General features: G+C 39.1%; 1 protein-coding gene across 1 annotated transcript; it reads right to left on the bottom strand.

Annotated features, from left to right (window-relative positions):
* Positions 1-1,054: 1,054 nt before the first annotated feature.
* C4H1orf141 (chromosome 4 C1orf141 homolog) lies at positions 1,055-43,010 on the bottom strand. Its single transcript, XM_055403240.2, is given in 8 exon segments — positions 1,055-1,408; positions 1,410-1,643; positions 4,309-4,492; positions 12,937-13,076; positions 15,767-15,834; positions 23,300-23,412; positions 37,877-38,034; positions 42,927-43,010. Coding segments are annotated over 8 exon segments (1,326 nt in total). The 5' UTR covers positions 43,002-43,010.
* Positions 43,011-51,836: the final 8,826 nt, after the last annotated feature.

Raw genomic sequence — 51,836 nt, forward strand, 5'->3', positions numbered from 1 at the left:
TCAAACTCACGTCCATAGAGTCGGTGATGCCATCCAGCCATCTCATTCTCTGTCGTCCCCTTCTCCTCCCGCCCCCAACCTTTCCCAGCATCAGACTCTTTTCCAGTGAGACAACTTATCGCATGAGGTGGCCAGAGTATTGCAGTTTCAGCTTTAGCATCAGTGCTTCCAATGAATACCCAGGATTGATCTCCTTTAGAATGGACTGGTTGGATCTCCTTGCAGTCCAAGGGACTCTCAAGAGTCTTCTCCAGTGCCACAGTTCAAAAGCATCAATTCTTTGGCGATCAGCTTTCTTCACAGTCCAACTCTCACATCCAAACATGACCACTGGAAAAACCATAGCCTTGATTAGACGGACCTTGGTTGGCAAAGTAATGTCTCTGCTTTTTAATATACTATCTAGGTTGGTCATAACTTTCCTTCCAAGGAGTAAGCATCTTTTAATTTCATGGCTGCAATCAACATCTGCAGTGATTTTGGAGCCCAAAAAATAAAGTCTGACACTGTTTCCACTGTTTTTCCATCTATTTCCCATGAAGTGATGGGACCAGATGCCATGATCTTTGTTTTCTGAATGTTGAGCTTCAAGCCAACCTTTTATAATTTCCATCAATTATCCAAAATGCTTTTATACAATTAACTCCATATCTATCAAGTTAATGGTATATTGTTTTATTTGATATCCAGTTATGGAACAAGTTTTTGATCTTATTTGGTTTTCAACAGCAAATATCCAGAGTCAGTCTATACCATTCTCAGTCCTGAATCATACTTAACTGTAGGAATGCTGATGACTAAGGAATCTAATTGAGAAAAGAGAAATTTCTGAACTAGTTCCTCTTGGTGATCATTATTGCCTAATTTTATCCTCGTATTTACTAAAAATATTATACCACTGTTGGTTTGTAATTTCAACTTCTATGTTTGTTCTCTTCTACCATCCACTAGAATATTACCATGTAGACAAGAATTTCTTCTATTATCTTCTAACTTCGTTATTTGCTTCTTGTTACCCCCAAAAATGCTGAATAAGCAATGCTTTATGAGGTGCTTATTTTTCAGTTGACAAGTTTAACAAATCATCCAGTGGTGTTACATTATTTATTTTATGGACTTTGAGTATATTTCTTGAAGGCTTTGAGCAATATTTGACAGGTGAGGCATTGAATTTGCTCATTGGTTTTACTGTAGAAAACATTTTTTCAAATTTTCCAGTTTTAGCACTCATTTCTTGAGTAACAGTTTTATCAAGTAAACCCACAAATTTTTTTGTTAAGATGGAAAATGTCTGTGAAAAATTACAGAGTTGATCCCAAGATATGTTTTCGAATGTCTGCTTCCTAGTTTTCTTCCTTAGTTTATCATCTACAACCCTATGGCTGGCTTCAAAAGACATTGCTGGTTGTATCTTTCTTCTGTGTTGTAGGCAGAGTTCTTTGGGTTTTGGAAGGAATAATAGATTGATCTCTAGCTACAGATTTAAGCATTTCACAATTTCTTTCTAAAACAACATTTGATCTTTCATATGGGTAACCATTTCCATTTTCCATAGAATGGGGAGGAAGCCTATTTTTTGTCAAAAGTAACATTTGTACATATTCAGCCTTGTGGAAAATTATGGGATTTGTATCATTTTTCCCCTGTGGATTAAAGAAAAGAGTCTTTGTTATCTGTCTATTGAAGCAAGAAAGCTAAGTAGTTTTTAAAACATAAAACAAAATGGCAAAATATTCAAAAGGAACTACATAAAAGTTTTTAATATAAGCAATAATGGTATTTAAACATAACAAAAAGATGCCCTTGTATATTATACACTTCCTTCTCTTAGTACTCTGTTGCAATGTTAGGGGTAAAATCTGAACTTCTGGCCTCCTAAAATTCTTTTTGAAATAGCTTGAGATATAAAGAAATGTTTGGTGCTGTCACTGGGAAATATGATATTTGGTAGCATGGAACATTGTCCTGGCATTTCTTAGGTTTCCATGTCCAGAAATAAGCAGCATACCAAACAATAGATTGAGTCAAAGATCCAAATAAACTGATTACATAACTGATTACAAGCCAAAATTACAAGTCTGAATATCCTAATAAATTCAGAAAGTGTAAAATTTTCTTTAAAAGACTTTCATTCATTACTGTATCCCAAAACATAGCACAATTTAGCACAATAAAAAGTGTTCAATATATTATATCTGTGAAATAAAAGAGCCAAAGTAGTAGATTGACTTAAAAATAGACTATTTTTATCACAGTAATAGCAAAATCTGTATGTACGATCTACTGACTGAACTCTCTTACACATTTCCATTATAAGGAAAAAAGATTAAACCCACAGATTACTCATCAAATATAAATGTTACCAGTATTTAGTTTGTAAACTTTAAGTCAATGATTGCTACTTTTCTTTTAGAAATATAATTAACAAAGTAAGAGATTGATGATCATCTAATTGTATATTAATGACCTTAGTGTGAAAGGCATATTAATGCTTATGATTACTGAAAAAATGACAAAAGATCTAGTTTCTTAATCCACCAGTGATGCCAATGTTACCTATTTAGCCGTAGTGGTAGAGGTTTGTCAAATTTTGGTCTGTTCAGTACCTTAGGGAATGTACCCTTGCATACATGTTCAGTCCCTAAGTCTGTCTGACTCTTTGTGACCCCAAGGACTGCAATCCGCCAGGTTCCTCTGTCCATGGGATTTCCGAGGGAAGAATATTGGAGTGGGTTGCCATTTCCTTCTCCAGGGGATCTTCCTGACCCAGGGATCGAACTCTCATCTCCTGTATCGCAGGTACATTCTTTACCACTGAGCCCCCAGGGAAGCCCAATGTACCCTTCAGATCAGATCAGATCAGATCAGTCGCTCAGTCGTGTCCGACTCTCCGCGACCCCATGAATCACAGCACGCCAGGCCTCCCTGTCCATCACCAACTCCTGGAGTTCACTCAAACTCATGTCCACAGAGTCGGTGATGCCATCCAGCCATCTCATTCTCCGTCATCCCCTTCTCCTCCCGCCCCGAACCTTTCCCAGCATCAGAGTCTTTTCCAGTGAGTCAACTCGTCGCATGAGGTGGCCAAAGTATTGCAGTTTCAGCTTTAGCATCAGTCCCTCCAATGAACATCCAGGACTGATCTCCTTTAGAATGGACTGGTTGGATCTCCTTGCAGTATAAGGGACTCTCAAGAGTCTTCTCCAACACCACAGTTCAAAAGCATCGATTCTTCGGGGATCAGGTTTCTTCACAGTCCAACTCTCACATCCATACATGACCATGGGAAAAACCATTGCCTTGACTAGACGGACCTTGGTTGGTAAAGTAATGTCTCTGCTTTTTAATATATTATCAAGGTTGGTCATAACTTTCCTTCCAAGGAGCAAGCGTCTTTTAATTTCATGGCTGCAATCAGCATCTGCAGTGATTTTGGAGCCCCCAAAAATAAAGTCTGACACTGTTTCCACTGTTTTTCCATCTATTTCCCATGAAGTGATGGGACCAGATGCCATGATCTTTGTTTTCTGAATGTTGAGCTTCAAGCCAACCTTTTCACTCTCCTCTTTCACTTTAGGTAGAGGCAAAAACTCTCTTTACCAGCTTCCCTTAAGGTTAGGGCATAGGCATGTGGCCTAGGCTCTGCCACTTGGATATACTTAAGACAGTCTTTAGTTCAGAAAAAGCAAGCACTGTGAAAAGCAGGCATTCTGAAAACTATTCTAGTGAGGCTGGTGGTAGATATAGCTAGCTGAAAGGCAGCAGTGGGCAAAGATCTTAGAAGCAGTGTCTACTGCCCAGCATCAGAACTGTAAACTTCTTTTGTCTGTGACAAGCACATGGGCCCCAGTAGAGCAAGCTGTGGCTGTAACAGGGTGAGTCCTGTTTGGATCGCTTTCCAGCCATATTGTCTGTCCAGCATTCCTAGAGACTCTGAGCTACCAAATCACCTTTAATAAGTGCTTCTTCTGGTTGAAATAGAATAGATTGATAGAAAAGTGAAACATAATCAAGTCATTTAAAAAAAACACCATCTTTATTTTATATTTCTTTTATAATCAAGAAAATTTGATAAATCCTTCATGAAAGAAAAACACAAATTTTTCAGCTGGTGCCAAGGAATGCCCTGGTTTGGAATGGGGGTTCTAAAAAAAATATTAAGAATCCATGTTGTTGTCACTTCAGAATATGAAGCCAAGAGGTAAGAAGAATTTATCAAAGATTCTGATCACTAGGATACGATATGCCTACAAGTAGTAATAATACATAATTTTACTGAACAGTAGTATAAATAGATGTTTTTATTACCGTGTGAGAAGTTACTGTCTTTACCAGACTAACGTCAATTATCTTGGCATCTGGCTTTATTAGTTCATCCTCAAAGCACAACGGGAGCAGGTGTTTCTGTCTTACTGGATACTCATTTCGTTGATCACTTCTGATGGATTCATTTTCTTTTGCACTAAAATCATTGAAATCAGAAGATTTTATTCTGAAAATGAGTAGAAGTTCAGCGTAAATGTTTATAGGACTGGTTTCAGCTTATCAGTTCTTGTCTACTTATCCCATTCCTCAAAATAACTGCTGCTAACATCTCCCTCAGATCCCCCTGCCATAGTTTCAACCTGATAAGACCATCATTTGCTGCTTGGTTTGTGATGGAAAAAAGCAAAAGCAGGGGTAGAAGCAAGACAGTAATACGTGTGCCTCTTTGGATTTTGAGTGGGGAGGGGGGAACACATTATGTGGATTGAGGAGACCAACAAAGGAAGACAGGTATATTTGTCACATCTTTTGTTGAGATTCTGGGACAATAGTTCTTTTCCAGGAGCTTCCTGCCAACACAGGGTCACCTTAGCTTTATTATCAGGATGAAATGGTGTGGTCAGGCAGAGAGAAGATACAGCTTTCATTCCAGATCTCCATGGGTCCACAAGTGACATGAACACTCAGATTAGGCTTGCCAACAGGCTTGCCAACAATCTTACTATCACAGGGGTAAGCCACAGCAAAGGCTTCCCTTGGGTGAGGTATAAATAGGCAGTCTAAGAACAGATGAAAACATGACAGAAACTCACTGAGTTCTATTGTTCTAATGATACATGAGAGTGGACCCTATCCAAGTTCAGAGAGAATAGACTGTAAGTTCATGAACCTCAAGTGTCAGTAGCCACAGAACATCTAGAAATGAGGCCAGCAGTCCAAAGGCACTGACCAAGATTGTTGGCCAAATACCTTTTTCTCAATGTCACAAAGTCCAGTGAGTCCCTCGCTCAGATACCATCATAGAAAGACACAAAAGAGCTGTCTTAAACCTAAAGTGGCTGTGAATTCTTGCTCCAATAACATAATCTTCTGAGTGACCAACAAATTCAAGTGATTCCCTAGGTTTGTTTTATTTTCCAGTTTGAGCTGAAATTTTAAAAGATTTTAATAAAAGGTACATATGTATTATGGTATTTACAAAATATTTTGTATAAAAATATTTTACATTGAAAAAAACATACTAAGTACTTGGTTTCGTGCTTGATCTGTAGTAGCTATTAGTAAAAACAAATAAATAAAATAGAACTGGAAAAGACTGAGATCAAGAATCTAATGTTTGGCTAAGACAGATCAAACATAAAACTGCTCTTGGAGATTTTTGTTTAAGAAAGGCATTCCCGAATTTGCAAATCTCTCTAATATGTAAACTCATCATTAGTCAGGGAAAGTGAGAGTCACTCAGTCGTGTCCGACTCTTTGCGACCCCATGGACTATACAGTCCATGGAATTCTCCAGGCCAGAATACTGGAGTGGGTAGCTGTTCCTTCCCTCAGAGGATCTTCCCAATGCAGGGATGAAACCCAGGTCTCCTGCATTGCAGGCGGATTCTTTACCAGTTGAGCCACCAGGGAAGCCCAGTAGGAAGCCTCAGATGGTTAAACACGTGTTACAGAGAGAGGTTACTTAGCATATGCAAAAGGTCAGTTAGATCTTGCCACCTGGCATGAATAAAGTGTCCAAGATTGAACTCTTCCAAATATGACTGCTGGCCACTCCAGCATTTCTCTACTTTCTTAAATATGTTCCCAGACACACATGCTGTAAGCAGTAAATTCAGCTTTTTCTCTTGCTCTCAAGTAGTTTGTATTCTAGTGCAATGTTTCCCTATCTTTTCCACATAGTGACATTTTAGTTAATATTCTTTGTTCAGTACACCGGGATAAACACTTGAGGACCTTCATAGCCTGGCTACCATAGAGTCACCTGAGCAATCTTTAAGTGCCATAAAGATTTCAGCACAGCTATAACTTTCTGGGCACAATGAATTGCCACGGTATATTAAAGGCAGTTCATTCACTCTGTTCTGTTTTCTTCTTTACACCAATTATCTCCATGTTGGGCATCTTTTTTCTTCTGTTAATACACTATTTTGTCTAATCCAATCATATTTTTATCCTTTCATATTGCATTGCATGCGATTGTCCTAACCTTGCTCTTCAGATCTTCAGTTTGGCTTACTCCATGTTTATTCTACTCCACTACTTGTAATATACCTGTCAGTTCTGCATCATCACTACCTTGTTCCTTAAAAATATTGTTAACTCTGATAGCACCATTTCATCCTCAGCAATTATCTTTTGTATTTTCAAATCTTATTTCATAGGGTCTTTATTTTCTTTGATTTCTTGAGCACATGAAGCCTACTTTTCTCCTATTTCATGGGTTACACGTTCTGTCAAATGTAGCCATTAGCCATATTTTAAATGATTTCCTTTGTTGCAGAATTGTTGATACGGGCCATGTTTTGTTTTTATTTTTTTCTTTTACTCACCTTTGAATCAGGACACTTTAATCTGGCCTTGATATTATCCCCCAAATAATAGGGGTACATTTTCTTGGGATGTTCTCCCTGTTTGCCTGAGTATTATTAAATTCTCTCCTTAAAAATTAACAGGTAAATCCAGATATTTTTACTTTACATTATCAGTTTGGGCATTCAGCTATCTGAATAAGCTGGTGAAGGAGGTGGAGCCCTGAAAAACCATGTTTTCCTGTACACTGAATGTTTTGTGAAACCTCTTCAATGACTCTAATATGGTAGTAGTGGTGGGTTCTCTGTCCATTTACAGGTGAGGTGCCACTGAGTTCCAGTTTTTTACCTCTCTCTTGTTCTTGCCTGGAGAATCCCAGGGACGGCGGAGCCTGGTGGGCTGCCGTCTGTGGGGTCGCACAGAGTCAGACAAGACTGAAGCGACTTAGCAGCAGCAGCAGCAGCAGGGGTAAGCAACTCAGTCTGGCGAGGAATTCAATCAAAGAATGGCTGCATGGCTCTTGGACTGTTAGATGGGGGCTATTACTCACATTTGCAAAGATGATTCCTAAAAAATTGTATCTGGTCTCTTCTGTTACCAATCCTCCTTTCAAGACCTTGTTCCTCCAAGTTAGGAGGTTTTCCCCTTAACTGAGAACATCTAAAGCAATCTTAAAAATACTGCTAACACAGACTTGGAGTGCTGTGATTTACAGTGAGGAAAGGGATCCCAAAGGGGAAGATTTCCTATATTCATATGATTCATCATTGTTTATAAACCTTTTTCTTTGAGTGTGTGAATGTGTGTGTCATGGGAGTTGGGGGTGGGTAGGGGAATGGTGCTTAACAGAAGTATTTTCAGAATATTTTCTACTGGCTCCTTCAATATTCCCCCCTCCTTTTTTATAGAACAGGAACTGTTCATTGACTTCTGTAGTCTTTTCAGACTTTCATATGTAATACATAGCAGATTTTCTTTGAGTTTGAGATAAACTGTCCTAGTTTCAAGTAAATGAGTTTTTCTTCTCTATTTTTCTTCTTTTTGTTACTTACTTTAGCCAGGATAAACCTGTATGTAGGTTGCCAACTTTCCCAGAAGTTGATAAAAGAATACAACACTTATTCTGTAGAGAGACTCAAGAAATTTTATAAAGGGAAATTTGCTTTGCTGAAAGAGTAGAACAGTCTGCCACTGCTGTTAAGGAACACTTCAGAGAGAACGTGATATCTCAGTAGAATCTTAAAGGATAAGTGGTAAACAGAGGGTTGCCTACTTAAGAATCCGCCCCCCTCCCGCCACTTCTTTTTTTTTGCTAACAGAACTCTGATCCTATTCATTTTTCTCCAAGCAACCCTATACTTCAAGGGAGGTTGGGCTCCTTCCTAAATCAAGGGAATGAATCTTAAATAATCTAAGGCTGTGCTTTTCAAAATGTGACCTACAACCCATCAGTTTAGATACTAAATCAATTTAGTGTCTCCTGACCAACATCTTAAAAAGTAAAAGAGAGTGTATCACATAGATCCTTCAGTTCAGTTCAGTCGCTCAGTCGTGTCCGACTCTCTGCGACCCCATGAATCACAGCACGCCAGGCCTCCCTGTCCATCACCAACTCCCAGAGTTCACTCAAACTCATGTCCATCCAGTCGGTGATGCCATCCAGCCATCTCATTCTCTGTCGTCCCCTTCTCCTCCTGCCCCCCAATCCTTCCCAGCATCACTCGTCGCATGAGGTGGCCTTAGTAGTAACTATTCAAAGCACTAAAATACTGCCATCAGTTTCAACTAGTAGAAAGACAGATAACTAGGGATCTATGAATCTGAATCTTCTGCTCCACAGACAGATCGATAAAGACATCAATCTTTGTAATATAAAAAGTATTAATATTTCATACTGTGGATCATATTAAAAGCAGATAATGATTTATTGGTTTTTAATTTTAAAAACTTTTTATTTTGTATTGGGGGTATAGCCAGTTAACTATGTTGTGATAGTTTCAGGTGAACAGAGAAGGGAATCAGCCACACACATACATGTATCCATTCTCCCCCAAACTCCCTGATTTATTGGTTTTTAGGTATGGGTGCATGAAGCTTTTCTAGTCAAGGAGACACCAGAGGAGGTCTTCTGGAGGGCGCTGGAGAGCATTTTCCTCATTCTTACAAAACGGTCAAAGAGCTTATCTCTTTTTCACTGGGTGTTGTTTTCAGTTTTGTTGAGTAGTCAAACCATCTTATATGGCAAGGCTGTAGGACATTTTATATTTATAAGATATAGACATCTTATCTAGCAAGGCTAGAAGGACAAACTACTTGGTGAGACAATTGAGGGAGGATTGAGAAGCTGGATATTCGATGACATCATTAAATGCCTGAGTTAACCTGGAGCTGCTTTACTGATGGACTTCTTGTTATTTGAGACTATTTTCTTGCCTGGAGAATCCCAGGGACGGCGGAGCCTGGTGGGCTGCCGTCTATGGGGTCGCATAGAGTCGGACACAATTGAAGTGACTTAGCAGCAGCAGCAGCAAGATAAATAGGAATCTATCAGGTGGAGAAGTATGTTCTAAGCATAGAGAATACAATGGGTCAAATCACATAGCAGTTGGAACAGACTACTTATTCATTGTGATTAGAATTAGTAAAGGACAGAATACATGGCTGGAAAGATAATATATGCCGTACTCAGGAATCCAGACTTTACCATTTTTGTAATAGAGAGTCTTCAGATATTATTGAGCAGCAAAATAATGTGTTATATGACTAACACTGCTATTTCTTGGTTAAGGGTTTCTTAATGTTTATATGTTTATATCTTAAAGTTCAGTTCGGTTCAGTCGCTCAGTCATGTCCGACTGTTTGCGACCCCATGAACTGCAACACGCCAGGCCTCCCTGTCCATCACCACCTCCTGAGTTCACCCAAACCCATGTCCATTGAGTTGGTGATGCCATCTGGACATCTCATCCTTTGTTGTCCCCTTTTTCTCCTACCTCAAATCCCTCCCAGCATCAGGATCTTTTCCATGAGTCAACTCTTCACATGAGGTGGCCAAAGTCTTGGAGTTTCAGCTTCAACATCAGTCCTCCCAATCAACACCCAGAATCTCCTTTAGGATGGAGTGGTTGGACCTCCTTGCAGTCCAAGGGACTCTCAAGAGTCTTTTCCAACACCACAGTTCAAAAGCATCAATTCTTCAGCACTCAGCTTTCTTCACAGTCCAACTCTCACATCCATCCATACATGACCACTGGAAAAACCATAGCCTTGACTAGATGGAACTTTGTAGGCAAAGTAATGTCTCTGCTTTTTAGGATGCTACCTAGGTTGGTCATAACTTTCCTTCCAAGGAGTAAGCGTCTTTTAATTTCATGGCTGCAATCAGCATCCACAGTGGTTTTGGAGTCCAGAAAAATAAAGTCTGACACTGTTTCCACTGTTTCCCCAGCCATTTGCCATGAAGTGATGGGACTGGATGCCATGATCTTAGTTTTCTGAATGGTGAGCTTTAAGCCAACCTTTTCACTCTCCTCTTTCACTTTCATCACAGGCTTTTTAGATCCTCTTCACTTTCTGCCATAAGGGTGGTGTCATCTGCATATCTGAGGTTATTGATATTTCTCCCGGCAATCTTGATTCCAGCTTCTGCTTCCTCCAGCCCAGCATTTCTCATGATGTACTCTGCATATAAGTTAAATTAGCAGGGTAACAATATACAGCCTTGACGTACTCCTTTTCCTATTTGGAACCAGTCTGTTGTTCCATGTCCAGTTCTAACTGTTGCTTCCTGACCTGCATACAGGTTTCTCAAGAGGCAGGTCAGGTGTTCTGGTATTCCCATCTCTTGAAGAATTTTCCAGTTTATTGTGATCCATATAGTCAAAGGCTTTGGCATAGTCAATGAAGCAGAAATAGATGCTCTTCTGGAACTCTCTTGCTTTTCTGATGATCCAGCGGATGTTGGCAATTTGATCTCTGGTTCCTCTGCATTTTCAAAAACCAGCTTGAACATCTGGAAGTTCACAGTTCACATATTACTGAGGCCTGGCTTGGAGAATTTTGAGCATTACTTTACATTAACGTGTGAGATGAGTACAATTGTGCAGTAGTTTGAGCATTCTTTGGCATTGCCTTTCTTCAGGATTGGAATGAAAGCTGATCTTTTCCAGTCCTATGGCCACTGCTGAGTTTTCCAAATTTTCTGACATATTGAGTGCAGCACTTTCACAGCATCATCTTTCAAGATTTGAAAAAGCTCAACTGGAATTCCATCACCTCCACTAGCTTTGTTCTTAGTGATACTTCCTAAGGCCCACTTGACTTCACATTCTAGGATGTCTGGCTCTAGGTGAGTGATCACATCATCGTGATTATCTGGGTCATGAAGATCTTTTTCGTACAGTTCTTCTGTGTATTCTTGCCACCTCTTCTTAATATATTTTGCTTCTGTTATATCAATACCATTTCTGTCCTTTATTGAGCCCATCTTTGCATGAAATGTTCCCTTGGTATCTCTAATTTTCTTGAAGAGATCTCTAGTCTTTCCCACTCTATTGTTTTTCTCTATTTCTTTGCACTGATCACTGAGGAAGGCTTTCTTATCTCTCCTTGCTATTCTTTGGAACTCTGCATTCAGATGCTTATATCTTTCCTTTTCTCCTTTGCTTTTCACTTCTCTTCTTTACACAGCTATTTGTAAGGCCTCCTCAGACAGCCATTTTGCTTTTTTGCATTTCTTTTCCATGGAGATGGTGTTGGTCCCTGTCTCCTGTACAATGTCATGAACCTCTGTCCATAGTTCATCAGGCACTCTGTCTATCAGATCTAGTCCCTTAAATCTATTTCTCACTTCCACTGTATAATCATAAGGGATTTGATTTAGGGCATACCTGAATGGTCTAGTGGTTTTCCCTACTTTCTTCAATTTCAGTCTGAATTTGGCAATAAGGAGTTCATGATCTGAGCCACAGTCAGCTCCTGGTCTTGTTTTTGCTGACTGTATAGAGCTTCTCCATCTTTGGCTGCAAAGAATATAATCAATCTGATTTCAGTATTGACCATCTGGTGATGTCCATGTGTAGAGTCTTCTCTTGTGTTGTTGGAAGAGGGTGTTTGCTATGACCAATGCGTTCTCCTGGCAAAACTCTGTTAGCCTTTGCTCCATTTGATTCCGTGCTCCAAGGCCAAATTTGCCTGTTACTCCAGGTGTTTCTTTACTTCCTATTTTTGCATTCCAGTCCCCTATAATGAAAAGGACATCTTTCTTGGGTGTTAATTCCCATAGGTCTTGTAGGTCTTCATAGAACTGTACAAATTCAGCTTCTTCAGCATTACTGGTTGGGGCATTGGCTTGGACTACTGTAATATTGAATGGTTTGCCTTGGAAATGAACAGAGATCATTCTGTGCTTTTTGAGATTGCATCCAAGTACTGCATTTCAGATTCTTTTGTTAACCATGATGGCTACTCCATTTCTTCTAAGGGATTATTGCCCAGAGTAGTAGACAGAATGGTCATCTGAGTTAAATTCACCCATTTCAGTCCATTTTAGTTTGCTGATTCCTAGAATGTCTACGTTCACTCTTGCCATCTCCTGTTTGACCAATTCCAATTTGCCTTGATTCATGGACCTAACATTCCAGGTTCCTATTCAATATTGCTCTTTACAACATCGGACCTTGCTTCTATGACCAGTCACATCCACAACCGGGTATTGTTTTGCTTTGGCTCCATCCTTCAGTCTTTCTGGAGTTACTTCTCCACTGATCTCCAGCAGCATATTGGGCACTTACCGACCTGGGAAGTTCCTCTTTCAGTAGCCTATCATTTTGCCTTTTCATACTGATAATGGGGTTCTCAAGGCAAGAATACTGAAGTGGTTTGCCATTCCTTTATCCAGTGGACCACATTCTGTCAGGACTGTCCACCATGACCCGTCCATCTTGGGTGGCCCCACATGGCATGGCTTAGTTTCTTTGAGTTAGACAAGGCTGTGGTCCATGTGATCAGATTGGCTAGTTTTCTGTGATTATGGTCTCAGTGTGTCTGTCCTCTGAATCCCTCTCGCAACACCTACCATCTCAAAGTTAGATACAGGTAAGTTTCAGTTATTTCAATATAAACACACAATATCTATACCTGTAAATAGAGTCTTCTTCCTTCTTATATGCATTAGACTGAATGCTGGGTACAGAAGAAAAGACTGTAGAACACAATGTTCTTCTACATTGGTGTCTATGCTGTGAATATAATTCCTGGAAGGGCTTAGCATATTCTGTCTACACGTGAAGAAAAGGAGAAACTATTTTAGAAATTATTTTTCCATGTCTATATTGATAAATAATTTTTACTTGATTATTCACATTTGGTATATCTAACTGTGATAACAAATAGCTGTATATACTAAGTTGCTTCAGTCTGTCCAACTCTTTGTAACCCCATGGACTGTAGCCAGCCATGCTCCACAGTCTATGGAGTTTTTCAGGCAAGAATACTGGAGTGGGTTGCCATTTCCTACTCCAGGGGATCTTCCCGACCCAGAGATCAAACTTGTATCTCTTAAGTCTTCTGCATTAGCAGGCGGATTCTTTATCACTGAGTCACCTGGGATATATATACATATTTGAATAGTGCTGGGCACTCTCAAGTACTATATAGATTTTTGCTATTATTATTATTCGCCACAAGAAAAAAGAAAGGCAATTAGGAATTCCAGAAAATGTACACAAGATGGTCAAGGTCTAAACATAAGGGAACTAATGGCATTATTTTTTGGTAACTGATGGAGAATAAGAAAAGAGAGCCTATTGTGTTTACATTGTACTCAATGAGAAGAAACACAATCCTAGCACATTACTTTATTCTACAATACACTATTTTAAAAATATAATAATAAGTTGTTGATTATAGTATTTTTAGTTTTAGTATTAACCTACAGGCAAAATATACAGGCTTAATCAGAGTTGAAAAATGAATATAATCATTAACCTCAAAATGTAAGAATAAATATACACTTGACCTCGGGAAGAAGATGTGGATGCTAAGATCTTTCATGTGATGTACGAGAGGAATCAGGAGTTATTGATTATAGTTAATAGGAAAGAAGAACATATTTAGATATACTATGTCAAGGTATAAAAGCTAAAATAGAAGAAGCAGAAAAGTAACTATCATAGATCCAGAAGAGGAAAGAGGGAGAGAGGTGAGATGTAGAGCAGTATAAATAAGCTAATTCGAATTTTTGTCTTTGATTATGTAGTAAATACTGCTTAAAGGGAAGTTGCTCAGTCGTGTCTGACTCTTTGCAACCCCATGGACTGTAGCCTATCAGGCTTCTCCATCCATGGGATTTTCCAGGCAAGTGTACTGGAGTGGATTGCCATTTCCTTCTCCAGGGGATCTTCCCGACCCAGGATTCGAATCCAGGTCTCCTGCAATGCAGGCAGACGCTTTACCCTCTGAGCCACCAGGGAAGCCCCAATACTGCTTAAAATTGATAAATAAAAAAATAGCAGTAGAAGCTCATTCTTTAGAATTATAGTTAATCATAAGAGGAATTGAAACCAGAAAAGATTAAACTTGATTGCTTCTGCAAAGAGGAAATTAGAACAGGAAGAATGGGTGGAAGGACTTAGTGCTCTTATTAGCCACATGTCAATAAGGATAAAACTAATAATCCAGACACTGTATTTTATCAGTATTTTTTAAAATTATAAAAAGCAGTAACTATCCAACAAAACGATACTTTGTTATTATGGTGCAAAGTATGTATTTCTTCATGTTTCATTCTCCATATTTGCAATAAACTGTGTTAATAATAATTAACACCTAAGAGACTCTTTTTGACTTTCTTTTGATGATTCTCTGTATTAATTTCTCTTTCTAATAAAACCTGAATGATATCCAGGCATGCTCAATGGTCAAGGCTGGTTGGTCACTTGACAGGATGCCTGTGTGCCTCTGCTCAAGCAGTCCGTGAGAGTCAATTGTGTTGTTACTACAGACATAGAGAACACACTTGGGGCTGCCAAGAGGGAGAGGTGTGGGGCAGCGATGAATTGGGAGTTTGGGGTTAGCAGATGCAAACTATTATATGTAGAATAGGGCTTCCCAGGTGGTTCAGTGGGTAAAGAATCTGTCTATGATACAGGTGAGGTGGGTTCCATCCCTGGGTCAGGAAGATCCCCTGGAAGAGGGCATGGCAACCCACTCCAGTATTCTTGCCTGCAAAATCCCATGGACAGAGGAGCCTGGCAGGATACAGTGCATAGGGTCACAAAGTGTCAGTCACAATGGAAGCAAATAAGCAGGCAAACACCCACATATATAGAATGGATAAACACCAAGGTCCTACTGTGTGGCACAGAGAACCATATTCAATATCTTACGATAAACCATAATGCAAAAGAATATGAAAAAGAATGTATATGTATGTATAACTGAATCACTTGGCTATACAGCAGCAATTAACAACATTGAAAACAAAACTATACTTCAGTAAAACAAATTAAAAAAAAATTTTCCCAATAGAATTGGTTCTAAACCTAATATAATCATCATTATTGTAATTATATAAGCTAAATAACTATAACAAAAATGGTCTTGGCTACATATCAAAAGATTAACAAATGGATGTATATTTTCATACTCTAAATTAAAATAAAATATTTAAATTATGTATGTATAATTTTCTCTGAGGCCCTGTCTTAACAATCTTTATGATAAATGCTAGTACTTCACACATTCAATAAATAATTTTTACTGTATTACCTGTCCAACAAATATATTCTTTTCTTTCTTATTTCCATATTTAAAGTTTTACATAATGTAAGAGATGAAATCATTTAAACTTTTGTCCTTCTGAATCTTAAAATTCATTTGAATTTCAGATTTGTAGAAAAATGCATAAAATTATTAGAGATAATCTATATTTCTATTAAATAATTGTAAGAATACAAATTAAACCTACCTCAGGTATATCCTTAAGATAATGAAAAGATCTAATAGATCTTGATTTTAGATATTCTTCTACTGCCTCTAAAGAAACAAATCCAAACATAAATGATATTTCTATATTATTAGATTACTTCTAATTTAACTCAACAAAACATTTTCTCTACTTGCAAATTTTTTTGGAAATGCAGTTTGTTAGAGCTAAATATATTCTAGAATAATTTGCTTTTAAAACAAATTTCTATTAACAGAATACAATTTTAAGTTACTTATTGTTATACAATAAAACTCTATTTTCTTAGAAAAAAACCTGATTTCTAAATAAATAGAATAATACTTGATAGTCAAATAAATCTCTTCATTAATTTCTTTAAAAAGAGAATTATTGCCTTCAATGTGAATCCCCCAATTCCAATTATGAATTTTCCTAACTTGGATTATCATTTAGAGGATTTTTTAAAAACTAGGTATAATATAGGGTCAAGTATACAGACTTTGGAGGTAGATAGCCTGGAACTTCCTGGGTTTCCTGGTGGCTTAGTGGTAAAGAATCTGCCTGCAATGCAGGAGACACGGGTTCAATCCCTTAGTCAGGAAGATCTTCTGTAGGAGAGCATGGCAACACACTACAGTATTCTTGCCTGGAGAATCCCATGGACAGGGGCCTGGTGGACTGTGGTCCATGGGATTGCAGAGTCGGACATGACAAAGAGACCAAGCAGCAGAGTCCCAGATTTGAAGCTTGCTTCTGTCAGCAGCAACAGCAGCAGAGCCTGGGACCAGAAACTACTTTTCTGTTTGTGAGTTAATTAGTTTCAGAAAAATTATTTAACCTCTTTGAATCCTAGTTTCCCCATCTGTTAAGTGGAAACAATAGTACTTATGAAACAGGGATGCTGTGAGGATTAAATGAGATAATAGATGTAACAAACTTACATCTGGTATACCTTCAATCAACAATTATTTGTTGATCACCTGCAATGTGCCAGAAACTGGTGTTGGACTCTGGAATTGTGATTTCTGCCCAATGATGCACACATTTTAGTGGATAATGCCAAAAAGAATTAAATAAAGAAAAGAGTGAACAATTGAGATGCACACTGTGACATAGACAGATTTTGGTGAGAAATAGCATTAGAGGGAGGTATAATTTATCAATAGATAGAATAGTTGCCATGGACTGAATGTTTGTGTTCCTCCCAAAATTCATATGTCGAAGTTCTAGTTCTCAATGTGTTAGTTTGGGAAAGTGGGCCTTTGGGAGGTAGTTAGGTTTGGATGAGGAGATAACAGTAGAATGCCCATGATGAGATTAATGCTTTCTCTCCAGCATGTGGGAATAAAGCAAGAAGGTGACTATCTGAAAACCAAGAAGGCTCTCACCAGAACCAGACTCTACTGGCACCCTGATCTCAGACTTTCATCCTCCAGAACTGTGAGAAATAAATGTTTGTTGTTTTAAGTCTCTCAGTTTACAGTAGTCTGCTATAGTAGCCTGAATAAAGAGAGAATTGGGGACTGAGAGATACTGTAACAAATACCAAAAAATATAAAAGCACCTTTGGAACTGGCTAGCAGTGTAGAGGTTGAAACAGTTGAGGTGCCTCCTAGAAGAAGCCCATACAGCCGTGAAGAGATTTTAAAGGCAATTCTGGTAAGAAGTCAGAGAGGGAGAAGAGAGCTGTAGAGAAGGCTTCCATTTTTAAGAGAAAATACATGAATTACCAAATGCAGAAATGTTGGTAGAAATATGGATGGTAAAGGCCATTCTGAAAGGGTCTTAGACAGAAATGAGGAACACTGAAGAAAAAGTAATCTTTGTTAAAAAGTGGCAAAGGTCTTGGCTGAATTGTGTTTCTATTGCAGTTTTTTGTGGAAAGTAGAGCTTGTGAGTGATGAAATTGGATAGCCGAGATTTCTAAGCAAAGTGTTAAAGAAGAGTCTTGGTTTCTCCTGGGTGCCTGAAGTAAAATGCAAGACAAAAGAAATGAACTGAAGGAAAAGTTGTTAAGCAAAAGGAACCAGAACTTACAAATTTAGAAAATTCTCATATGACAAAAGTGAGAAAGCATGCTCAAAAGAGAACGTTAAGGATGTGGTGCACATCTGATCAAGAGTTAAGGAGATCAGCATGGGGCTGAAACATGGACCTGATCAGACATCCCAGCAAAGACACTGCCAGTTTGAAATGAAAGGGATAAAAGCAGGATAAAATGAAGGAAGGCTGTCAGACTTCTTGGCTTTTACAGAATAAGCCCACAGAGCAATCCACTGCAAATATATGTTATTCCTTAAGACAAGGGAAGAAAGATTATGAAGGTGACTCAGAGATCATCAGGCCGGCCTTAGTTTCTGCCTGCCAAATCCTTGGGAGGAGGCCAATACTCCCACTCGATAATGTCCTGGGGGTGGAATTCTGGCCTACCAGAGTCCCAGTGGGGTGGTGGGAGAGATGTGACCCTCCTCTACCCAGCAGAGTTTTGAGAGCAGGACCTCTGCCCTGGTTGCTCAGGAAGGCAGAGCATGAAGCCAAAGAGGATTATTCTTGAGCCTTAGTATCTCAAAGTTTGTCTTAGCGGGTTTCAAACTTTTTTGGATCTATCACACCTTTTTTCTTTCCTATTTCTCCCTTTTGGAATGAGAATGTCTATCCCATTCCTACCCGTCTTGTATTTTGGAAGCACATAATTTGTTTGATTCCACAGGCTCAAGCTGGAGAGGAATTTTATCTGAGGAGCAATCATACTGAGTCTCCCCACAGCTGATTTAGAAGATATTTCGGTGAGACTTTGGACTTCAGTAATAACACAAAACTCAGTATGGCAGTAAAATAATTAACATGCTCTAAGATTCTTTTATTGTTCAGAAGTAGGGTAACACTATAGCTTGAAAGGATGAACATTGTAATTTCTAGGATAATCATTTAAAGAATAGAAAAAGAGTACATAACTTCCAAATTAGTAAAGGAGAAAAGTTTAAATTTAAAAAATTCAGTCCTAAATAAGACATAAGAGGACCGAAAAAGAATCAACAAGAGAGACAGAAAGAACAAAATAATAAGATGGCAGATTTAATTCCAAAGATATGAGTAGTTACATTAAGTACAAATGGACTAAGTGCTCCATTTCAAAAACAAAGATTACAGAGTAGATTTTAAAATCTAACAATTTGATGTTTCCAAGAGATGTTTCTTATATAAGAGATAGATCATAATGTTACAGAAATCATGGTAACAAGATGATGGAAAAGATATATCATGTAAATGTTCGCCAAAAGAAAGCAGGGGTAACTAGAGTAATTTTTGATAATAAGATAATCACTTCATAATTTAAACAGATTCAATTCACTTTATGTAATAAAGTGAAATTTGTAATAATTCTAAAATTTTATACAATTAATAAGACAGCCAAAATAGTATTAAAGATCTTTAAAGCAAAATTCGATAACACTACAAGGAAAAGTCAATAAGTCTGAAATTTCTTGGCAACTGACAGAACAAGCTAGCAGAAAAATCATTAAGGATATAGAAGAGTTGAAAAACACAATGAAGAAATTTGACCTAAAAGACATATATAGAAAACTGCACCCAATAGCTGCAGAATATACATTATTTTCAAGCACACACTGAACATTTCCAACAATTGGCCATGTACTGGGTGAAAATGCAAGTGTTAACTAATTACACAGGACTGAAATTCTATGGAGTATATCCTCAAACTGCAGTGTAATTGTGCTAAAAACTTATAACCAAATGATAATTAGAAAAGCCTCACATATTTTGAATTAAGATATAACTTCTAAATAACTAATGGGTCAGAAGAAGAAATCATAATGGAAAACAGAAAAAAATCATGATACAATTGAAGAACAAGGTGGGAAGACTTACTTTACCAGATATCAAGTGTTATTTTAAGCTATAGAAATTAATGTTGTATGGTATTGATATTGAAATGGATAAATAATTTAATGAAACAGAATAAGAGCTCCAGAACAAAGTCCAGAGCATTAGCGAAAGAATAACTTTTTTAATATCATGCTGGGATAACTGGGTATTCACAAGAACAGAAACTAAATTTGACCCTTGGGATGTGCGTGCATGATCAGTTGTATCTGACTCTTTGCAACCTGCCAGGCTCCTTTGTCCATGGGATTTCCCAGGCAAGAATACTGGAGTGGGTTGCCATTTCCTCCTCCAGGGTATCTTCTTGACCCAGTGACTGGACTCAGTGATTAAACCTGTGTCTCCTGCATCTCCTGCATTGGCAGGCATATTCTTTACTACTGCACCACCTGGAAATCCAGATTTGACCTTTACTTCACTCAAAATGTAATTCCAGGTGGACTTTATACTTAAAGGTAAAAAGAACTAAAATCTCTTGCAAGATAAGTAGCAAAAGATATTCAGGACCACAAAGTAGGAAAAGATTTCTTTGATATGGAACAAAAAGTACTTATCAAACAGGGAAAGCTTTTGTATTTTTGACCTTATTAAAGTAGAAGAATTCCCGTTCATGAAAAAGACAACATAAAGAGAAAGAAAAGAAAACTCACAGAAAAGATGACTATATTCACAATACACAAAACCAATATATTTTCTATATTCTCAAATCTTCTATAAAGAAATTTTATTATGTTAAAAAAAAAAGCCCAACAAAGAATAAGTAAAAATAATATATTTAAAAATCAAGGAGAAAAGAGCAAAAAGCTAAATTCAAAATCAGGTAAAACTTGGATGATTTCCAAAAGTATAAATCCAATTTGTCAATAGTTTATGAAAAAATTTTCAAACTTACTAATGCAAATAAACCATAATGGTATACTATTAAATACCTAGTAGATTGCTAAAACGAAAAACTGGCAATTTCAAGTGTTAGAAAGCAGAACTGAAAGAACCCTCACAAATCTGATGAGAGCATAAGTTGGTAAAAACACTTTTACCATCATCTAATATATGATGGAAAGCAGTCATCATCTATTGTTGAAGATAAGCATCCCCGGTAATGTAAATTCTGGATATACACTCTCAAGAAACTTTTACACAAATGCAGCAGGCTGCATAAAAAATTATTCATTTCAGCATTGCAATGACAAGGTAAATCCCCAAATTTCAAGAATGGCACAGATAAACGGTGATATAGTTGTGCAATAGAATACTTAACAACAATGAAAATGAAAGAACTATACCTCCATACAACAATGTGAGTGAATGTTACAAACAATGCTAAGAAAGAAAAAGAAAATACAAATGAATGCATATGGCATGATTACATTCATGTACAGTAAAAACCAAGCAAACTATATTTTGTAGAGATTCAAAAAATAGATGATAAAAATGTAAAGAAAAGGAAGTGATGATCACAGAAATCAAGACAGTAGTAACCCCAGGGACAAGGAAGGGAAAAGTGATTTGGAAAAGGTCAAATGGTTTTATGGGATGTTGGAAATGGTCTATTTCTTGACTTGCAATATGGTTATATAGGTGTTTACTTTTATAATTGATTATTATACTGCATATTTTATGCTATATTCACTTTATATAATGTGTGCTATTTCATAACTTAAAATGGTTTAACAAAAAAAGAAGGAAATTGATTAGAAAGAAGGCAAGAATGAAAGAAGAAATACCTGTCAGCAAGCTACTATAGCTGACACACAAAAACGATGATTTGGATTAGAGTGGTGATAGCAGAAATAGTAAAAATAATTAATTAATTCAAGATGAGTTAGAATGAAAAGAACTTGTCGATGTATTGAACTTTAGAGAGGAAGGAAAGGGGAGATGAAGGATGGCTTCCAGGCTTTATTATTTTGCTTTATTTATTTTTAAAAGATTTTTTATGTGGATCATTTTTTAAAAGGATTTATTGAATTTGTTACAATATTGTTTCTGTTTTATGTTTTGGTTTTTTGGCTGTGAGGCATGTGGAATCTTAGTTCCCCGACCAGGTATCAAACTTTCACCCCCTGCACTGGAAGGGTAAGTCTTAACCACTGAAACACCAGGGAGGGCCTGGCCTCTAGGTTTTAGACTGGAGTCACTTGGTGCACTTTGATCAAAGTACTGAGAATGAAATGCTGTTGAGGGGCAGGAGGAATGGGAGAAAGTTTTCAAGGACAGTTAGGACAAGGAATCATGAGACCAGTTCTGGATATTAGGTTTAAGATGTAGTGAGTTAAGTGGAGATATCAAATATGCAGTTCAGTATAGGCATCTGTTCTTCACAGGACAAGTCTGGACTGAGATACAAATGAAGGATTTAATGGTATTTCTATGGTATTTCAACGGAGAAGGCAATGGCAAGCCACTCCAGTACTCTTGCCTGGAAAATCCCATGGATGGAGGAGCCTGGTGGGCTGCAGTCCATGGGGTTGCTAGGGGTCGGACACGACTGAGCGACTTCACTTTCACTTTTCACTTTCACACATTGGAGAAGGAAATGGCAACCCACTCCAGTGTTCTTGCCTGGAGAATCCCAGGGACAGGGGAGCCTGGTGGGCTTCCGTCTATGGGGTCACACAGAGTCGGACACAACTGAAGTGACTTAGCAGCAGCTATGGTATTTCAAACTATAAGACTGGATTAGATTACCTAAGAGGAGACAGTGTAGAAACAGAGGCAGGCTGAAGATTGAGCTCTCAGCAAATACAGTACTTTAAGGATGGAGAAGAGAAATTAAGAAGAGAGACTGAGAAGAGGTGAGACAGCAGAAAAACAGAGTTTTAAGAAGGAGGGAGTGACGAACTAACTACACTGGTATTGAGAAGTGGAAGAAAATGAAAACACAAATCCTTTGGATTTAGCAACACGGAGATCATTTGTACCCTTATTCAGGGTAGCTTCAGTAGGATGGTAGAGGCAAAAAACAAATTGCAGCAGGTTGGAGTTTGAACAAAAGTTGAAAGAGTAGAGACAGTATATGTAAACAAATCTTCTGAGGAATCAGATTATGAAGATTAACAGAAATGAGGCAAATGGGACAACACAGAAGCAAGGCATCTCAGTCAATGTTGTTGATAAGAATGACACAATTAGACATTTTTCTGACAATGTCAGATAAAGAACAACAAAGATGACATAAAACACCCAAATTCTCTGAGGAACTAGAATGCTGGTTCCTAGCTTACAAATTCCTTAAGTTTTTAGGAAAGTTAATTCTTTTACAGTCCCTATAAAGTAAGTTTCTACTAAACAAGATGTCCAGACTTGAGTGATTTTTAAAAAACAATAATAAGAAAATTCAGGATTGAGTTGAAAGGAAATCTAAAGATTTTCTTTCTAGCAAAATAAACATAAAAATATGATTTTTTTGTGAATTGTACAAATTGCCTATTCTGATATTTATCATCTCTTTCTCCTAGGAAATCCTTGATAGCTCACTGAAATCTTTCACAAGCATTTTCAAGCAAATGCTTTCAACAGAAGCATCAAATTGTAAGAACTTATAAGACAAATTATAAGAACTATAAGACAAACCAATAAATAATAAAGTAGTAAATAAAAGCATTCAATACATCAAAAGAGAGGCAAATATGTTACACAAAACATTACCTGTTGACTTGATTTCCTGAGTTTTTATATTTGTTGGCAAAAAGGGTGGTCTTAAATTTGAGTTTTGAAAATCACTTTTTTTAGGTTCAGGCATATTTTTGAAGGAGACATATCTGAAAGAAAGAAAATTAATCTAAAATAATCAGAAAACTTATAACTTAAAAAATACATCTGAAGAAATGTGGTCAAGTCCCAGTTACATAGATTTGAATGTTATTGTTTTAATATAGTATAGTACAGTGTAAAAGATTGGGACTGATTAACCAGAAACTGAAAATATTAGTAAGAATGAAATAGAGAAAACTGCTGGTGTTACAGGATTGAGGGCACTCAAGAAACTACTGCTCAAAAGCTATATTGACCCTTTTAGAAAAATACCTTAGAAATGTGTTAAATTAAATATTAGGAACACTGCCAACTCTAGTCAAGCAGTGGGATATAGATTTAGGGTGAGTTCAGGTTCCAGAGCAGTATACCAGATAGGATCACAACATCTATTTACTGTGAACAAAAACTTTTCTCCTCTAAATTCTTTGACTATTTATGGTATCAGTTCAGTTCAGTTCAGTCACTCAGTCGTGTCCAACTCTTTGAGACCCCATGAATCACAGCATGCCAGGCCTCCCTGTCCATCACCAATGCACTGGCCACAGGACTGGAAAAGGTCAGTCTTCATTCCAGTCCCAAAGAAAGGGAATACCAAAGAATGCTCAAACTACCGCACAATTGCTGTCATCTCACACGCTACTAATAAGCAAGGTGACAATATACAACCTTGACGTACACCTTTTCCTATTTGGAACCAGTCTGTTGTTCCATGTCCAGTTCTAACTGTTGCTTCCTGACCTGCATACAGGTTTCTCAAGAGGCAGGTCAGGTGGTCTGGGATTCCCATCTCTTTCAGAATGTTCCACAGTTTATTGTGATCGACACAGTCAAAGGCTTTGGCATAGTCAATGAGGCAGAAATAGATGTTTTTCTGAAACTCTCTTGCTTTCTCCATGATCCAGCGGATGTTGGCAATTTGATCTCTGGTGCCTCTGCCTTTTCTAAAACCTGCTTGAACATCTGGGAGTTCACGGTTTACATGCTGCTGAAGCCTGGCTTAGAGAATTTTGAGCATGACTTTACTAGCATGTGAGATGAGTGCAATTGTGCGGTAGTTTGAGCATTCTTTGGCATTGCCTTTCTTTGGGATTGGAATGAAGACTGACCTCTTCCAGTCCTGTGGCCAGCGCTGAGTTTTCCAAATCTGCTGGCATATTGAGTGCAGCACTTTCATAGCATGAACGCTGGGCTGGAAGAAGCACAGGCTGGAATCAAGATTGCTGGGAGAAATATCAATAACCTCAGATATGCAGATGACACTACCCTTATGGCAGAAAGTGAAGAGGAACTCAAAAGCCTCTTGATGAAAGTGAAAGAGGAGAGTGAAAAGGTTGGCTTGAAGCTCAACATTCAGAAAACAAAGATCATGACATCTGGTCCCATCACTTCATGGGAAATAGATGGAAAAACAGTGGAAGCAGTGTCAGACTTTATTTTTTGGGGCTCCAAAATCACTGCAGATGCTGATTGCAGCCATGAAATTAAAAGACGCTTGCTCCTTGGAAGGAAAGTTATGACCAACCTTGATAGTATATTAAAAAGCAGAGACATTACTTTGCCAACCAAGGTCCGTCTAGTCAAGGCTATGGTTTTTCCCGTGGTCATGTATGGATGTGAGAGTTGGACTGTGAAGAAAGCTGATCGCCGAAGAATTGATGCTTTTGAACTGTGGTGTTGAAGAAGACTCTTGAGAGTCCCTTGGACTGCAAGGAGATCCAACCAGTCCATTCTAAAGGAGATCAATCCTGGGTGTTCATTGGAAGGACTGATGCTGAAGCTGAAACTGCAATACTTTGGCCACCTCATGCGATGAGTTGACTCCCTGGAAAAGACTCTGATGCTGGGAAAGGTTGGGGGCGGGAGGAGAAGAGGATGACGGAGAATGAGATGACTGGATGGCATCACCGACTCTGTGGACATGAGTTTGAGTGTACTCCGGGAGTTGGTGATGGACAGGGAGGCCTGGCGTGCTGTGATTCATGGGGTCGCGGAGAGTCGGACACGACTGAGCGACTGAACTGAACTGAACTGAACGCTACTAAAGTCATGCTCAAAATTCTCCAAGCCAGGCTTCAGCAATATGTGAACCGTGAACTCCCAGATGTTCAAGCAGGTTTTAGAAAAGGCAGAGGCACCAGAGATCAAATTGCCAACATCTGCTGGATCATGGAGAAAGCAAGAGAGTTCCAGAAAAACATCTATTTCTGCTTCATTGACTATGCCAAAGCCTTTGACTGTGTGGATCACAATAAACTGTGGAACATTCTGAAGGAGATGGGAATCCCAGACTACCTGACCTGCCTCTTGAGAAACCTGTATGCAGGTCAGGAAGCAATAGTTAGAACTGGACATGGAAAAACAGACTGGTTCCAAATAGGAAAAGGAGTACGTCAAAGTTGTATATTGTCACCCTGTTTATTTAACTTATATGCAGAGTACATCATGAGGAACGCTGGGCTGGAAGAAGCACAAGCAGGAATCAAGATTGCCGGGAGAAATATCAATAACCTCAGAAATGCAGATGACACCACCCTTATGGTAGAAAGTGAAGAGGAACTCAAAGGCCTCTTGATGAAAGAGGAGAGTGAAAAGTTTGCTTGAAGCTCAACATTCAGAAAACGAAGATCATGGCATCTGGTCCCATCACTTCATGGGAAATAGATGGGGACACAGTGGAAACAGTGTCAGACTTTATTTTTTTGGGCTCTAAAATCATTGCAGATGCTGATTGTAGCCAGGAAATTAAAAGACGCTTACTCCTTGGAAGGAAAGTTATGACCAACCTAGATAGCATATTAAAAAGCAGAGACATTACTTTGCCAACAAAGGCCCGTCTAGTCAAGGTTATGGTTTTTCCAGTGGTCATGTATGGATGTGATAGTTGGACTGTGAAGAAAGCTGATCGCCAAAGAATTGATGCTTTTGAACTGTGGTGTTGGAGAAGACTCTTGAGAGTCCCTTGGACTGCAAGGAGATCCAACCATTCTAAAGGAGGTCAATCCTGGGTGTTCATTGGAAGGACTGATGTGAAAGCTGAAACTCCAATACTTTGGCCACCTCATGCGAGGAGCTGACTCACTGGAGAAGAGTCTGATGCTAGGGGGGATTGGGGGTGGGAGGAGACGGGGACGACAGAGAATGAGATGGCTGGATGGCATCACCGATTTGATGGACATGAGTTTGAGTGAACTCCGGGAGTTGGTGATTTATGGTATGGAATGAAGTTAATACTACCATATAATTCATGGTATTTCTGACCTTTAAATACTATGACTTAGACCTCAGACACTCATCTTTAATTCATATCATCTAGTCCTCCACCTTTAAATATTATCTACAGATTGCTATTCTCTGGATTTTTAGTACAGACCCCAAACTCTTCACTGAATTCCAGATTTATGAATCCAGCTGCTTCATGACTTCTGCAGTTAGATGTATTATGGGAATTTCCAACTTATATTCAAAACCAAATATTTGCTTTCACTTCCTTTGCAATCTGTTTCTCACCCAGGTTTTCTCAATTCCATTCAACCAGAGGGTTAGGCCAAAATTCTGCACTCAAGTTTGTTTCAAAAATTTTATTGGAGTATAGTTGCTTTATGGTTTTGTGTTAGTTTCTATTGTACAACAAAGTGAATCAGCCAAACACATACTTGTGTGTGCGTGCTCAATTGCTTCAGTCACGTCTGACTCTTTGTGACCCCATGGACCATACGTAGCCCACCAGGCTCCTCTGTCCGTGGGATTTTTCCTGACAAGAATACTGGAGTAGGTTGCCATGCCCTCCTCCAAGGGATCTTCCTGACTGAGTGATTGAACCCTTGTCTCCTGTGTCTTCTACATTTCAGGCAGATTCTTTACTACTGAGCCACTGGGGAAGCCCACATATACATATATCCACTCTGTTTTTGGATTTATTTCCCATTTAGGTCACCAAAGACCATTAAATAGAGTTCCGTATGCTATCCAGTATGTTCTCACTAGTTATCTATCCAGTATGTTCTCACTAGTTATCTATATTATACATAGGATCAATAGTGTATATATATCACTCCCAACTTTCAATTCTTCCCACCAGCCCCCATTCCCCCTTGGTATCCATATATTTGTTTTCTACATCTGTGACTCTATTTCTGCTTCATAAATAAGATGAAGAGTTTGATTGAACTCCGGGCTTTGGTGATGGACAGGGAGGCCTGGTGTGCTGTGATTCATGGGGTCGCAAAGAGTTGGACACGACTTAGCGACTGAACTGAACTGAACTGAAGGGAGTTCAAAAAAATAGATAATAATAAAATGTATGAAAATAATGAGGAAATGATGCATTTTCAGTATTTGTTTTAATATGTCAATGAATTTTTAGTTTACATATTTAATTTAAATAATGACTGTATTTAACAATGATCTCACAAAATCCCTGCAAATTCAACTCTCAGCTCTAAGGAATTGGTGGGAGCTGGCTCTATTACAAGTGTTCCCCTAACAGAAGGGAAAAAAAAATAGATTAAAAGAGGGAAGAGGAGGAGATGTGCTGGAGGAAGACCATGCCCACCCCCACGTACAGGTCAGGACAGAAAGAATCAAATTGCTGGCCATACCCTTTTCATTTCAGGTCCTTCAATGTCACTAGACTTACATATGGGGGAGGGAAACCCTTGACTAATATGTAGGATCAAAATACTAAACTGCACAAACTTTTAATAACCAAAAATGGTCAGAATGAAATGGAGAAATATAAAACTGTTTTATATGGTCCTGAGTTGAGAACAGACAATGAAACGGTCAATATTTTATTTTAGATTTTTAAAAAATCTATATTTATAAGTGAAATACTATAATGGTTTTATATTCTCCTGGTCAGACTTGAGGATCAAAGTTGTCTTTATGAGAAGAATTGTAAGTATTTCATCTTTGTCTATGCTCAAAAACCATTTAAATAGTTCTTTGAAGAAACTCACCCTTGACACAACTTCAAGGTGGTGCTTTGGTAAAAGATAGTTTTCTGACAGCTTTCTCAAATTTTTCTAGCTATTGATTTATTTATGTTTTCTTCTTGTTGTTAGTTCTATTTTCACCATTTATAGTTTCCCAGATCATCCATTACCAGACTCATGTTTCAAAGCAGCATGGTTATAAGTGTGCTCAGTTGCGTCAGTCATGTCCGACTCTTTGCATCCAACATGGGCTGTAGCCTGCCAGGCTCCTCTGTCCATGGGATTCTCCAGGCAAGAATACTGGAGTGGGTTGCCATGCCCTCCTCCAGGGGATCTTCTGGACCCAGGAATCAAACCTGTGTCTCCTGCATCTCCTGCATTGCAGGCAGCTTCTTCACCCACTGAGCAATGTACTCACAATTATCTTAATCTCTTCTACATCCATGTTTATAGCTCTTCCTTTCCCATTACTAGTACTGTGCATTTTTGTTGTCTTTTTTTCCTTTCAATTTCTCAAATTGTGGTCATTTTACCATTCTTTGGGGAGGTCTTAAACATGCTAATTTTGCAAAATACTCTTAAAGATTCAAAGTGCTTATGAGAGGAAAGCAAAATTTGGTGGAATTCCTGGGCAATGACAGCTTTATTTACTTATTTATTTATTGGTCCTTTAGTAGATGCGCACTTAATTTATAAAAAAGAAACTGAACTAAGTGCTAGGTACTTGTAAAATTATCTTTACACAAACTCTTTCCTCAATTAATCACGTCATTTTTAGCTTACTGGAAAAGACTCTGATGCTGGGAAAGATTGGGGGCGGGAGGAGAAGGGGATGACAGAATGAGATGGCTGGATGGCATCACCGACTCGATGGACATGAGTGTGGGTGAACTCCAGGAGTTGGTGATGGACAGGGAGGCCTGATGTGCGGTGATTCATGGGGTCGCAAAGAGTCAGACACGACTGAGCGACTGAACTGAACTGAACTGAGTCCCTTATCACGTTCTCTTTCTTACCTAAAATTTTATTATATGGATTAATTTTGTGGACTTAGTTTGCTGCTGCTGCTGCTAAGTCACTTCAGTCGTGTCCAACTCTGTGTGGCCCCATAGACAGAAGCCCACCAGGCTTCCCCTTCCCTGGGATTCTCCAGGCAAGAACACTGGAGTGGGTTGCCATTTCCTTCTCCAATGTGTGAAAGTGAAAAGTGAAAGTGAAGTCACTCAGTCGTGTCCGACCCTTAGCGACCCCAAGGACTGCAGCCTACCAGGCTCCTCCATCCGTGGGATTTTCTAGGCAAGAGTACTGGAGTGGCTTGCCATTGCCTTCTCCGGACTTAGTTTAGGTATAACTAAATTATAAATCCTGCTACCTAGAAGCAGGTAGACTTATAGGATAGATAAAATAGCTATAAAATAGGTTCCTTCTAAGCTCAGGGGCACCTGGATAAGAATACTAGTCACTGAGGAATGAGCCACAATTTTACCACTCAGTTTAAGAGAAGTAACAAGTTTCTGTCATTCTATCACAAGCTCCTTCCCTCCAAGTAGGTGTGAAGAGCTGTGAAAAGTCAGAAATTTGACCCTGCTTACAAAGTAACAAGTTGGCCTGATACAATTTCATCTCTTTTGGAAGACATGAGACTCCTGGATCAGAGACAAAGGACTATTTATCACACACAGCAATAGGAGTGGTATGCTGCTGCTGCTGCTGCTAAGTCACCTCAGTCATGTCCGACTCTGTGCGACCCCATAGACAGCAGCCTACCAGGCTCCCCTGTCCCTGGGATTCTCCAGGCAAGAACACTGGAGTGGGTTGCCATATCCTTCTCCAACGTGTGAAGTGAAAAGTGAAAGTGAAGTCTCTCAGTCATGTCCGACTCATAGCGATCCCATGGACTGCAGCCTACCAGGCTCCTCCATCCATGGGATTGTACTGCATTAATTCTCTGAGCCCCAGTTCCACAGGGCAATAAGCAGAAGACATCAGCATGCACACTGGGTTATGTTACGGGAATGGAACCCTGAGTTTGGGGAACCCAGATCTTTATAATGGGCAGTAATATTCCTGCTCTTGCTCAGAGGAGGGCACTTTCTTTGTCTTCCAAGGCTGTCTGCTATACAAATGTCCTAGAAAAGATAGGAACAAAGGCAGCCAGTGCTTTTGCTCACAAATGTACAGAAATACAAGACACCTATGGAGAGTTCTCCCAAGAGTAGAAAGAAGGAACGGAGGGGATAAGAGTCTAGGAATAAAACTTGTGTTCCTAGTACCGTGTTCTCAAAAAATACGAGGAATTGGACTTGGAGTTATAAATTTGGTAGGTGACTTCACTAGCATAAAATTATAAATCTGCTTTTTGAAGTTGTATTGGTTTGGGGCTATGTGGACTTTTAAAAGAGTCAACCCTTCCCCTCCTCCCTTTTGTCTTATAGTTAGAAAAATCCCCTATGAAATTATATCCTGTTGCAGTTGAGTTAGAGGGAACAGGGAAAGGCACAGGTAAAGGCCTTGATTTGTGCTGTATGGGCTGGAATTAAAGGAAGGCTGTTGCATGGGCCTGGAATGGACCATGTGAGTGGCACTGGCACACAAAAGAAAACCAGAGAAAGAAACAATTCAGATGGAAGCATGGTGGTTGCGCTAAGGCTGCCCCTTCTCAACTGGAAATCTCTTAGGGAACACTTGCCTGGTAATTATTGGAATGCTTTATGTTTTTATAGAGCGGCCATTTTGATATGGAAATCCAGTTTCATTCAAGCACCATGGGAAAATTTCAAATACATTTTTGTGTAATAAAGACATTCAGTTTGGATCTTAATTTTATTCATATTTAATTTGCTGCTGCTGCTGCTAAGTCACTTCAGTCATGTTTGACTCTGTGTGACCCCATAGATGGCAGCCCACCAGGCTCCCCTGACCCTGGGATTCTCCAGGCAAGAACACTGGAGTGGGTTGCCATTTCCTTCTCCAATGCATGAAAGTGAAAAGTGAAAGTGAAGTCACTCAGTCATGTCTGATTCTTAGCAACTCCATGGACTGTAGCCTACCAGACTTCTCTGTCCATGGGATTTTCCAGGCAAGAGTACTGGAGTGGGCTGCCATTGCCTTCGTATATTTAATTTAAATTTGGATAAAAATATTTCTCCAAGTAGGTTCCTCAGAGAGAATAAATAAACAGGTTACATTCTAAAGTCTTTCAAGTCCAAAAACTTTTCTGTTTTGTTCTCAAATATAAATGATGATTCACCCAAATAGCAGATTCCTGGATTGCCATTCTGTTTAAAAGTTGGAAAGGTTTTTACTGTTCTACTCCAGTACTCTTGCCTAGAAAATCCCATGGATGGAGGAGCCTGGTGAGCTGCAGTCCGTGGGGTCGCTAAGGGTCAGACACGACTGAGCGACTTCACTTTCACTTTTCAGTTTCACACATTGGAGAAGGAAATGGCAACCCACTCCAGTGTTCTTGCCTGGAGAATCCCAGGGAAGGGGAAGCCTGGTGGGCTTCTGTCTATGGGGTCACACAGAGTCGGACATGACTGAAGTGACTTAGCAGCAGCAGCAGAGATCAAAAATGAAAAAGGTATGCAGTTGGTAGGAGTTACTCTGGTACTGGTGCTCATGATTATGATGGAAGGTTTAGGCTGAGCTGAAATCTGTGTGAATCAGATCTGACATGTTGGCTCATGTAGGAGTGAGGTTTGTGAGCACTGGTAGAGGTTGGTATCCTGTTATAATTAATGGAACTTATAAGACCAGGGGACTTCCTAGATAGCTCAGTGGCAAAGAATCTGCCTGCCAATGTTGGAGCCACAAGAGACACAGGTTCGATCCCTGAGTTGGGAAGATCCCCTGGAGGAGGAAATGGCAACCCACTCCAGTATTCTTGCCTGGAGAATCCCATGGACAGAGGAAACTGATGGGCCACAGTCCATGGTGTCCCTAAGAGTTGGACAAAACTGAGCATAGTGAAAGAAGATCAGTCGTGTCTGACTCTTTGCGACTCCATGGACTATACAGTCCATGGACTTCTCCAGGCCAGAATACTGGAGTGGGAAGGCTTTCCCTTCTCCAGGAGATTGTTCCAACCCAGGGATCAAACCCAGGTCTCCCGTGTACAGGCAGATTCTTTACCAGCTGAGCCACAAAGGAAGCCCACAACTGAGCATACACACACATATGAGACTAGGAGCTGCATCTCCAGATCTGGAGGAATTAAATCTGTGCAATATAGCCAAGGTAATCAGCATATCATTGTTGATATGAGGGGAAAACTTGCCCCCTTATCCTCTGTTATTTCAGTAACCATTCTGTTACGGCTGAAAAAGGACTCGTTGCAAGATACTTGTTTCCTGAAAGAGGCAGTTTTTGGCGATACTGTGAATTCTAAAAGGTTAGGTTCTCTGAGGAGTTCTCATAGTTTTTAATAACCTCTTGTACAAAAAAAATCTTCATGACCCAGATAATCATGAAGGTGTGATCATTCACACTCACCTAGAGCCGGACATCCTGGAATGTGAAGTCAGCTGGGCCTTAGGAAGCATCACTATGATAAAAGCTAGTGGAGGAGATGGATTTCCAGTTGAGCTATTTCAAATCCTAAAAGATGATGCTGTGAAAGTGCTGAACTCAATATGTCAGCAAATTTGGAAAGCCCAGCAGTGGCCACAGGACTGGAAAAGGTCAGCTTTCATTCCAAACCCAAAGAAAGGCAATGCCAAAGAATGCTCAGACTACCACACAATTGCACTCATCTCACATGCTAGTAAAGTAATGCTCAAAATCCTCCAAGCCAGGTTTTAGCAATATGTAAACCGTGAACTTCCAAATGTTCAAGCTGGATTTAGAAAAGACAGAGGAATCAGAGATCAAATTGCCAACATCCGCTGGATCATCGAAAAAGCAAGAGAGTTTCAGAAAAACATCTATTTCTGCTTTATTGACTATGCCAAGGCCTTTGACTGTTGTGGAAAATTGTGGAAAATTCTGAAAGAGATGGGACTACCAGACCACCTGACCTGCCTCTTGAGAAACCTGTATGCAGGTCAGGAAGCAACAGTTAGAACTGGACATGGAACAACAGACTGGTTCCAAATAAGAAAAGGAGTACGTCAAGGCTATATATCATCACCCTGCTTATTTAACTTATATGCAGAGTACATCATGAGGAACGCTGGGCTGGAGGAAGCACAAGCTGGAATCAAGATTGCTGGGAGAAATATCAATAACCTCATATATGCAGATGACACCACCCTTATGACAGAAAGTGAAGAGGAACTCAAAAGCTTCATGATGAAAGTGAAAGAGGAGAGTGAAAAAGTTGGTTTAAAGCTCAACATTCAGAAAACTAAGATCATGGCATCCGGTCCCATCACTTCATGGGAAATAGATGGGGAAACAGTGCCTGACTTTATTTTTCTGGGCTCCAAAATCACTGCAGATGGTGATTGCAGCCATGAAATTAAAAGACGCTTACTTCTTGGGAGGAAAGTTATGACCAACCCAGACAGCATATTAAAAAGCAGAGACATTACTTTGCCAACACAGGTCCGTCTAGTCAAGGCTATGGTTTTTCCAGTGGTCATGTATGGATGTGAGAGTTGGACTATAAAGAAATCTGAGCTGCAAAGAATTGATGCCTGTGAACTGTGATGTTGGAGAAGACTCTTGAGAGTCCCTTGGACTGCAAGGAGATCCAACCAGTCTATCCTAAAGGAGACTAGTCCTGGGTGTTCATTGAAGGGACTGATTTTGAACTGAAACTCCAATACTTTGGCCACCTGATGCAAAGAGCTGACTCATTTGAGAAGACCCTGATGCTGGGAAAGATTAAGGGCAGGAGGAGAAGGGGACAACAGAGGATGAGATCGTTGGATGGCATCACTGACTCGATGGACATGGGTTTGGGTGGACTCCGGGAGTTGGTGATGGACAGGGAGGCCTGGCCGGTTGCGGTTCATGGGGTCGCAAAGAGTCAGACACGACTGAGCGACTGAATTTAACTTTACTACACAATGATATTTCTAGAATCCAAGTTCGCACTTCCCAGTTAAGCCCTTAAGTGGTTCCTCATGGAAGAGATTGTCCAGAGTTCTTCACCTGGCTCATAAAGCCCTTGGTAATCTTTTTAGCCCAATTTCTTACCAATCTGTCTCCAGTCTCTGCCTCATATCCCTTTCAAGTCTAGTAACACTAAAGTTCTTCTGGTTCCTCAAATGAGCTGCACTTTCCTTTACTTCTGCTGAGCCTTTGTCCATGTTATTGTCTTGGCCTGGAATCTCTTTCTTTTAAATGTTGAAGCCTCTTAACTAACTCTCTGGGTCTCACCTGAGGGGCCACCTCCTCTAGAAACTTTTGCTGATTCTCACATTAGGAATCTCTCTATAGCAACTGGTGCTTGCCTGTTCACTTATCTGAATCCCCACTGATGAGGTATTTCACAGTTGCTGTCAGATGCCCAGAGTATAGCAGTCACTCAATCAACACTTGTAGAATAAAGTTAATAAATTAAATTACAGTAGTATGTGATAGCAGCACTACTATTAAAAGTTAAAATGAAGTCATCTGTAAGAATTTTTTATTTGAATTTGGTTTAGGGCCAATCATTCAAGCAAGAGTGACAGCTCAAAATCGCTACATGAGAAAAATTATTTGAAAGGAGGAAAATGTTAGAAGTAGTCTTAGAAGGAAATTTCAGAGCCTAGATATACTGCCAGTTGGGCTTATCTATACATACTGCTGCTGCTGCTAAGTCACTTCAGTCGTGTCCGACTCTGTGTGACCCCATAGACGGAAGCCCACCAGGATCCCTCGTTCCTGGGATTCTCCAGGCAAGAACACTGGAGTGGGTTGCCATTTCCTTCTCCAATGCATGAAAGTGAAAAGTGAAAGTGAAGTCGCTCAGTCGTGTCCGACTCCCAGCGACCCCACGGACTGCAGCCTACCAGGCTCCTCCATCCATGGGATTTTCCAGGCAAGAGTACTGGAGTGGCTTGCCATTGCTAGATCCTCTTAATTTCTTCAACCAAATTTTCTTTCTTTTGGCCTGGGTTACACCCTAATTATGATGTAAATTCTTTTGATTTTCCCGTACTTTTTTTTTTTTTTTTTTGCATGTGTGCTAGTTTTGGTCCTCTGAGCACTGATCAAACAAAATTTACTCAGTCTTTGAATCTTGAAACTATGTGCCAGTTTGTTTTCAAAATTTAGACACTAATTTCAAACTTCAAGTTAGCCAGACTTAAACAATTCAAAGCAACGTTACTCAGCTATTGATATTATCACTAAAGAAAGGATCAATGATGCCTTTATAAACTATAATCTACAGACAGAAAAGGGAAAGCAGTGGTATCATCCTGGAAAATGCTGCCGTAAGACACATTGCACATTATCTTTAAATGTATCTAATGGGTCATTGGCCATATATTATGCTATCACATAATGGCTTACATATATATAATAAAAATTTTAAATATATACAAATATAAAATATTTAAAATTATAATTATATAATACATAATATTGGAGAAGGCAATGGCACCCCACTCCAGTACTCTTGCCTGGAAAATCCCATGGACAGAGGAGCCTGGTAGGCTGCAGTCCATGGGGTCGCTTGGAGTCGGACATGACTGAGCGACTTCACTTTCAGTTTTCACTTTCATACATTGGAGAAGGAAATGGCAACCCACTGTTCTTGCCTGGAGAATCCCAGGGATGGCGGAGCCTGGTGGGCTGCCCTCTATGGGGTCGCACAGAGTCGGACACGACTGATGCGACTTAGCAGCAGCAGCAATACATAATATATAATAAGATATATTATTTTTCCCTTCTCTACATGCACAACTTCTATTTTATGCAGCTTTTTCTATGTATTATTAAAATAGTATATTTTAACATGGATAGATCTATAAATGATTTTGAAGTAAAAGTATTGGCCGTATCTACATAAAAACAAACTAGTAGTGAAAGAAGCTTGTGATAAAGCTAAAGTATATAAACCATTAATATTTATTTGTCCTAGAAACAAACTTATTTTCTGCACAATGGAAACATGTTCTGACACCCTGGTAAATCATAAATAACAAAAATACAGTTGAGTAAGCTGTATTTTGCGGAGAAGGCAATGGCAAGCCACTCCAGTACTCTTGCCTAGAAAACCCCATGGATGGAGGAGCCTGGTGGGCTGCAGTCCGTGGGGTCGCTAAGGGTCGGAGACGACTGAGCGACTTCACTTTCACTTGTCACTTTCACACATTGGAGATGGAAATGGCAACCCACTCCAGTGTTCTTGCCTGGAGAATCCCAGGGACGGGGGAGCCTGGTTGGGCTTCCGTCTATGGGGTCACACAGAGTCGGACACGACTGAAGTGACTTAGCAGCAGCAGCAGCAAGCTGTATTTTGAGTCTAAATGGCCTTGTTTTACTTTATATTCAGACATGTTTGTTCAGCTGTCTTTTAGATACTACCACCTGGGTGCCCCAAAGCTCAGCATTTCTCATTCTAATCTCTTACCCACCCCAATCTGCTTTCCAATCTATGATCTCTACCTAAGTACAAAACAACAAAATACATCTAGTCACCAAGACCAAAGCTGGAAATCAGTCTGTAGAATGTGGTAGCGATAAGAGCATAGGCTATGAAATTTAAATCTAGCTAGTATTTAAATCTAGCTTCTGCCACTTGCTAGCTGTGTGACTCTGGGCAAGTCATTTTAGCTCACCAAGACTTGGGTTTGTCATCTGTGAAACTGCATTTAATACACTGAGTTGTTTTTGCTGTTTAGTTGCCAAGTCATGTCTGACTATTTTGTGACCCTATGGACTATAGCCCGCCAGGCTACTCTTTCAGTGGGATTTCCCAGGCAAGAATACTGGAGTGGGTTGCCATTTCCTTCATCAGGGGATCTTCCCGACCCATGGATCACACCCATGTCTCCTGCATGACAGGTGGATTCTTTACCACTGAGCCACTGGGAAAGCCCACCAGAAAGTTGAGTTACTAAGAATAAAAATAAATGAGGTAACAGCAGTATTGACACTATTGATTCTACATCTTATTATTTCTTGTCTTGGGTCTCCTCCACATTTCTAGTGCCTGGAAAAAGTATACCTCATTACATACATGCATAGTGCCAGTGAAAGACCAGTTATTACATATTCAGGCTACCCCTTGTAAGTACACAGAGAAACTGCCTTACTTAGTTTTCTAGGAATATCTTTTTTTTCAGTATATTGGTTGCCGCTTGAAATAAATCCTGATATTAACTTGGAGTGATATAATAAAGCTCAAGAAGTCTTTCTTTAAACATTTAGAATTATAATTACTGTGTACAATTATCATCTACAATGGTGAAATATTATAATATTTTATAAACTAGTATTCAGAATACTAATCTAGCATACTGTAACTCATAACCATTATGAAATATACCTATGTTGACAAAGCTTACATTTAATATAGATTGTACAATCTAAGTCAATAAAAATAATGCTCTAAAACTTCACACTGAAAGTTTCAGGTAGTTATAATGATAACCTTTTTGGTTTTTTAGTGCCATATGATCTGTCTTTTGTGATCTTTGAGTTTGTCTTAGACATGGAGGTAGCAATATCCTTTTCAAGTTCCAACTGGAAATCAAACGTCAGGGGTATCACTGAAATCTTTTTCTTTACTTGACTCTGAAGGCAGTTTTTCTGCAACAAATCCAAAATATAACACAGTGAAAAAAAAAGAGTACATTTCATATGAGGAAAATCCTGTATGGAAAGGACAAATTTAATCTCACTTTATACATGCACCCTCATGCACAGAATTTATGTGGCAGACAACAATGGAAAAATAATGCAGACTGAAAATTGGAGGGCTTGTGTACAGACTCCTTTCCTATTTATTAAGTGAGGGTGTTTTACTAGATGCTCACGAAGGCTCCCTCTGAAGTTTAGAATTCTAAAGTTCCAAATTTAAGAATGACCTATATATTCAGCAAAGGCAATTATTAATCCGTAGAGTTATTGGAACCATAGCAGGCAGGTCCCTCCAACCCACTTCTCTCCCTGGAGCCATATACATGGTAGAGCCAGAGCCAGAAATTGAGTTAAGAAAGCAATCAAAAGAGAATTCCGTTAAAGTATTTATACAGATGGACTGAAGCGCAAAAAAGGTAAAGCTAATCAAGATTGCTGGGAGAAATATCAATAACCTCAGATATGTGGATGACACCACCCTTATGGCAGAAAGTGAAGAGGAACTAAAAAGCCTCTTGATGAAAGTGAAAGAGGAGAGTGAAAAGGTTGGCTTGAAGCTCAACATTCAGAAAACGAAGATCATGGCATCTGGTCCCATCACTTCATGGGAAATAGATGGGGAAACAGTGGAAACAGTGTCAGACTTTATTTTTTGGGGCTCCAAAATCACTGAAGATGCTGATTGCAGCCAGGAAATTAAAAGACGCTTACTCCTTGGAAGGAAAGTTATGACCAACCTAGACAGCATATTAAAAAGCAGAGACATTACTTGGCCAACCAAGGTCCGTCTAGTCAAGGCTATGGTTTTTCCAGTGGTCATGTATGGATGTGAGAGTTGGACTGTGAAGAAAGCTGATCGCCGAAGAATTGATGCTTTTGAACTGTGGTGTTGGAGAAGACTCTTGAGAGTCCCTTGGACCACAAGGAGATCCAACCAGTCCATTCTAGAGATCAATCCTGGGTGTTCATTGGAAGGACTGATGCTAAAGCTGAAACTCCAATACTTTGGCCACCTCATGCAAAGAGTTGACTCACTGGAAAAGAGCCTGATGCTGGGAAAGGTTGGGGGCGGGAGGAGATGGGGACGACAGAGAATGAGATGGCTGGATGGCATCATCAACTCGATGGACATGAGTTTGAGTGAACTCCGGGAGTTGGTGATGGACAGGGAGGCCTGGCGTGCTGTGATTCATGGGGATGCAAAGAGTCGGACACAACTGAGCGACTGAACTGAACTGAACTGAAAGAGTGAGTTAAGGAGCTGAAAATCTTCTCTAAAATGCTCTCTCAGAGAACTGCACAGAGGAATAAAGAAATAATAACTTGAAAAGGAAATCATAGGATATAAGCACTTCGGTTTCTGCCAGTGAGGGATTAAGTGCTACAGGAATCGTCCTTCTGCTATAAACAACTAGAAAACCAGACAAAGTATATGAAAACAACTATAATCAGGCATTAGGAAACAGGCAGAGTAGGACCATGATCCCTGAGGAAAGAGAAACAAATGAGGTCAGCCCTCCAATAGCCTAGCTTATCCTTGAAGGCCATTTCCAGACTGAGGCACAGGGAGGGGGAACTCAAACCAAACTCTTGTGGCTCTGGTTGATTCTGAGAGACAGACACTGCACTGTCAGACACACTCTTGGGCATTCACCCCAAAGAAATAAAACTTACATTCATTCAAAATCCTGTACATAAATATTCATAGCAGCTTTACTTCAGCTTATTTTTTAGCAGCCTTATTTTTAAAAGCAAAATACTGAAAACAATGAAATACCCTTCAGTGGGTAAGCAATTGAAACTCTGTACATTCATATAATGGAATACTACTCAGCAATAAATTTTACATAATATTTACCATAAAAAAAACGCACTATTACTTCATGCAAAAACTTAATGGACCTCAAGAACATAGTGAAATAGTCAATCTCAAAATTCTACACGCTGAATAATTTCATTTATATAACATTCTCAAGATTACAAAACTATAGATATGAAGAATAGATTAGTCATTGCTGGGGATAGAGACAGAACTGAGATGGGGGAATGGGCTTTCCTGGTGGCTCAGTGCTAAAGAATCTGCCTGCAATGCAGGAGATGCAAAAGACATGGGTTCAGTCTCTAGGTTGGGAAGATCCCCTCCAGGAGGAAATTGCAACCCGTTCCAGTACTCTGGCCTGGAAGATTCCCTGGACAGAGGATCCTGGCAGGCTATAGTCCACAGGGTCACAAAGAGTTGGACACAACTTAGTGACTAAACAATAACAACAAGTTGATCCAAATACAAAGAAGTAACATAAAGGAGTATTTTATAGGATGGAGGTTTAATATGGAACAGATACAAATGAATAAAGGTTAAAAAATGGAGATGATTGGGCAAAGTCTGTAGTCTGGTTAATAGTAATACACCAGTGTCAATGTTGGGTGTGACTCATACTGATTTTGGCTAGTGAACTACAACTATGTAAGATGTTACTTTTGGGGGTCAACTGAGGAGAGGCACAGGGAACTATTTGTACTATTTCTGTAACTTCCTGTGTGTGTGTGTGTTAGTTGCTTAGTCGTGGCCGACTCTTTGCAACCCCATAGGCTGCAGCCCATCAGGCCTCTCCGTCCATGGGATTCTTCAGGCAAGAACACTGGAGTGGATTGCCATTTCCTTCTCTAAAAGGAACTATAAAAAGAAAGAATGTGAGGTTGCTCAGCCGTGTCTGACTCTTTGCAACCCCATGGACTGCAGCCCACCAGGCTCCTCCATCCATGGAATTGAGTCTACTATTATTTCAAAATAAGAAATTTTTAAAAATAAAGAAGCAATTACCAAACTGATTTATATATTGTATTTCATTTTTTTATCAATAGAGATACTTTATCTTCACAAATATATGTGTATGTAAATATGTAGCTGTATATTTATATTCCCCTGTCCCTGGGATTCTCCAGGCAAGAACACTGGAGTGGGTTGCCATTTCCTTCTCCAACGCATGAAAATGAAAAGTGAAAGTGAAGCCACTCAGTCGTGTCCGACTCTCAGCGACCCCATGGATTGCAGCCTACCAGGCTCCTCCATCCATAGGATTTTCCAGGCAAGAGTACTGGAGTGGGGTGCCATTGCCTTCTCCGATAGATATTTGTAAGTAAAGATAAATGTATGTATACAATCATATATTCATATTTGTATATCTTTGTAAGACTACAAAAGATGTAGATGGATAATCCTCAACTGCTAAAAGGAGTTTGCCTCAGAGGAGAGGATTAGTGGGAAGAGGCCAAAAACTATTAATCTTTCTTTATATCATTTTCCTTATATACAATTTTCTTTACATATATCTATATATATTGCTTGTTTCCAAAAATATAACTTGAAAACTAAGAAAATATTTTCTTAATGACTTTATATACTTTTAAAAGAACTTCCAGAGAATTTTCTGTCAGTCACATGAATTAAGCATAGTTACACAAAATGAGAAAATACATGGAAATGCTTTGTGCAAAGGAGGCTCCCAGAAAAGTAAGAATTATTATTACTAATTATAACTTAACCTTTTATGTATAAAGAAATTTTGTGACAAATTTAATAGATTTATCTCTGATTATACTTTTAAAGTAAATTACAATTCATTTAAAATAAAAAATTAAAAAGCAATAAACTTTGGGGTGTCAAAGTCTAACAGGTTTGCTTTAGTTAAGTTACACTTGGCTTGGTATTTCAAAATTTTGATAGCTATAACAGAACAAATGTATTCCATTTTTCCATATTCCTCTACTTTATTTTCTGAATGAAAGGAGATAATTATGAAATATTTAAAAAGCAAATTATTATTAAAACATTCATGCCTTCATTTTCAGGTTTGCAAATATGTTTATTCACTTAAGAGTTTCTCTATGTGCTGTCCTCCTTGATTTCTCAAACTCTGTTGTTCTTTATATATACTTCATTTATCCACATTGTTATATTATCTTACAAGTCTTTTTGTAACCAATTTAAATGACTCACATGTAAAAAATCTGGTGTTTCAGAACTGTTATTTATATCTTATATTTAATAAGAGTCTCACTCTTTTGGGTCTTCCCTGGTGGCTCAGTGGTAAAGAATCCACCTGCAATGCAGGAGACATTGAATCCCTGGGTAGGGAAGATCTTCTGGAGAAGGAAATGGCCACCTACTCCAGTATTCTTGCCTGGGAAATTCTATAGACAGAGGAGGCTGGCAGGCTACAGTCCATAGGGTTCCAAAAGAGTTGGACGTGACTTAGCAGTTGAACAACAAACACTTTTCAGTTTATTTTCTAAGAACTTTATTTCTAACTTGGTAGCTATATCAAATATTTTCTTCCTTTTAATGAACCAACTAAACAAGTTTTTACGTTTAACATAAAAGTAAAAACTATAGTAGTCACATTAAAAAAAACTATTTATTTGTTTATCTGCCCTGGGTCTTAGTCGTGGCATGTGGGGTCTTTAGTTGCGGCACGTGAACACTCAGTTGTAGCATGTGGGATCTAGTTCCCTGATCAGGGATTGAACCCAGGGTCCCTGCATTGGGATCATAGAGTCTTAGTCACTAAACCACCTGGGAAGTCCCAGGAATAGTCACATTTACTATTTGACTGCTTAGGATTAAAAAAAAAAAAAACAGGTTAGATGCATCATAATCAAACATCACAGCTGGCTGCACGTTACCTCGTATATTTAATCAATTCTTTATAGTATTACATAGATGACTCTTTCAACTAATACAATTATTACCTTTTTAAAAATTAATCTGTAGCCCATTCACATTTGAAATGATAACCTTTTAATGATAAAATTTAGTGAATTTTAGCTCGTATTTTACAAACCTTTGCTCTTGTGGCCAAGAGGGTCTTTGCTTGCTCATCAAGAATATCCAACTTCTCTAAGACTCTTTCTGCCATTGTCAGTCAGTAAATTCCTATTTAAAAGGAAGGGGTGGGGGGAGGAATAAATCTCCAAAACAAAATTAAACATATAATTAATTATTTAGGCATAAATTAAAAGACACACCTTTCCAACACTGTTTTAGGTAAAGAAAAGAATACAGTTCTTTTCTAGGTCATGGAACAAATCACAGAATTGTAGAAGTACTCAAATGTTTTAGACAGAAGCTCATATGATCAGAATTCCCAGAAGCATGTGGGCCCCAGGAATTTTTAAAAGCGTTATTAAAGGTGAGTTGAAGAAAGTTTAAGATTACTATGAGAACCAGATGTGACTCATACCTGAAGCAAGGGCATGCAGTTTGATATATATCTTCTTTTTGTCATGATTTAATTTTAATGAAAGTAAATAAGGAGAGCTCACATTTATAGAATTAATTACATTCAAATTAAATTGGTCGATGATCCAAGACGGCTAATACAGCACTTAGCAGGCAATCAGTCACACAGAAGGAGCAGCAGCCAAGCTGGGAAGGGTCTGTTGCCATAATAGTTCATATTTCCAGTTAATTAATTTGCTACAAATCTCATCTGGGCTCAGATGGTCCACATTAGCATTAGGGACTTGAATATTAGCCACTAGAACCTGGTCTAATTTTTTTCCATTTTCAGATGAGAAAATTAAAAGCCACAAAGTACCTTACAATGCAATGCAAATATCTAGGGGCAGAGTGGAGGGAAGGATCAGGAATACCAACCCAAAACTCCCTCTACTTTATTTATTTATTTTAAAAATTTGAGTAGACATTCATGCATTCAACATATTTTTGTTCACTGAATTCAGAATGGGCTCCAGTGACATTTATTTAAATGTCTGTAAAACTTCACAGAAAGTATTGAATTCATCAATATTTCTAGTGAACATCAATGTCTACACTAAGATTCTTTTTAGCTCAAAACTTTTTATGCAGTGTCTCCCATATTGTATATTATTCAGTCAACACCGCACAGAGGCAATAAAGCATGAAAAAACAAGAATTGAGAAGCCTATGCCAAAAGCTCAAATTATTTTGTACTTGGTTTCTTTTAGCTGTCTTTTCTATTTTCTTTCCTATACCATCTATTGTGTTGGTGAATTCCTGATGCTCTGCTGGTATCTTACCATCCCAGCAAGCCCTCTGACTCCACCTCCATCCCATGATGTAGTCCTATGTGACAAAGGACTTTCGTGAGCTATGCAGATAGCCTGCCTTGGTATGAACCACATAACCTTGTGTTGCAGCTTGGGAAAGAGAGATGTAGGGTAAAGGTTTTAGCACACTGTGAATGCCTCAGATTCTCTGGGTCTCCTACAGGAGAGTAGGGGAGAAATTAGAGATTATCTGGACACTGTATACTGTCTTCTCAGATTTAGAAACCACCCCTCTTATATATCCTAAAAACAACTACAGGAATTTTAACTTCTGTGTTTCTCTTAAACATAAAATTACTTCAAATATGGGGAAGGATACTATAATTCTCACCAAAATTTATTTTATTGGGGACAAAGATTTCTATTTCTAAATAAAATACACAGAGGTAAATAACTAGAAGAACCAAAGGAATGCATTTTCCCAGTTTGAGGAAGATGTAAATTATATAAGGGAATGGAGACTTGCTGCTTACTGTGGGAGGGACAGAAAGCAGGGCTTTTAAAGTGTAAAATGTCTTATGCCTTTTACTTTTACAGTCCCTCATCTTCAACACCACATCAGACATTTTAAGCTATGCCACATCATTCTATTTTTTTTATAAACACACACATAGAAAACTGTAATTTGAAGGAAATTTGTATGTTTTTGATTTAAAATTATTTTGCTATGAGCAAATTATTCAGCTTTGATGTGATTTCCGGCAAATCACTGTGCTTATGAGTTTTTTTGAAGTGAAGAATACGAAGTTTGACAATGAAACTGACAGAATGTTATTAGTTTCAGTTTTGCAGTCTTATTTTCATATTTTGGAGGCAAAATTTCCTTTTTTTAGCTTGCAAATGTTTTCATAGCTCTTTGGCAACGGGCCAGTGGTTACCAGTGGATGAAGGGCACTAGGGGAGGGTGGGGCGGAGGTAACACCACAGACTAACTTGTTTGCTTTCATCATCATCCTAGGGGTATCAAGAACCTAGTTGTGTCTCTTCAAGTAAATGCTGAGAGCAAAGGACCACCAGGTCTAATATGATGATGCATGCCAGCTGCTTTTGCATGAAGTAAAAACTAACCTTCTAATCAAGAACATCCAGATTATATTAAATGGCCCTCAATTTGACCACCTGTCCTTTCTTGATTTAATCTTTAATTTTAATGTCTATTTTAAACCAGCATACTGGCTTCACACTTCAGTTTCATATTTATACTTCTATGGGCATAAATTCTACTTCATTATTCTATTTAAAAAAAAGAAAACAGGAAAAAATTCCTCTATTATCCATACTAGCCATCACACTCTCATCTTCCTTTGATTGCCAGATTCTTAAGATAATTGTTTATACTGAAGTTTTCTAATTTTTTACATCCCTTTTCCTTCTCAGTCAGTCATCATTTGACTTCTTAACCTATTCCTCTAAATCTGCTCCCATAAGTTACCAGGGTCACCATTTTATAAATAGGTGGATCCTTGTCTGCTCGTATTTATCTTATTTGAGTTTTTAAAACTTTTGCTAATGTTAACCACTGCTTTCTACAGGTCTCCCTTCTCTTGGTTTCTATGACAACAGTCCTGTCATCTTACCTTCTCTAAACAGTCCTTGCCAATATCTTCAACTTGCTGTTCTTTCTCATTCCTGAAGAAGGGAATGGCAACCCACTCCAGTATTCTTGCCTGGAGAATTTCATGGACAGAGAAGCCTGGTGGGCTACAGTCCATGGGATCTCAAAGAGTCAGACTCAACTGAGTGACTAACAATAACACACTCCGGGAAAACTCCTTCCTACCCTTTCCCTAAATATATAATAATCACTTTCTCTTGTATATTCTACGTCCTATGTATCTTTTCAGTTTTTTTCCTCTTATAAATTCACATTACTATTTGTCTCAGTGTAAGAGTTCATAACTTGTCTGGGTTAATGCAACAGTTTCAAATTTTCTTTGTACATTTGTTCCATCCCATCCGTTTTATTCTTACTTTTGCCTGAATTACTTTTTCAAGAAAAATACAATCACATGCCTCCCTGATTACACTTCAACCCCTCTCTATAGATTTCAGGACAAAGGGCAAGCTCCTTGATTTATCCAGCCAGGCTGAAGGTTTGGCCTCTGACTAAGTCTTGAACCTCAGCTGCCTCCTCCTCATGTATACTTGATATCCCAGTCCTGATGAACAACTTGCAGTCCTTGAATGTGTTGTATTTTCCTTCACTAGTTGCTTTGTCTTTGCTATTTCCTTTGCCTACAATGCTGTTATCCATTCTCTCTATTTCTAAGTCCAATGCATCCCTCAAGAACCAATAGAAATAACACCTCTGCTGGGAGGAATTCCTGATAAACTATGATTTAGATGTCCAGTGTCTACATTCACATGATAGTCGATATATACTGCTGTCCTAGTTTTTTAATCACAGTCTCTTAAAGCATTTGATATACTTTATCCCCACTCTATACTGTTTATTGAAGGCCAGAGGCAGATCTAACTCATCCTTGCATCCCGAATACCTAAAAACCTGAATAAATGAATTAACCACCAGCCACTGAGGAAATGGAAAATGGTAAATGAAAGGCAGAGGAACCAGAGATCAAATTGCCAACATCCACTGGATCATCAAAAAAGCAAGAAAGTTCCAGAAAAATATTTATTTCTGCTTTGTTCACTATACCAAAGCCTTTTTGACTGTGTGGATCACAATAAATTGTGGAACATTCTGAAAGAAATGGGCATACAAGACCACTTGACCTGCCTCTTGAGAAACCTGTCTGCAGGTCAGGAAGCAACAGTTAGAACTGGACATGGAACAACAGACTGGTTCCAAATAGGAAAAGGAGTAAGTCAAAGCTGTATATTTTCACCCTGCTTATTTAATTTATATGCAGAGTGCATCTTGAGAAACGCTGGGCTGGAGGAAGCACAAGCTGGAATCAAGATTGCTGGGAGAAATATCAATAACCTCAGATAAGCAGATGACACCACCCTTAAGGCAGAAAGTGAAGAAGAACTAAAGAGCCTCTTGATGAAAGTGAAAGAGGAGAGTGAAAAAGTTGGTTTAAAGCTCAACATTCAGAAAACTAAGATCATGGTATCCGGTCCCATCACTTCATGGCAAATAGATGGGGAAACAGTGGAAACAGTGCCTGACTTTATTTTTCTGGACTCCAAAATCACTGCAGATGGTGATTGCAGCCATGAAATTAAAAGACGTTTACTCCTTGGAAGAAAAGTTATGACCAATCTAGATAGCATATTAAAAAGCAAAGACATTACTTTGCCAACCAAGGTCCATCTAGTCAAGGCTATGGTTTTTCCAGTAGTCATAAATGGATGTGAGTGTTGGACTATAAAGAAAGCTGAGCGCTGAAGAATTAATGCTTTTGAACTGTGGTGTTGGAGAAGACTCTTGAGAGTCCCTTGGACTGCAAGGAGATCCAACCAGTCCCTCCTAAAGGAGATCAGTCCTGGGTGTTCATTGGAAGGACTGATATTGAAGCTGAAACTCCAATACTTTGGCCACCTGATGTGAAGAGCTGACTCAGTTGAGAAGATCCTGATGCTGGGAAAGACTGAAGGCGGGAGAAGAAGGGGATGACAGAGGATGAGATGGTTGGATGGTATCACTGACTCAATGGACATGAGTTTGGGTAGACTCTGGGAGTTGGTGCTGGACAGGGAGGCCTGGCATGCTGCGATTCATGGGGTCGCAAAGAGTCGGACATGACTGAGCGACTGAACTGAACTGATGCTTGCTTTTAGTCTGCATTTACATTTATGAATATGCATAAATCTTTCAGAGTCCTGTTGAGGTTCTCCTAGATGAAGCCATAACATTAAAAAACACTGCTTTCTCTCCCACCTTCAAACTTAGAAAGGCAGCATAGTATACTGGTTAAGAACATGAAATCTAAAATTCGTCTGCTTGGGTTTGAATCCTTGGCTCTGCTACTTACCAGCTGTGTGACTATGGGCTAGTTGCCTACCCTCTCTTTATTGTCCCATTCATAAAAAGGGAATAATAGAAGAACCACTTCACTTGGGCTGTTATGAAGTTTAACTAAGTGAATGCAAGTGACACATAAAGTGTTTGATAAGTGAAAGAAGGAAATATAAATAATGATACACTTACTGGTAAGTTACAAAATGTATGAGATTACCGGTAAATTCTGGAAAATGCATGTTCCACATATGCATATCATTTTGTTTTTTTCTGCATACCTGTCACCATGCAACCACCAATGGTCTCCATATGTCTGATGGCCAACTTCACAGGATATTTCTTCAATTATACCCAAACTAAATGCTTGGAACTTGGGAAACAAAGAGAATTTATTCAGCAAGTCAATGTCTTCTATTTAATCCAGTAATTCAGTATATTCTACTTTAAATCAAAAATTTAATATCTTTTGTACCATGTCATCTGTTATCTTTTTTCCTTTTCTCTAATTTTCTCATAGTTTTACTTCTCAATTTTTTATTCAATTCTTTTTTCTGAGTTTGGTCAACAAAAACTAAAACTCATTGTCTCATAAGGCATTAGTGCAGGTCTTGAATATATAGTAAGTGTCTAGGGAGACAGTTTGATGCTACTTTGATAAGCATTATGATGTTGCCACACTAGAAAGTGAAAGTGAAGTCTCTCAGCCATGTCCAACTCCTTGCGACCCCGTGGACTGTAGCCTACCAGGCGAATCCGTCCATGGGATTTTCTAGGCAAGAGTAATAGAGTGGGTTGTCATTTGGAGACTCATCAAAAAACAAAATTAGTTTGTGTTCAAGTAAATAGATATAATCATATGCCTTTCAATGATATATTAACTAGGGGTGAATGAGATGATCTTATTTCTTAAATATGCATACATACACCTGAAGCAATCTTATATACACTTACAGTTGCTAGGAAATGCTCCTTTCTGGAATGGAGAGTTCTTATGTGGTCACAGAAACCTAACCCATAGAACCTTGGGGTTAAAATGGAGAAATAGTCTTTCACATAATTCCATGTACAGTGAGGCTACATTGACCCCAAGTGGACAAGGCCTTTCAATTCAGTTCAGTTCAGTCGCTCAGTCATGTCCGACTCTTTGAGACCTCATGAACCGCAGCACGCCAGACCTCCCTGTCCATCACCGACTCCTGGAGTCCACCCAAACCCATTTCCATCAAGTTGGTGATGCCATCCAACCATCTCATCCTCTGTCGTCCCCTTCTCCTCCTGCCCTCAATCTTTCCCAGCATCAGGGTCTTTTCCAATGAGTCAGCTCTTCACATCAGGTGGCCAAAGTATTGGAGTTTCAGCTTCAACATCAGTCCTTCCAATGAACACCCAGGACTGATCTCCTTTAGGATGGATTGGTTGGATCCCTTTGCAGTCCAAGGGATTCTCAAGAGTCTTCTCCAACACCACAGTTCAAAAGCATCAGTTCTTCGGTGATCAGCTTTCTTCACAGTCCAACTCTCACATTCATACATGACCAATGGAAAAACCATAGCCTTGACTAGACGGAAATTTGTTGGCAAAGTAATGTCTCTGCTTTTTAATATGCTATCTATGTTGGTCATAACTTTCCTTCTAAAGAGCGTCTTTTAATTTCCTGGCTGCAATCACCATCTGCAGTGATTTTGGAGCCCAGAAAAATAAAGTCAGGCACTGTTTCCACTGTTTCCCCATCTATTTGCCATGAAGTGATGGGACCGGATGCCAGGATCTTAGTTTTCTGAATGTTGAGCTTTAAGCCAACTTTTCCACTCTCCTCTTTCACTCTCATCAAGAGGCTCTTTAGTTCTTCACTTTCTGCCTTAAGGGTGGTGTCATCTGCATATCTGAGGATATTGATATTTCTTCCTGTAATCTTGATTCCAGCTTGTGCTTCCTCCAGCCCAGCATTCCTCATGATGTACTCTGCATATAAGTTAAATAAGCAGGGTGACAATATACAGCCTTGACGTACTAATTTTCCTATTTGGAACCAGTCTGTTGTTCCATGTACAGTTCTGACTGTTGCTTCCTAACCTGCATACAGGTTTCTCAAGAGGCAGGGCAGGTGGTCTTGTATGCCCATTTCTTTCAGAATGTTCCACAGTTTATTGTGATCCACACAGTCAAAGGCTTTGGCATAGACAATAAAGCAGAAGTAGATGTTTTTCTGGAACTTTCTTGCTTTTTTGATGATCCAGCAGATGTTGGCAATTGGATCTCTGGTTCCTCTGCCTTTTCTAAAACCAGCTTGAACATCTGGAAGTTCACGGTTCACACATTGCTGAAGCCTGGCTTGGAAAATTTTAAGCATTACTTTACTAGCGTGTGAGATGAGTGCAATTGTGCAGTAGTTTGAGCATTCTTTGGCATTGCCTTTCTTTGGGATTGGAATGAAAGCTGACCTTTTCCAGTCCTGTGGCCACTGCTGAGTTTTCCAAATTTGCTGGCATATTGATTGCAGCACTTTCACAGTGTCATCTTTCAGGATTTGAAATAGCTCAACTGGAATTCCATCACCTCCACTAACTTTGTTGGTAGTGATGCTTTCTAAGGCCCACTTGACTTCACATTCCAGGATGTCTGGTTCTAGGTGAGTGATGATCCTGGTTTTTACTTTCAATGATTGTCTTCCTTAAGACCTTAAGATGTTCATTTTCCCTTCTCTCAGTTACTGTACTCTAATCTCCCTAATTTGCCAGACCCTAACTTTCCTCTTCATCCCTCAAATATTGGTCCTTCAAAATGCCATCAGAGCTGACTTAATTAAACAGGACACTGATCGGGTCCAGTCCAGCCCTCAAACCTTAGTTTGCTCCCCAATATCCACAGGGTAACACGCAAGCTCTGCAGATGACATACAGGACAGTTCAAGAAAACAGCCCAGGATCTGGCTCACTCCACCTTTCCAGTTAACCTCCCCCATAACCCGTCTTCTTCTGCCTTGCTTTACCATATCTTTTCCCCGGACACATCCTGCCCCTTTCCAAGCATGTCCTTCACTCCTGTTTTTTTCTTTCTTTTTAAAATATTTATTTGTTTGAGTGTGCCAGGTCTTAGTGGCAGCATAATGAAGATCTTCAGTCTTCATTGCAACATGAAAACTAGACATGTGCGATCATAGTTCCCTGACCAGGGATTGAACCCAGACCCCTTTCAGTGAGAGCTCAAAGTCTTAGCCTCTGAACCACTAGAGAAGTCCCATTCCTGCTTTTCATTTCATTGGGATTTTTCTTTCCTATTGTCTTCTAGTCAAAGCCTATCCTTTCCCAACTCCTAATGTAAAGCTGGGCTTGCCAGGTGGCACATTGGTAAAGAATCCACTTGCCAATGCAGAAGACACAAGAGACATGGATTCAACCCCTGGGTTGGCAGTATCCCTTGGAGTAGGAAATGGCAACCTGCTCCAGTATTCTTGCCTGGAAAATTCCATGGACAGAGGAGCCTGGCAGGTTATAGTCCATGAAGCCACAAAGAATCAAACACGAATGAGCACGCAGCACAGCAATGAAAAGGCAAGCTCTTTTGCAAGACTCTCCCTGACATTCTTTCATTCTTTGTCCCAGTGACAGTTACATTTTATTATGTGCTATTGTATTTATCCTTCATGATAGAACTTGGCACGTTGTACTACAGAGACTTACCATTTGACAAATCTCTTTCTCACTGTGTTAAATCTCATTTAAAGCAAGAATTG

This window comes from Moschus berezovskii, chromosome 4 (assembly GCF_049115385.1).
Source record: "Moschus berezovskii isolate FMDL1 chromosome 4, NW_MosBer_1.0, whole genome shotgun sequence".
Classification (NCBI taxonomy): domain Eukaryota; kingdom Metazoa; phylum Chordata; class Mammalia; order Artiodactyla; family Moschidae; genus Moschus; species Moschus berezovskii.